The sequence below is a fragment of the Oncorhynchus tshawytscha genome, linkage group LG02, assembly GCF_018296145.1.
Source record: "Oncorhynchus tshawytscha isolate Ot180627B linkage group LG02, Otsh_v2.0, whole genome shotgun sequence".
Classification (NCBI taxonomy): domain Eukaryota; kingdom Metazoa; phylum Chordata; class Actinopteri; order Salmoniformes; family Salmonidae; genus Oncorhynchus; species Oncorhynchus tshawytscha.
This window is the reverse complement of record NC_056430.1, coordinates 63,408,328-63,469,275: the sequence shown is the minus strand read 5'-3', so window position 1 is coordinate 63,469,275 and position 60,948 is coordinate 63,408,328. Positions and strand designations below refer to the sequence as shown.

Sequence of the window (60,948 nt, the reverse complement as noted above, 5' to 3'; positions counted from 1 at the left end):
TAGCTATTCTTGTGAACCCACCATGCCTCCTCCCCACCTCTTGCAGTTGATCTAGAAGTGATGGAGAGACTACAGAAAGATGAGGACAGTGTTGATCCATCTGATTTGTTTAAGAGACATCTGGATACTGTGTATCAGCATTGTGGCCATTTACAGATGGTTCAAAAGATCTACGGACAGGACGTACTGGGCCAGCATTTGTAGTACAGGAATGTGGGGTGGCAGTCAGGAAACGTATTACAGATCATCTGGCGATATATACATTAGAGCTGATGGCCATACTGGAAGTCAAGCCAGACAGTAGTTATGTACTCTGATTCACGTGCAGTGTTGGAGTCTGCAGTACTTTAGTACACGTAGCAGACAATACCGGCTTTGTGCCGTACTACAAACCCATGGTAGGGTTAGACAGATGGGTATACAGACAAGATTGACTTGGGTCCTAGCCCAAGTGTGTGTGTGTGAAGGGGAACAAGGCAGTTGATGTACTGGCTAAACAAGAACTTAGTCCCCTTGGGATGTTGATGTTTAGGTTTCAAATGAGCAAGGCAGAGGCAAAAAGCCTGATATGGACAGTGGTGGTGCAGAGATGGCAGGAGCAGTGGAATAGAGATACTAAGGGTAGACATGTATTCTAAGTACAGAGGAATGTCGGGAAGGGGAGGACAGCAGGAAGAGACAGAAGAGAGGGGGCTATTTTTTACACGATTAGGGGTGGGACACAGCCGGTTAAATAAGACTTTATGGGAAAGCATCCAACAGGAAAGTATGATTATTGCCAGGAAACAGAGACAGTGGAGCTTGTATTGACATAGTGTAGGCAGTATGAGTGGGGAAGAGGCTGAGATCCCATATGAGGGAGAAGTGGATACAGGAAATTAGTTTAAAGCGTATACTAAGTAGAACGTCATTATATACAGTCTACATTTGTAGTCTTTTTTAAGAGAAACAGGCTGACAGGTAGAATTGTGTTTCTCCCAGTCTCTGGCCCACACTCCAGTACAGTAGGCGGCGGTAATGCACCATAACGTTGGATGCCAACTGCCGATAAACCCCACCGAAGAAGATGCCATAGGAACCGGCCGCAGAACTCAGACATGTCAGGGGACATACCTAGACAAGTACGGTTATCAGCACACTTTACAGCCTGGTAAGTTTGATTCCGTTGGCTACTTTACTTAAAATATAATGGTTCAGGTACATTTTATTTTAGAAACACTAAAATCATGAAGGCCTAATTGTTCACTCAAGCAAATAATGTAATAACGTCTCTTCAAAAGGGGAAACGGTAAGGTTAGATTGAAAATAAAGTAGATAATGACTATGCGCAAAGATAGTATCCTCAAAACCCAAATATTCCGTAGCTGCACCACGGAAGCAAAGATTATCAATACGTTTTGTTTTGCTAATGCATTTTGTTTCGCCAGAATGACTGGCGACATACTGCTATGTTAATACAGTGTTGCTGGCCTTTTACTCCACCCATTCCATTGGCCACAATGCAATTTAAAAAAATGTTATTTAAAAAAAAGTGAACCTTTATTTAACTAGGCAAGTCAGTTAAGAACAAATTCTTATTTACAGTGACGGCCTACACTATATGAATTACATACTGGTTTATAGAGAACTTTGTGCCGATGTTCCCCAATTTCCCCTTTGTGCCCGATGTTCACAATCATTGTAAAGCCCTAGTTGTGTTGTTTTTGTAACCTGTGTGAAATGGCTAGGTAGCTAGTTGTGCTCTCTAGTAGTGTTTCAAATCAGTGACTTCACTCCCTCAGACCTTGAAGTAGTTATTTCCCTTGCTCTGCAAGGACTGCAGCTTTTATGGAGCGATTGAAGAGGGGCGGAAGCAATACTGTTTCACTGACAGTCATTTCTGAAGATTAAATAATGTGATTAGAGACTAATTTAAGGAATTAAACATCTGTCCAAGATTTTAAGGTCACACTATTACGTTAACTAAACTCTCATTTTAATATGGTGAAGCTATTCCTGCAAAAGTTTTAATTGGACATTAATAGTCAAATCAGTGCAAAAGCAGGTGAGCTGGTTCTACTCTTTTTGGCGCTTTGTGGCGGGAAACTGAGCTAGTCAAGAACAACATGTCAACCCTGCTACTCCTATGTACGGTCAACCCTGCTACTCTTATGTACGGTCAACCCTGCTACTCTTATGTACGGTCAACCCTGCTACTCTTTGTACGGTCAACCCTGCTACTTATTTGTCACCCCTAAAAATATTTAAGGGATTGGGAAAACTCTTTAAATTAGGTTGAACATGTGTGTTTTGACATGTTGAAATTCAGCATGTAAACTTTTTCCCACAAAGTTGCACTACTCCCAAGGCACCTAATTGGTGGAGCTACCCCAGTATTGTGAGCATAGCAATAGCTATACCAAGTGGTCTTAGGTCTTAATTTTTGTACACTTTTTTTTGCAAAACAAAAAAGACCTTGCATATAAGCACCATGTAAATAGCAATTGATTACAATTTAATATCTTTAGAATGAGTTATCAACATTGCAATGTTTTGAATTGTGTGCTTTTATTTTTAAGGTTTCCATACAAAGGTGATGTCATAATTTCTGCTTTTGTCAGATTAGTAGTTTAAACAGAATACTTACAGACAACACAGCAGCAGACAGTTGTAGTTCCATCATGGCCGACGAAATGTTTTCCCTCATGAGTCTCGAAGACGAACTGAGCTGTAGCATCTGCCTATGTGCTTTCGACTGTCCGGTGACAATTCCATGTGGACACAACTTTTGCCAAGCGTGTCTCCTAGAAACATGGAAAGACAACTACAGCTGTCCACAATGCCGGACCCACTTCACCACCAAACCAGTGCTGAAGAAGAACACCGTCCTCAGCGCTGTTGTGGAAACGTTCAAAATGAAGTCGAATAAAAGCGACCTCCCCAATGAGATGGGCAACTTAATCAAGTGGGATGCGGTCAAGATGGAGCCCAAAGAGGTGGTTATCTTGTGCGACACCTGTATGGAAGCCAAAGCATTCAAGACCTGCCTCACCTGTATGGCGTCATTCTGCCTTGAGCACGTGAGGCCTCATCATGAGAACCCAGTGTTTGGCGCGCATCAGCTGAACGAGCCTCTGGGCGACCTGTGCGACCGTATCTGCCCCGACCACCACAAGCTAATGGAGTTCTACTGTGTCCAACATGGCCGCTGTATCTGTGGTGTCTGTCTGCAGCAGGTGCATAAAGGCTGTACCTTCTCCAACCCTGATGAACAACGGGCACTGCAAGAGGTAAGTTTACAATACATTTTAATACACCCCATCCACGGTCAGGCACAGTGTTGTGCCAGCCCATTGCACCCATGTAATGCATTACAATCTCTGTCTAGAGGTCTGAACCTTTTTATGAGGGAAGGGGAATAGACCAGAGCGTGTCGGTTCAATGGGAGCAAATTATTAATAGTGGGCAGACCAAGCAAGGAGGTGGGCAGAGCCAAGCACGAGCTAGTGAGATCCTATTGGCTCATTCTAATATTTATTTGCATATTTCCGTTATGGAACGCCTACTCTGGTGTGTGTGTACACAATAACTCAATTCGCCCTTGTACTCCTTAACAACGCAGTTATGAAACTGTGGCAAAAGTTAGTCTACAAAACCCAGTCCATTCTTACAGATTCTAGTTTTGTAAATGGATAAGTGAATGTTGGCCAAAATCTACCCCTGGGCTTCCTCTAATCACCATATTTGGTAGTGAGTGGAAACTAACCAGATGCTTCACATTTATACATCTGGTAAAATACCTAGCATACTGTTCTGTGGGGATACCTAGTAAGTTGCTTGCACAACTGAATGCGTTCAACCAAAATGTATCTTCCACATTTAACCCAACCCATCTGAATCGGAGAGGTGAGGGTGGCTGCCTTAATCGATGTCCATGTCATCAGCACCCGGGGAGCAGTTGTTAAGGGTTAACTGCCTTGCTCAAGGGCAGATTTTTCCACCTTTCCGGCTCGGGATTTAAACCACCTTTCGGGTTACTGGCCCAATGCTCTTAACCGCTAGGCTACAGGTGTAAGGTCACAGGTTCAAGCTTCACTACTGACTATTTACCCTATTTTGCTACAAAAGTAATGTGATTGATCACTAATCCTAAAATAACTAATTATCCCATCTTAAGAGTTAGAAATGTTTTGATTTATTTGGTTGGAGATAATATTCATTCATGTCTCATTCAGTCTGATTTGAGGGGCAAGTTGAGTCTGCTGGATGGAAAGATTGACAAGAACCAGACGGTCATCTCTCAGATGAGTGACCAGCAGAGCAAGTTGAAGGTGAGCGATCACTTTTTAAACAAAGGACTCAAGAAATTGTCTTAACTACCGTATTCAGTATATAAAGCAGTTTGAAACCTTGGAGCACCTGGAAAAACTAAATATCGAATACCTACAGGAAGAGCGGTGTGAGATGCTATGAGAGAGATCGATTTGAGAACTCCTTGTACTTTGTGTCCACCTCCTCCAGGACTCTGCAGCCAGCAGGAAGAGAGCGCTAGAGGATGACTACCGCCAAATCCGGGAGCTGCTGGACCGTGACGAGCGTGAGGCTCTGAACACTGTGGACCGCGAGCAGGAGAGCGGTCAGACCAAACTCCAGAACCTCATAAAGAAGTTCAACCAGAACATTGTGAAGCTTAGCGCAGCAAAAGATGGCGTCAACAGCCTGCTCAGTCGGACTCAGACTGTGGCTTTCCTACAGGTGAGTCCAGTGTAGCGAAGGTGGCGTCGGTGAACTGCCCTCACTCAGGTGATGAGCAACCTTACCTGAAATCAGAAGACTTGCGTCAGCTCCCGGCCGTAGCTCAGTGGGCTAACAGTCTTGAAATTCCGATAATGACTATAATGCATCTTATTGTTGTTTTTTTACCTTTCCTTTGGGACAGGCCTCAGTTGACATGCCGGCAGTGGTGGCCTTTGACCCCTATACCCCGAAGGTGAACCTGGACTCTAAGGCCGTGGCAGCCTGGCATGCCTACTCTGCAGTCCTGAGGGAGCATCTCACACATGTACTGAAACAGCCTGTAGAGGCCAGACTGCAGATACTCAAACCAGGTGTGTGTGTATACAAGTGTATAAAACATGCTTATGGGCGGCATTTGTATGATGCCTTGTGATATTTAATTCCAAAACCTTTGCATGGACATGTTCGACAATGGTGATTTTTATATTGGAGAGCAATAAGGGATCAAACAATGAGTCCAATCAATCAATAATTCACAATCCAACATCTTATCCCTCAAATTGGTTACCAATCTGGTGGTTTGAGGTGTTAGTTTTCCAGATTCCAAGCATTATACTTAGGTCATCTAAGTGAAATAGTCACCATTTGCCGGCCTCCACCCAGTACCCTGCCCTGAACTGGGCACTCACCCATTTTCCCATGTGTATCAAGAATGGTCCACCACCCAAAGGACATCCAGCCAACTTGAAACAACAACTGTGGGAAGCATCAGCGTCAACATGGGCCAGCATCCCTGTGGAACGCTTGACACCTTGTAGAGTGGGGATGGGCATGACATCAAATCTAACCATAGATTATTTTTTTTAAATACTGTGCTACAAAGTTCCAGGCACATCTTTCTCCATGCCGGCAGGTAGCCTAGTGGTTAGAGCTTTGGACTTGTAACCTAAAGGTTGCAAGATCGAATCCCAGAGCTGACAAGGTACAAATATGTGGTTCTGCCTCTGAACAAGGCAGTTAACACACTGTTCCTAATAATTTGTTCTGAACTGACTTGCCTACTTAAATAAAATGCTCACTCTCCCACCAATTCATACATATTCATAGATTTCATGTTGTGAATTGTTTGTCAATCTTTATGAAATCCCTGCTATATATCAATAGTAAATGTAGGCTAGTGTTAATCATTTGCCATTTCCCGATTAATCCAGACTGTTTGGTTATGGTAATTTCCGTTTATTCAATGTATTAATATGGCATAGCGTTCTCTTTCTCGTAGTGTGCAGGTTGTTTGGAGAACTCAAACTGTCTGTTTATCATACAATGTAACCAGCTACATTTCCTAATCTAATGTTTTGCTTCTAGTTAATCTAGCATTTTACCAGAGAGAGAGAAAAAAAAAGAGGCTACACATCAGAGCGCTGTCTGTTGATAGAATTTCAGTTCGTGAATTCTCATCCGAGTGGAGAAGTGCAACTGAAGCACAAAACTTGTCTGATGCAGAGCAGAAGCCACAACTAGCTCCTTGACAAATCATATGCTAATCAAGCACAACGAAACTGAGTTGGACAAGCAGCAGCAGAAATCTCGCATTATATATTTTGCCACTGCAAAGCGCAGCTGTGACTTCACCAGAGCCGAGCAGGTAAAAGCGTCTGCATGCTTCCCAACCGAAACACTTCCGTAGAGTTCGTGCATATTGACGTTTTGGTGAGGGTTTTTTCGGCTGTTCGGAGGCAAGCCGAAATTCGGAGCGAAGTCACGACCTTTCGTCTGTGATTGGTCAGCAATATTGATTCTAAAATAAAGTCTTTGTTATTCAACTCGTTCATGCACATTAGTTTGATGTAAAATTGCACAACTAAAATCGTCGGCAAAAACGTCTTGAGTTATCGTCGATTTAATTCTGACTATTTTGAGGAAGTGTATACAGGCTGAGGCGTCTCAATGGGCAAACCGTACTATTGACGCATTTTTCTCGTTTTTAAAGCAAGGTATGCGGGAGTATGCGAGCACACTCGCTTGGTTAGGGTAGCCAAGTTTGGCTAGGCGCCAGCCGAACTGGAGCATGCTGACGCCTTAACAGAGCCCATAGTTTCAGTTAATGATTCTCAAATAGCAATCTAGAAATTAGAATGTGTCTAATGGTTATGATAAATTATTCATAGATAAATGCACACATTGTCCAGTGTGTTTTAATAATTATATTTTTTTCATTAGAGCCCTGAAATTATGCGAGTACTCTTAAAACAGTCAAACTGTCAAATGCCCATCCCTATTGTAGAGGCCATGCCCCGACGAATTGAGGCTGTTCTGAGGGCGAGTGCAACTCAATATTAGGAAAGTGTTCATGTTTTGTACACAGTGTATTCAGTTATATTCCGGACTCTGACATCGCTTGTTTCTTAATTCATTTTTATTGTGTTGTTATAACTGCACTGCTGGAGCTAAGAAAACAAGCCTTTCCCTACACCCGCAATAACATATGCTAAATATGTGTAAATTACCAATAAATTGTGATTTCTTCCCAACAGCTGAGAGGTTTGCTCCTCTGCTGCCAAACTTCTATGAAATGGGTGAGTGCCATTATGCCCTCCTCTTTATAACTACTCCTGCTGGCATACAGTAACAGTTGTAACTTTTCAGAAACATATGGCTTTTGTATGGCTAAATTGTACAGCCATAATAATTAGTGAAATCAGTAGTAGACTTGTTGTGGTTGTCACTCATAGCATAATCACAACCGAGGGCACTGTATTTACTTTGATACAGCGTGACACTAAGTTTCATCTGGTCTTTGTTTCAGGAGGCATGCCACCACAAGGTCATCCGAGAATGCCTCGATCCCACAGCCCAGGAGCCCCCCTCAGGGCAAACCAGAAGAAGCCTCCACAAGATTCAAACCGAGAGAGAAGTAGGCTATTACAAGATGGGTCGTTGTGGCCTTGTAGCCTGATAAAGATTCCCTTTTTAGTGTGTCTAGGTACATTTTTACCAAGACACTACATTGAACCATTCAACAAACATAGAATACGATACACCGACTGGGTTTTTCCCGTTTCCTTATCAGACCAGACAAAAACAGGACAAATACAGCTCGTTCTTGTCAGTCAGAAACACCTGTGACATGAATGGTTCAAAGACAAGATAGCAGATTGTTTTACTGTCAGTAAAGACTTACTGCCAATTCTACCACTATTTACACCTCTAAAGGGTCAACTATGACCCTCAGTTACTTTTTTGATCCTACACGTCTCAACCATTTCTCCCTTTCAGAGTCGGACAAGAAACGAGATCACAAGGAATGGAAAGACCATAAGGCTGACAGTGAGAACTGATTTTTCAGTGTTTTTCTGTGTGTTTACTTCAATAACTGCCAAGCTCAGATAACAGGTATGCAATGCACAGCACGTTTCAAGTAACATCACAAGTTAAAATGTTAATAGTTTATTATCTAGTTTAACAGGCTTATGGCTATTCAGTCTGTTCTGCAAACCTTAGTTGGAGAGAGTGCTTAAAAGGATATTTCGACATTGTCAAATAAGCCAATTTTGGCTAGATGCTCCCATAGACTTCCAGTCATTGCACTACTACTAGTTAGCAATCGCATCAGAAACTAACTTTAACTTCCTTCAAACTGCACACAGAGACACAAATGGTTTCAATGAGTTCATCGGACTCTGGGTAAGAAAAAATATTTTTAAAAAGGGGCTTAATTGTCAAAAAGTCTATCCCTTTAACCTACAGTGCAACAAACCTGGGTTTATAAGCGCAGATAGACTGCCGCTCGAGCATGCTTTTGGGGCACAGTCGACAGCGCGCTGGACTTTGGAATAGAAGGTTGAGGGTTCAAGACCTGCTCTGTGCCTGTTTCATTACATTGATGTCAGAAGTGGTCGGACCTTGCATCCTCGACAATGCATGTGCTTGGCCAGTGAGCGCGTTCCTACAAGACGTAGAGTCGGAAGCTAGCACGAGGGCGCGTTCTTTGAAAGGAGGAAGTAGTGCAACGACCCTGGGTTTATATGCGCGGATAACGACTCTGCCGCTCGAGCATGCTTTTGTGGCACAGTCGATAGGGTGCTGGACTTCGGGCTAGAAGGTTGAGGGTTCATTACATTTAGGCAGCAGCTGACTCATACAATATTGTGTAAAATAACTGCCTGCCATCATTGGATATGAAAATATATTGTAAATTAATTGTTTGTCTTCTATCAGAAAATTCCCAAAAGCCACCTAATGCTCCCAGAGAGTCCGCCACTCCTGTTCCACACACACCAGGGGACCACCCCAGAGGACAATCAGCAGAACCCAGACCCAGGAACAGGGAGGACCCAGGTAAATGTTGCTTAAAATTATATTCTCTGCTCATGCAGCCGAATACCATAAATGAACCTCCAATGACAAATTTGAATGCAATTCTGGATACTTGTCACAACTGGGGGGTAATTCTAGCAAGATGGTTTAACATTTAGGATTCCCTGAACATATCCAGTTTCTCTTAACCAGATGAGGGAGTCTGATTTCTTGGTTCCAGAACGTTTGGTTGATCCGACAACTGTCGCGTGCACGCAACATTCAAAAAGGGCCTCATGTCGATGACCGAAATAAACTACAGCTATGGAGTCAAGACAGCCCAATATGTCACAAGTCCAGAACAAGAAACTATTGTAACATACAATGAATATGTTCATATATTTACCAAAATTGTAATAGAGGCGCGGGTGCAAATGCCAGAGAGGGTGCCGGGCAGATAATTGCGGACCGAGTAAATGCTTAAGTGAAGTGGCACAATTCCAATATCTTAATAGGCCTAGCTTACACACATGGGTGATTAGTAATGATGCTTTCACTTCAGAGAGCACTGTCATTGCAACACTGGTGATATTCATGTCAAGGCTATGGCCTATGTCACAATTGCAATGGTAGGCCCATTCCATAGCCTATGTAGGATGAATAATAATTTGAGTGCCAAATCGTTTGTACAGGAAACTTCCAGTGGCCAAAATATTGCTAAGAGTTTGTAGGCCTATAGCAGTAAAGGCGAAACCACGTTGGATTACATTGGCTATGTACAGGTTGAGTAAGTTTTATTTATCCATTATTTTACCAGGTAAGTTGACTGAGAACACGTTCTCATTTGCAGCAACAACCTGGAGAATAGTTACAGGGGAGAGGGGGATGAATGAGCCAATTGTAAACTGGGGATTATTAGGTGACCGTGAATTTAGCCAGGACACCGGGGTTAACACCCCTACTCTTACGATAAGTGCCATGGGATCTTTAATGACCTCAGAGAGCCAGGACACCCGTTTAACGTCCCATCCGAAAGACAGCACCCTACACAGGGCAGTGTACCTAATCACTAACCTGGGGCATTGGGATATTTTTTTTAGACCAGAGGAAAGAGTGCCTCCTACTGGCCCTCCAACACCACTTCCAGCAGCATCTGGTCTCCCATCCAGGGACTGACCAGGACCAACCCTGCTTAGCTTCAGAAGCAAGCCAGCAGTGGTATGCTGCTGGCAAAAGTTGGCCAGATATGAATGATTGTGCAGAAAAACGATAACGTTCCAAAAGAGAATCTTCTGAATGATTTAAAGGATAGTTGAGGTCCAATCATTTGTTCCCTTTGTAATGCACAGCAAACAATGAAGGCTCTGATGTCAATTGGATTTTCCCGCAAAGGGACCAGCCATAGCCGACGAACAACAATCTTATTGGCTGAGAAACCCAGTCTTTATTCACCAGGACAGGCTAAAATCAAGTTAACCTCTTAGGTAGGAGGTTTGCTTCCGAGCATTCGTTGCTATGGTTGATCAGGCTATAGGTCGAGCGCTCTTTCTGGAACTGGAAATGTGCTCAAATTCTAGTTTGACAGATCTCGCCAACTCACTAATCTGGCTTTCTGGAATACCCCTCTGGTAAGTCACCTATACGCTATACTAAACTAATGGTGTGGTATTTTTCTTACAGGACAAGCAAGTGTTCCCCCAAGTATCACGTCTGCAGCGAAACGAAATGACCTTCTACGATGTAAGTTCACAAGTGTTACGAAACCACGTAGCAAACCGACTCCGGCTCGATCTAGGGAAGTTAGGAGGTTTGCCAGAAGATACTGACCCTACCGTTACACTTGTTAGCACTGGGGGTCAGAACTCAATCAGGGTTACGTTAAGACACCGTGGAGCCGGCGTGAGATATGGGACGGAAAACATACCTCGATGCAGGAATGGGATATGCCACTGTGCTCCAAATTGTACTTTTCATCCACACTGCTCCATCGGAATCTTCTGGCAAGTTGCAAGTCTGTAACCTCTGAGTGTGCGTTCAACATAAGTCAACAGGGTGTTGTAAGTGTCTCTAGGGGAGACGGCTCATGTTGGTTATTGATGTTCATATGATGACAAGTATAACAATATACAAAAAGGCATGCCAAACAAAAGAGATTCAAACACTCAGCAGGAAATCCCCATTGGCTTGGGATGCTGCTCTTGATCAGCTTCTAAGATTGTTACAGTAATTGCCACTCAATCACTCACACCTGTGAGCAATTACTCAACCCTTAACCCTGCTGGTAGTCCTAGCACCTGGCCTGGCAGCTGCTGCCAGCAGTGGAGAGATGTCTGTAGTGGAAATAGACTGTCTGTGGTCTAACCACTTATCTCCCTGTATTCCTAACACTAGCTTGAAAACAAGTACAGCATTCTGAAGGAACTTTTAGAAAAATGTGAATTGGTGTGTTTGTGAGAGAGAATCTTACCTCCTGTCTCTCCCTCACCAGATGGCACCGTTCTCACCCTTGACCCCAAAACGGCCCACAAGCGCATCTCCCTGACAGAGAACATGACCATGGCCTCTGTGTCAGACGAGCCCACCCATTACCCCGATGGCCCCGCCCGCTTCTCCGTCTGCAGCCAGGTGCTCACTTCCAAGGGCTTCTCCCGCGGCCGTCATTACTGGGAGGTCAAGATGAGGAGCAACAACTTCACCGGCATTGGCCTGGCCTACAACAGCATCGACCGGAAGGGTCCGGCTAGCCGGCTGGGGCGTAACGCCCAGTCCTGGTGCGTGGAGTGGTTCAACGTCAAGCTGTCGGCCTGGCATGCCAGCAGTGAGACTGTACTGCAGAACCCGAATCCGATCTGCGTCGGCGTGCTTTTGGATTGTGAGGAGGGAACGGCCACTTTCTATAACGTTCAGGACCGGGCATACCCTTTCCATACGTTTGTGTTCCAGTTTGCCGAGGCAGTGTACCCGGCATTCTGGCTCTTCTCCAGCGGCTCGTCTGTTAGCCTGTGCAAGCTGCAGTCTTAAGAAGTTAACACAACACACACACACGCACACACACATTGTTCTCCCTCACAAATAATTATAATGTACAGCATCTGGGTCAATAAATGACTTAATCATACTGATATTGGGAACTTATATTGGAAATGTACCTTAAAGGTTATTATTTGGTTGTAGTCACTGGCTTTAGTAATAATGCAGTGTAGGTAATCCTTTTGGACTTTGGTCTCTTGTAACTACAGCAACCTCTTAAACAGGCAGCATTTGTTAATCAGTATCTAATGAAAACTAAGCACTTCCATACAGGTAAAGAAACAATTACAAATGATTATACATGTCTTGATCAGCCAGTTTTATTTACAGATACATTTAAGTGGTCTGTGGGTAGCTGTTTACAGCCTGTTTTATCAGAGCTTATGATCTCTTGGTGTGGGTCTTGGTAGTACACAGTAATCACATGTAAAATACACAAAAGAACATGAATAAACATGTCTAACATGTATGTTATCTACTGTATATGAACAGTACCACACTGTTCAGAAGGCCATGTACTGGCACACATGCAATACTTTTGCTGGTGTCAGGCATTCTGCATTAGGGAATGTCGTGTCCAATAACACCACTGGATATAGAAGCAATGAATAGAGCAGAAAAGCATCCGCAATATGCTTGATACCCCCAAAGGAAAAGTGGGTATCGTTCACTGTTTTCTTGATCTAATACATTTTCGCTAGTGTTTCACACAGCCGGTAAGTGAAGGGGGTTTCCGCATGGTGCAGTGTGCTGAAAGCACTTCCTGACACTGCTACTACAGGCTTGATAGAACCTAGCCTGGTTGCCAGATCTGCATTTGGTTGAGAATTACAGTGAACAAGGCAGAGGATTTGGTTGATCTGGCAACCAGGCTAGATAGTCCCAGCCTGGCCCATAAGAACAAGCAGAGGTCATTTAGACCCTGTGAACAGAAGTATTTCCAAATCTGGGTTTTGTAAATAGTGATGATTTAAGGGCTGGTGTTTTGCCTGTCCATGTGACCAGACAAAGGAAAAACTCTGGGTCCAAGTTATAGCTAATGTAGCTATAGCCCATACCTAGGGCATTCTCATGTAGAAGGGTACATATGTCTGTTGGTGTTAGTTTGGACATCGGTGTATGTGGGTGTCACATTGTCTGTGATGTGACTGCATGCTTCTCATAATGTCTGTATTGTTGATTGGATCTTTTCCATTTATGGATATATAGCCATCGCTATGATCGGAGAGCAAGTTGAGAAGAGCACGTGATAGATTCATTTTACTTTGCAAAGCCCAATGCCAAATGAACAGTTGGTGTAATTGCCTTCTCCCTCTATAGAATTGATTCTGTTTGTGTATAAGGGGTTTAATCTTGTTAAAGACAACTTGATAATGTCCCCTCATGATGTACTATTATAAGCAATCTGTGCTAATATATTCCTGTTTGTGGCTTATTTGTTCCTCATATCTACACACACATAGCTATATATATATACACACACACATATATACATACTGCATTTAGTAATCATATTACTTCAAACTGCTCAAAAGTAGACTTATTGCAAGTGCATGGGAAGGAAAAGTACTGATATTGCTTTCATATTATATACTTGCAAAACTAACAATGAAATTCAAAATTCATAATACATATGAAAATATTTATTATGGGTGTTTTCAAATTCTAATTTACATTGCTTATTACATTCAGTGAAATTTTCCATTTCAACATCTTCAGTAGCAAATTCAGTAAAGCCAATTATTTTCATATGTCTCTTTCATGTTTGTCTCAGGTTTTTAATTGCTATTAAGTGATTGTTTGCTTACAATAGTCTTATTTTATCCATCTTTTCTTTTTAAATGGCCGGGAAGAAGATGGTACACTTCGTACCATTAGATGGAGACAAAATGGAGTCGTATGTGTTCCATTCCATCAATAAAGTGCTGTTATGACCAACTGGTTTCTTTGACACTTTCCACAGCAATCTTGTGCATTTTATGTACAGTGGTTTGACTGAAAAAACTAAATGTGTAGCTAAATATATTTCCAAATATACTGTTCCTCATGGTACACTGTAAATTTCACTCAAAACATTACAGGAAAATGTATCAGCAATAGACTATCACACTGTCTCCTTCCATCGTGAAGTGTAGCCATAATGACGTGTACATAAACTACCAAGACTAAGATGATACATTACCATTCAATATCTGAAGACAATCGAGTTGAGAAAACAATCGGTGGCAAACAGTACATGCTCTCCTCCAGCAATGCAGTTACATTTCTATAAAACCTTACAGCCAATAGAGTACCACAGTATGAGTCATAATACCCATAAAACCTAGCTGTCAAATCCCATGGGGGATTTTTAGAAACACTTAAAATAAGGGTTGTGTTTTGTGTAGGCTTACCCTGGCGTGATGTTTTGATAACCATGTAAATCTCTAGGAAAAAGTGACCTTTATAAACATATTTGCCTGTATTTACCCCCCCAAAATGAAATGTTAATTAGCTGTTAATGTGGCTATCATAAAGAACTACAAATGCCATGATCTGGAAGAGACTGTCGAATTGAAGGAAAGGTAAGAATCTCTGGATTTATTTATCTAATGTTAAATGTAGTAATGAGTAAATTGGCAGAGTATATTTAAAGGGACAGTTCTGTGAACGGTCTTGTGCAAGTTTTAAATTGACACAATACCTGTTCGCAAAGGTGTCAGCTAGAGATGACGTGCAGGAGCTTGCAGGGATTTGTAGTTTTGCATGTCTACTTTGACGCTGATTAGAATTTTCGAATCTGAGAGTAAATGGAGCCGAATATATTGATAAGTCACCTTGTCCGAGAGAGATTTACATGATATATTAAAACGTCACGCCAGGGTAAGCCTACAGGAAACACAGCCCTTAAGTGTTTTTAAAATAGGAAAAATGAATGGTGGAAAAACAATTGGAACCATTTCCCTGTTTGACCACTAGGTTTTATGAGTATTATGACACCTCCAGTGTGGGGCTCTATACCCCTTCAACTCAACTCTGGACTTAAGCCAGTTCAACTGCATTTCTTCATTGTTTCCCTCTAATCAGGGACTGATTTAGACCTGGAACACCAGGTGTGTGCAATTCATTATCAGGTAGAACAGAAAACCAGCAGGCTCTGGACCTCGTAGGGTAAGAGTTGAATACCCCTGCTCTATACTGTTTGAAATAACATTTCTGTCCACAGTTAAGATGCTCAGACTTGGTTCTAGAACATTCAGGTTTGTTGTAAACACAGTAGAAGCGCAGATACACATAAAATGGGTGTCAAGCAACGAGACGATTACCCAACGGCTTAACACACACAAAGGGAATGTATATCACAAGCATTGGCATTATATTAATAACTATGGCCCTCCGAAGCTTTAGATGAACATTGACAATCCTCTCGTTATACAGTTGATGCCAATAGTTGGCTTAAGGACCAAGACTTTTAGGAGACGTTCCAGGTCATATTGCTTGCAGTCACGCTGCACAGATGATTAGGAGTGCTGATCTAGGATCACTTTTCCCTTATAGATCACAATGAATAAGATTATGTGGACAGGGTAACCTGGTGGAACCAATCTGATTGCTGTGTCAACCATTCTGTTCTACTGCAAGTGATTTGAAATAGAATGGCGAACGCAGTGATTAGACTGGTTCCACAAACCGAGGGACCTGCAGAAGTGCTTAGGGGCAGGTGCGCAGTGTGATTGCATAACAGACAACCTGGAACGCCACGTATAACTTTATATTATGGCTGTAACAAACCTTCTGATATCTCAACTTTGACCTCACTAAAATGACAAAACAGCATTATTCCTGAATGACATTCCTGAAAGGTGACGGAGATTCAGAAGAAAAAATAATCATTAAAACATTGTGGTAACAAACATTATGACAGTCGACACACCATAGAAATAGAATGGCTAGATGCTAATCTATTTCTATGTGACAGACATAGGGTGTCACCTAGCAGTTTGTCTAGTGATACGCAGCATGAAGACAAAGTGTTTAAAATAAACAATCTTTCCATAGTAGACAACAAACAAAATAGATACAGACAGAGTAATATCATAACTATACTTCTGAACACTTTGAGCAGTCGGTTTTGAGGGACGGTACAATTCTAACTACGTCCTACGGAGTAATTCCTACAGTGCAACAACGAAGTGCCCACACAAAGAGAGGTCTAATCAACAAAAGGACAAAATATTGCACAAAAAAAAAAGTAGAAGTGCATTTAACAGACAGTGGATTATTGTGGTAGATATTTTGTCTCCAAATATTACAAGGTCGAAATTATAAAACCTGTGAATAAATCCTTTAGAAGCATCGGATATTTCACTAGGAATGGTTAACTAAGAGTCCTAAAAAAACTAATTTTAAGAAATATAGTCAAGTAACGTTTTCTTAAGACTTAGTAACCACTAACTAGTGTCTGTCCAATACAGCACATTGGGGATTTGGCCAACATGGCAATAACAGTGCATCATCATGAAATAAGAGTAAACAAAACAAACGTCCAGTGATTGACTTACTAATATAAATATATATTCTATCATAGGAGTCGGAGTGTCGAGGTCAATGCTTCCTCTTGAGTCAGGGACACACGGGGTCCATGTTGGGAAACACTGCCAAACTATTCAAACTATAGAACTGTTATAACTATAAAACAAAGGATCAGTGCAAATATACAGCCCATCATCCACTGCAACATCTCCTTCCTTCCTTTACCCCGAGGCGGGAATATGCCTGAGCTCTGGCTTATATCATCATCTGGGGAGTGCAATCGTGGCATTATGTCATCAACATTTACTACAACGAACAAAGGAGGGGTATGGATGAAACATTGAAGAGGTGGAACTTGGGGGCTCAGGCACGAGCAGAGGAGGGACCTGCTGGCTTGGGAGAGTCATGGGTGGCGGAGCTCTCAGCCTCGGACGTGCTGGATTCGTCGTCGTCGTCCGTCTGCTCGGCGCTGTGGTAGAGCATGAAGGCCTGGGTCTTGTGGGTGATGGTGATGGTGCACGGGCCCTGGGCCCACGGCTCCCCGTCCACCTGCATGGGCATCCGGGACGTCTTCAGCACCAGCTACAGAGAGATAGGAAGGGAGAGGTGGTAAGAGAGATGGGCGGAGAAAAGCAAAGGAGGAAAGAGAAGAAGGTTATTTATTTATTTTTTAACTGGAAGAGCTGAACAGCGATGAGCACAGTAAAAACATTAAGTACATTGACATTTACTGAACATGAACTAACCTAACTTTTAAAAGACAAAACTAGCACATGACCCAGTTTCTTATAAAAGATAGCCATTCAAAATGGTACTGCATCTATTCAGCTACGGTCAAAATGACAGAACCAGGAAGGAAACACAGAATACACAAATGTGTCAGGTACACCACTGCTGTCCTCTCACACTGTGGAGATAAACAGCAAGTGGTGGTGATGGTGCTGTAACCTCACCCGGACTGTGTGGGCCTGGCCCAGCCGCACCGGGTTGGCCATCTTGACTTGGATCTGAGCACAGTGGAAGGAGCCAAACACACCCACCACCTCGAGCAACCCGTCATCCAGCCTGGGGTAGAGGACAGGAGGGGGAAAAAAATCACTTAGAAAACGACACCGTCGAAAAGCGTTATAGAGCATTCATAAAGGCTTCATAAGGCCTAGATATATGCTTCACAAATCACGACATTAGCTTATGAATGATTTCTGAAGCATCTCTAAAAGGTCTTAATATAGAGTATATGAAGGCTTCACAAAAAAGGACAATGTGATCTTGAGTTATGCTTTCAGTGATAATACACAAACAACTTTTCAATGGACAGCGTCCGTCTGATGGTAAGGGCTTTCGAAGCCTTGATTGTCTCCATTTCTGTATTGTCTAAAGTCCTGTGTGAGCCACTGGTGCTCACCGCGTAGGGGGGTAGGGCTCGTCCCCCATGCCCTCCCACAGACGACAGCCTCCGCCCCAGTAGCCGATGTTACACACGATGATGCCCTCCAGACTGGGCAGGGCCACTCTCTCTCCATCCAACTCCAACTGTGGGAGCGCACACACAATATTACTAAATGATATGAGTATCCGCTAGTTCAAGGAGGCATCCAAAGATTATACAACGCACAAAGAATGCTCAAGTTCATTTGAAGTTTGTGACATTTGCCAAGGCAACGGAACATTCTATTAAATTCTTCGAGGCATAGAGGTGAAAGACTGCACAATAGACATGAGAGTCGTTCCATGAGGCCACCGTGTGTGTCTGCCTGTGTGTTGTTCGTGTGTGTCTGCCTGTGTGTTGTTTGTGTGTGTCTTTGTGCACACCTTACCTCAATCCTCTTATCCAGGTCTTTGCATTCTTGAACTAAGCAATCTTTGGTGCCATACATGAAATATACAGCCTATAAGGAAAGGCAACAGTTTGACTGTTAAAAAGGGGAAAGTAATATGGACAAAGGACACGCGTTATCAAAAGCAGGTCATGTTTGAACAAATTCAAATATTTATTACATTTTCACCCAAATAACCACTCCTAGACTATTCTGAATCAGCCATTTATAGAACAACTAACCACAATTGATATTCAGTAAGTAAAAGCATTTCCAAATGCATTTGACTAAGAGAGAAAAGTAGCATTAAAGAATTCTTTCCAAATTGATGTGTCGACCATTACACTCAAGCGACCACCCTGGAAATTTCCTCTCACACTGTATGTAAATTCAACCACGTGAAGACATTTGCATACGTTTGTGAATATTTTCAGATGCATCTTTGGCCCACTGACCTTGTTGATGATGCGGCTGGAGAAGAAGGAGGGGGTCTTCTCACGGTGGGTGTGGAAGTTGAGCGCCATCAGGGCATCCGGGCCCACTGAGAAATAGTTATTCATGGACAGGACCTGATGAGAATAGCACACATGAGTTAGGAGGTCCTTTAGTGTATAAACAGTGAATAAATCAATCACATAGGCTATTCCAGTAAGCAGGATCATTAAGTTAACCAGCTAACGTTGATAAACAACCATATAACTTGTTTTTCTGGTTCATTAAAAACACTGAATATGTATATTGGTTGTTGTTTGTCAAGTCAATTATACCTCATCAATTTTAAGTCCTTCATAAAAATAAGTTATTTCAAGCCATTTTGGACAGTTAGCTGGCTTACTCATTGATACAGCATTCTGGAACAGCCCCATGATTGCAATGGATCACTTGGTTGCAGCATGGTTTTGGCAGTGGCAACACCAGAGTTACAGGTGTGACTCCTGTATGGGCCACACACTGAATACAGTACGTGTTGCTGAATTATATCAAAATGCAGGGCAAATGGACAAGATCAAAAGAGGCTAGCTAGAGGAGGGTGAAATGCAACTCACCTTTGGCTTACGAAAGTAGAGCCCCTTTGAGGCTACCTGAACTTTCCACCTGTCAGGACATGTGGAGATAGAAATGTCATACTGGATCATTTACAACCATGCTACAACACAAATGGAACTAGGGATATTGAGCTTTGCAGCATAAGCACAGAAGGCTACATTACATGAGCTTTGTAGCATTGGCACAGGAGGCTATATGACTTGAGCTTCGTAGCATTAGTACAGCAGGCTATATGACTTGAGCTTCGTAGCATTAGTACAGCAGGCTACATGACTTGAGCTTCATAGCATTAGCACAGCAGGCTACATGACTTGAGCTTCATAGCATTAGCACAGCAGGCTACATGACTTGAGCTTCGTAGCATTAGCACAGCAGGCTACATTGCTTCCTCTGGCTCTCCACTGACCTGTCCATCTTGACCACCTCTGCTTCGAGGACATTCCGGAGCACCTGCTCCACAGGGATCTCCCCGGCGTAGCCCGACCCCCAGCCCAGGGAGTTGGACAGATCGTTCCCTGTACCCAGGGGCAGGATCATCACCCTGGGGATGAACTGATCTTGGCCCTGGAGACCAATACACACATGTGAAACAGACATCATGGTGCTGCTAACATATCTTCCTCCGCTGTCCCTGTTCCCATACCGGGATCAAACCAGTGATCCTATTTCGCCTCTATGGCCTATTTATTGCCTTACCTCCCTACATTTGCACACGCTGTACATAGATGTTTCTATTGTGTTATTGACTATAGGTTTGTTTATGTGTAACTCTGTTGTTTTTGTCACACTTCTTGGCTTTATCTTGGCCAGGCTTCAGTTGTAAATGAAAACTTGTTCTCAACTGGCCTACCAGGTTAAATAAAGGTATATAAAAATGTTCATAAACACACGTGACCGCACTCCTTCACAACGTACCAACCGTTTGAGCTATCAAAAAAATATCTAATGTGATAGCTCCATCGGAAACATCTCAAGCTAGCTGAAAATGTTAAAACAGGCACGCCATCTACAGACGTCTTATTCAATAATAACCAACAACAACAGTAGGTACAGCAGCGTTAGTTGCAACAGCAGTTTGGACAGTCTGGCATAGACCTGCACGACTCTCATCTGCTCCTGCCACTGTCATGTTACACAAACACAGCTTTACCTTGAGCTTCATGGTGTCGATGGCATCCAGCACCCAACCCACGGTTCCGTCCCCCCCACACACCAGCACCCTAACACTGCCTGGAGGCAGCAGGGTGCACAGCTGCAGAGCCTTGGAGGGAGGCAGCTCCGACAGGTCAAACACCTGAGAGAGGAGGGGAGGAGAAAGGAGAGGAAAGGAGAGAGGAAAGGAGAGGAGGAGAGAGGAAAGTAGACGAGAGAGGAAAGGAGAGGAGGAGAGGATAGCAGACAGAAAATGTATGATATGGGAGGAAACAAAGTGGACGGGAGGGGAGGGAGATGTTTATGTATCCCACCATCACCGAGCCACCTCCACAATCACTTTAACTCGAAAGATTGCCTACTGTGCACCAGTTCAATTTGACCTAGACATCTTAATAATTCCATAATATGCTCCTACAGGATGCTACACAGAGGACTGACTGACCTGGACAGGGTTGAGGATGGTGCGGAACTCTCCAAGCAGAGCCTCCCCCATGTTGTTCCCACTGCGAGTGTTGGCCAGGACCAGCACTGGAGTCCAGCTGCTCCCACAGGCAGACGCCAGCTAGACACACAGTTAAATTTGTTTAATTTCACCTTTATTTAACTAGGCAAGTCAGTTAAGAACAAATTCTGACTGACTCAAGAGGGACTGGTAGTCGCTAGTAATGCAACCACACAATCGGTCCCGATCCACCATTTGGGCCACCATAACCCCAGACACCGACCCCTCCCTGGGTGTGACCTCTGACCTTGCTGTACTCATCGGGATGCCTGCGGCGGAGCTTGTTGACGTGGTGGAGGTAGTGAGGGGGGATGATGAGGCTGCGGAACTCGCCCAGCTCACAGCGCTCCCCGTCCGACAGGCTGGCCTTGCAGTCATCGTGCACCATTGTCTGACACCACACACACCTGCCAAGGGACAAACACACACCCATCAGTGGATCAAGCACAATTTGTGGCGCTCACTGTAATGTCAAGGCAAAAGGTGGACAGAGAGCTAGTTAAGAATTGTATATATGAAAGGAAAAGGACATGATATTAATTCCTGTCAATTTGTAAATAAAGCAATTTCAGCTTCCCCATGATTGAAACATTACAAATAACACCCTCCGTCTTTCGTGCCAAAACCAGACAAATGTTAACGCCTTCGCATCCTGCTGGGCTTCACTTTGATTAATGTGGCAGACATTAATTCACACACAAACGACAGCCTAGAAGCAAAATAATATTACCTGAAGTCACACAGCTTCGGTTGGTTCCCACATTGCTCCTTGCAGACCACACAGACACTGCAGAGAGGGACGTTTCCCCGGACCCAGCGGTGCTCTAGTGTCCCATCGGCTTGGGACGGAGCCATAATCTCTTTGCAAACAAGGCTCCGGTCGGCCCGACGCAGGCATGTCTCGTCGGCGCACACTCCGCAGCAGTCGCAGAATGCCCCTTGTAGAATGTGTTGTTGGCATACACAGCAGTAGGTGGGCTTGTTGAACAGGTCGGTGCAGTGCCAGCCGTGCTTGCTCTTGCGGAAGAAGTCTTTCATGTGTATTTTCCGTTTGGAGCGTTGGACACTGCACCACAATGTAATGATCACGGGCACTACGACAGCGAGAGAGGTCCAAAACAGGAGTGTCCACTCTTCCCGTGACGATTGGTCACGGTTTCCCTCGTCCCCCTCCATTGACATCCGAGGAAGAGTGGTTGGTATTAACGGGAATAAACTAATCAAATCATAGAATATCACGAGAATTCATATAAACATTGTGCGCAAGGCGCGCGCATCATGGTGTCCATGCAATAGCTACGAGAAAATGACAACCTTCTCGTGTAGCGAAATAACGCACAAAACAAGGCTCGAGCGAGATTGTAAACAATGACTGTCGTGATTTTTTTGTGTGCAAAAGACGTAGCTAGACGACGACCACCAACATTTGAATCATTAGCTTACTGTTGTTGTTATCAGAAGCTATGCTAGATATAGTTACTGGGCACCTGATGTGCTCCTCACCTCTCCAGCAATGACTACATTAAAAGCTAGTAATCAATCGTCTGTAAAAAAAAATAAAGTTTTTAAAAACATCGAAACGCATGCACAAGCATTTATAATATTAAAGGTTGCATTGAAGTGACAGCTTCATTACTATATCAATAACACGACTTAACAATAGATTCGTCGATAAAACATATGTCCAATCGCAAACAGTTGCCTTCCCACTTAATGGCAGTGTTCAAGCGCGTCAAAACCGTGTTGTATCATGGGTACATTTTGACTGACTGATCTGCAAATAATATTGAGCAGTGATTTACATAGAGATAGATATAGGACTCATCTTTGTATCTGTGGAATTATTAGCGTCTGTAACAACATGGGTAGCGCCATTGAGGCTATCTCCATTTTGAAGTAATCCATTTTCTTCTTCCCGATTGGCTGATCCCTCCTGATGACCCGGTTGGACAAAACTCCAAAAGGGTCACTAGGAGGGATAAACTAATTAAGTCCCACCCACTTGACCACATTAAAATGGTGGAAGCCCTCAATGGCGCTGCCCATGCTAATAGCTCTTTGGCCACTAGAGGCCTCTATCATTCTCTATGGTTATTTATGATGCAATGTGATTTGTAAATCAGTTAGTTTCGAGTCGTCTTTAAAGCGGGCTGCAATGTCGAACGCGCCGATTATTAATAGTGTCGTCGGTTTTAATGGGCCAATATGCTAACGTAAACCATGACGTAAGTTTTTACGTACTGCTCAGCTGACTCCGGCAACTGAATAACATATCATATATTGTTGAGGGGAAAGATTTAGAGCTGTTTTTTTTATTTTACTTTATTTTGAGCTTTTCGTTCAGTATATTAAAATAGTATTACTAACATTTGCCTTAAAGGCATCAAGACACATCTACATAACATATTTATGTTATAAACGCAGACAGAGCTTCACATTCACTGATAGGCCTATTAGCATGTAATTTCTTAAATCTTATATTTAGGAAAAGCAGACACGTTATTTGTGCATTTATACATGATGATAGAAAGAAGTTTAACAATAACTTTATTACATTACATTTGGCTGGAATGAATGTTAAAAACTAGGTAAACTGTCAAAAAATCTTGCAATCCAAACAGCGATAAGGCCAAAACACTATTTTCACGGCACTTCGATACTGATGCAGGTTTGCAGGTTAATTTACGAAGGAAGTTATGATACTGAGGTTAAGGTTTGGATAGGGTTATGGTTAGCGAAAATGCTATCCTAACCTGCTACGGAAATCACTTTGTATTGAAGTTCCGTAAAAAAAAAGTGTGGCCCAAGGCCGATAAGGCACATGGCCTAGTTTCCGGGAAACCAAGGACAAAACAGAAAACAGCCTTTAAAAATCCCTGCCTTGCGAAAAACACATCCATTAAATCCTTGACAAATTATCTCTGTATAAAATTAGTTTTGCGCGCCATCTAGTGGATAGAATCAGCTTTGCAAATTTGAAATCTTCACGCTAAAACTGCAACTGGATACAGATGTAATTCATGCTAGAAGAATAATCTATTTGAGTACGGTATCAAAGTTCAAACTGATGAAAAACAAGTACATTGCATGCTATAATCAACACCAAATAAATATACAAATAAATAAATGTCTCATGCCAGAACAGCAGGCACAGTGACACCCAACAGATGTTTTCACAGTTATGAGACCCAGTTTTGTAATATTTGGATTGGGGAGGTGATCGGTGACGTAGAGGAGAATTTACCCCCTCATCTCCTACGGACTCGGGTCTCAGTGCAGAAGTAGCCGGGCAGGTGAGCTGAGACCAAGATGAAGACGTTTGTGGCATTTTCCCTCTGTCTGGTCCTCTTGACCATCTACACAGCAGGTAGGCTCATTTTGAAGAGGTCAATTGCCTTTAGAAAAATGTATTAATTAACCCTTTGGTGGCTTGTGAGTCTTTTAGATGTCTCTAATAAAAGTTTATTTTTGCATTTTTTTCTCAATTTTAATGCAATAGAAATGTTGTTTTAAGAAAATATGAATATGCAGTTGTTATGTAGTAATTAATGCTGTAATTTATATGCTCAAATAATTACATGCATAAGAAAAGTCATTACTGCATATTAAACTTACAAAATAAGTTTTTGTGCAATTCAATCATGCACAGAAAAGCAAATATTGTGTTGTGTCATTGTAACTAGTAAATATTAAACTAAATACATTTCTGTTGTATGAAGATATTGCATGAAAATATGAAAATAAGCTAAACACATAATTGCTCATGTAAAACCAAACAAATATGACATCATTGTTTTAACTGCAGGCACATAGCTCATTTAAATACTGCATTGTATTACAATATCATGTACTTCCATTTTGAAGCTCTTATCAATGCAGTTTCAAAATCATTGCAAAAAGCCTACATGAGCCCTGGGTGGTGCTTTGCCACGTCGCTGTGTGTGCCTGGCGCTGTTGACAGAGCCAGCCAGGTTCATTTTAATACCCCCTCGCAGGTTGGCCTTTGGGGGTCACGTGCTCCATGGGCTGGCCTGGCTCTCTGGAGAGTGGGGGAAATGAATGGGTACTTTGTTGCTCCACCAAAAAACAGCCTCCTAATGATATTCTGCTGCTGCTGGGGGACAGACAGAGACAGACTTCTATGAGACTAGGGCCTGCATCTCAAATGGCACCCTATTCTCTATATAGTGCACTACTTTTGACCAGGGCCCAGTGCACTATATAGGGAATAGGGTGCCATTTGGGATGTAGAACAGGGGCTGTTGATCTGCATCCTCAGCCTGGTACATTAGAGAGTACACGGCTCGACATGTACTATCCAAACAAACAGCAGCTTCTCCCCTATATCCTGCACACGCTGGGTGTGTGACGAGGGGGTTGTTGTTGACTGTGTCGAAATCTAATGCAAGTTTTTCTTCCCGTTTAATGGCTGCAACTGAAATGGCAATTCTGGAAATGTAGGTTCATGTTGTGTTTTGAGTTATAAAAGTCAAGAGCAACCAGATAGATACAGCAGGAAAGAGTGGGTGACAAATAATGACTGATTTCAGGAAAATGACAAGAATATTGTTTTTGGTATATTGTGCACAAAGTACCCTATGTCACTGATGGTTGCAATATTTTCGTTTGAGATAGATGGAGCCAAATGAAGGTTGACATTCATTGTCATGAATCTTGCCCTGGAGGCAGAACTGAGCAATTTTCTGCTAGATGGGCCAGCTGCTAAGTCAAAATTGGCTTTAAAGTTAGGGTTAGCGGTGTGGTTAAGGTTATGGTTAAGGTTATGCCTACATACAGTGCCATTGGAAAGTATTCAGACCCCTTGACGTTTTCCACATCCAGAGATGTTTGATTGGGATCAAGTCTGGGCTCTGGCTGGGCCACTCAAGGACATTCAGAGACTTGTCCCGAAGCCACTCATGCATTGTCTTGGCTGTGTGCTTATGGTTGTTGTCCTGTTGGAAGGTGAAGCTTCGCCCCAGTCTGAGGAACTGAGCACTCTGGAGCAAGTTTTCATCAAGGATCTCTCTGTACTTTTCTCTGTTCATCTATGCCTCGTTCCTGACTATTCTCCCAGTCCCTGCCGCTGAAAAACATCTCCACAGCATGATGCTGCCACCACCATGCTTCACCGTAGGGATCGTGCCAGGTTTCCTCCAGAGGTGACGCTTGGCATTCAGGCAAAAGAGTTCAATCTTGGTTTCATCAGACCAGAGAATCTTGTTTCTCATGGTCTGAGAATCTTTAGGTGCCTTTTGGCAAACTCCAAGCGGGCTGTCTTGTGCCTTTTACTAAGGAGTACATTTTTTGGTACCCTTCCCCAAATCTGTGCCTCGACACAATCCTGTCTCGGAGCTCTAGGGACAATTCCTTCGACGTCATGGCTTGGTTTTTGCTCTGACAACTGTGAGACTAGGGACAATTCCTTCGACGTCATGGCTTGGTTTTTGCTCTGACAACTGTGAGACAGACATTATATAGATAAACATTTCTAAAAACGTGTTTTTGCTTTGTCATTATGTGGTATGGTGTGTAGATTGCTGTGGACATAAACATTTGATCAGCTTTAGAAGAAGGCTGTAACGTAACAGAATGTGGAAAAGGTCAAGGGGTCTGAAAACTTTCTGAATGCACTGCATCAGTACATACACACAATATCTAGGTCTAATAAATAGTACAGTGCAAAATACAATACAATATATATAAAATGACTGTGTCGATTCACAGTTCCCTTTGTGTCCTTTTATCTGTTTTTTGAAACTAGTTTATTGCTAGCTTGAGTTGCCTGGGGTGGCAGAGAGTTCCACGTAGCCATGGCTCTCTTTAATAATGTGTGTTTCCCAGCCTCTGTTCTAGACCTGGGGACTGTGAAGAGACCTCTGGTTGCATGACTTGTGTTGTACCAATGGGTGTTCGAACTGTGTGCCAACTGCTTGAACAGACAGCTCAGTACCTTCAACACATCAATATCTCGCACAAAGACCAATAATGATGCAGTCAATCTCTCCTCAACTATGACCCAGGAGAGACTGACATGCATGATACTGACACATTCCCTCCGTGTACATCGAAGTGCGATACGTGCTGCTTTGTACTGGACCAACTGCAATTTACCTTTGTCCTTCTTTGCCGCACATGACCACACAGGTGGGCAGTAGTCCAGGTGAAACTACACATGACCACACAGCTGGGCAGTAGTCCAGGTGAAACTACACATGACCACACAGCTGGGCAGTAGTCCAGGTGAAACTACACATGACCACACAGCTGGGCAGTAGTCCAGGTGAAACTACACATGACCACACAGCTGGGCAGTAGTCCAGGTGTGACAAAACTACGACTTTGTAAGACTTTGTGGCTCTGCCGGCTAGTGACCCCTTTGCAGAGCTGCCTCCAGGGCAAAACGTATGACAATAAATGCCAACCTGCGTAGGCAAACAGTGATGTTGCACAGTCAGCTCTTTGAAAACGAAGGGATATGGATGTCTTGAAATGCTTTCTCTCTCTATCGCCAGATGCAAACCCAATCATCAAGGAGAGCTATGCTAAGCAACTCCTGCGGACGAAGAGGCAGAAGCCTGGCCACCCCGATGAGCCAATGAGGGTAAAGTTCAAAGTGGAAAGGGCACAATTAGAAACCTGCAGCGGTGTGCTCATCCTTCTAAGAATCCATAAAAAAATGTTCACTTAACGGTTACCCTGTAATTTCTTCTGTTTTGATATGATAATGAGAGCTGCTTATGGCTTGATAAATGAATGGCATTCTCTCTCTCTCTCTCTCTCTCTCTCTCTCTCTCTGTCTGTCTGTCTGTCTGTCTGTCTGTCTGTCTGTCTGTCTGTCTGTCTGTCTGTCTGTCTGTCTGTCTGTCTGTCTGTCTGTCTGTCTGTCTGTCTGTCTGTCTGTCTGTCTGTCTGTCTGTCTGTCACCCTGTCTCTGTATCACCCTGTACAGGAGCACTTGCTCCACATGCAGGTTCTGGATCAGAGGGCCCAGGAGACCAACCTGGAACACTGGCTGAACCCCCACTGCTACCCCCGCTGTGACAGGAACTACGGACACCCTGTCTAACCCCCAGTGACCTCGCCTTGACTCCTCACAGCCCAGGTCCCTGTCTGTCCGACAGAACCATAAAACATGCCTGCTTGGGTCCCCTGAGTCATGTTCAGTAGGGAACAGAGTAGCAAAATGCTGTGTAACAAAAAAAGTACTAGAAAGTACATAATATCACTACGTTTCGGACAATATTCTGTTTCCTGCCTATTGAACACAATGTACAGTGCCCATAATTAGCCTATAGGATGAAGTTGGCTTCTGACGCTGATCAGTTTTGTATTTCCCTCCTGATTGGTTATAGTTAGAATTGGGGTAGGGTAAACTGATTCCAGATACATTTTTTTTTGTCTACAGGAGAACAACTTTTTTTCTGTGTGGCGGAGGGCGCTGACGGCAAGAATGATGTCGACAACTGTGATGACGACAATGATGATGATGACTATGATAATGATATGAGGGTGAAGCTCGGAGTGTAACACATGCATTTCATGATGAAGCCTCAGCAGGGAACATTAGTGGCCATCAATAGAGATGTCCACAGCCTATTCCAGAAACATTAGTGTATAGGAAACGTATTAAATGATGTTAACATCATAGAGGATACATGATCAGTTTATATGTTGATACAGTTATGAGAAATTATACATTGTATTAAGTAAAACAATGTTTAAAAAATAATAATTGAATAAATCATCTAATCAAATTGTTTAAAATGCTGGAATCTTGGTGTGTTCTTCTTCGGGTTTTGAAGTAGGACTTCAGTTGGACTTTAGAGAAAATAAAAACTAAGAAAGAGGAACTGTGAACTGGTCATGTGGGTTGACCCCGCTGCTGATCTGGGGTTACTATCGTAGTTTACTGATGTTTGGTCAATTTTAGACAGTGCCCTTCTCTCGAGTTCACTGTGTGACTCTGCACTGTGCTGTTACTTTCTCGTGCAGGAGGCTCTACAGAAGAGCGGCATGCTATTGACAACAATGAATAACAACTTGTGAAAGTAAAGAGGGGAATTATTTGACACAAAGTATTCAACGCTTTATCGCAGCTAAACTGAATGGCCGGGAGCACTAGGCTAAATTCTACGCAGTTCTGGACGTGTGAAGGGAGTAAATATATCCAGACAATAACAAATCCAGTTATTCTCCGAAGTGAATGTCGTACAAATAATTTTTAACATTGCGTAATATATCAATAAGCTGATAATATATAAGGCCGTATACGACTGAACCGGCACACATTTTACACGCAATTTAAGAAATGTGCTATTGATGTTTGTGCTGATTGATTGCCAAAAATATCGAACAATTATTAATGCATTTGGTCAAATTTGTTGGGAACTTTTATTTTATTGTATTATATCCCCATGATTCAATGACAACATTTAACCCCCGACGTGTGTTTCACCTGGAGAAATTGCACTGTAGCCTATCAGTAGTCAGATTGTTCAATTATTATCTGCTTGTGGCATGCGAGCATCATCGAATGATTCTGCAAAACGAATGCACCCATAGGCGTACAAATAGGCCACTAGAACCAACCAAGTTTTTTTAAAAATAACAAGAGTAAGCACGCAACAATCATGCAAATTGATCATAACATTTAAGCCATCGCCTATACTGAAATGACCAGTCTTTTGTCAGGCAGATGCATTCCTGTCAGACATAAGTGTAATAGCAGGTTATAACACATATATTTCGTAGGCAATCTATTATAGTTCTGATGACATGTTTGGTAACACAGGCCTACCTACCTTGTGACCCCGCATAACCAGCGTGTCCATTCCGCAGATACCGATGGGCGCTGGATTGCATTGGTTTATGATTTGAGAAAATTTGAAGGCCAATATCATTTTGCAAAAGTACAATTAAATTCTTCCTGTAGGCCCAATGTCAACCACTTCAAATAATTGTAGGCTGCGATTTTTTCTGTGAAGAGCTTTCAGGACCTCTGAGGACAGCACAATTACATTTAAATAGAATTCAATAAAACAACTCTTATTAAAATGCTTTGTCAGCTGTCTCTGAGTCCCAACTACCCTATTCTTTTAGAAATCTTTGTCATTTTAATAGATATAAGACAGTGAAGTTAGTATAGTATTTTTAATGAAGGCAGATAGGGCTATAGATTTGAGTTGCGTCCTGATTTGTTTTGAAACTATCTGAATCATTACAAAATATATAAACCAAGGTCTAGGCCTTTTAATATATAAACCAAGGTCTAGGCCTTTTAATATATAAACCAAGGTCTAGGCCTTTTAATATATAAACCAAGGTCTAGGCCTTTTAATATATAAACCAAGGTCTAGGCCTTTTAATATATAAACCAAGGTCTAGGCCTTTTAATATATAAACCAAGGTCTAGGCCTTTTAATATATAAACCAAGGTCTAGGCCTTTTAATATATAAACCAAGGTCTAGGCCTTTTAATATATAAACCAAGGTCTAGGCCTTTTAATATATAAACCAAGGTCTAGGCCTTTTAATATATAAACCAAGGTCTAGGCCTTTTAATATATAAACCAAGGTCTAGGCCTTTTAATATATAAACCAAGGTCTAGGCCTTTTAATATATAAACCAAGGTCTAGGCCTTTTAATATATAAACCAAGGTCTAGGCCTTTTAATATATAAACCAAGGTCTAGGCCTTTTAATATATAAACCAAGGTCTAGGCCTTTTAATATATAAACCAAGGTCTAGGCCTTTTAATATATAAACCAAGGTCTAGGCCTTTTAATATATAAACCAAGGTCTAGGCCTTTTAATATATAAACCAAGGTCTAGGCCTTTTAATATATAAACCAAGGTCTAGGCCTTTTAATATATAAACCAAGGTCTAGGCCTTTTAATATATAAACCAAGGTCTAGGCCTTTTAATATATAAACCAAGGTCTAGGCCTTTTAATATATAAACCAAGGTCTAGGCCTTTTAATATATAAACCAAGGTCTAGGCCTTTTAATATATAAACCAAGGTCTAGGCCTTTTAATATATAAACCAAGGTCTAGGCCTTTTAATATATAAACCAAGGTCTAGGCCTTTTAATATATAAACCAAGGTCTAGGCCTTTTAATATATAAACCAAGGTCTAGGCCTTTTAATATATAAACCAAGGTCTAGGCCTTTTAATATATAAACCAAGGTCTAGGCCTTTTAATATATAAACCAAGGTCTAGGCCTTTTAATATATAAACCAAGGTCTAGGCCTTTTAATATATAAACCAAGGTCTAGGCCTTTTAATATATAAACCAAGGTCTAGGCCTTTTAATATATAAACCAAGGTCTAGGCCTTTTAATATATAAACCAAGGTCTAGGCCTTTTAATATATAAACCAAGGTCTAGGCCTTTTAATATATAAACCAAGGTCTAGGCCTTTTAATATATAAACCAAGGTCTAGGCCTTTTAATATATAAACCAAGGTCTAGGCCTTTTAATATATAAACCAAGGTCTAGGCCTTTGTGGACCTTTGCCAAAACACACTAATAATCTCAATGAAAAATAGGACCAATTTCTCTGCTATAATTGACACTACCATATTGCTAAGAAAATGTCATTACGCACCACGGCAAAGAATAGGTAAGCCTATTCCTTCAGTTGGCTTAGAAATCAGAAATATGGTCAACGTTATTCTTTACACTATTTGAAACTAAAGCAACTTCTTAAATAAAAAAATCCCATGTCACCAAAAGATTTCTGAAACCTGTAATTCCATAAAGCACATTTGCAATTATCATCAGTCCTTTTCACAGCCAAGGCAAACCATGAATCTGAAAATCAGAAAGAAGAAATCATGACAACCAGAAACAGACACAATTTCAACAAGTTTACTGGAAAGCATCTCAAAAGCAAACTGTGACATCAGGTTGTGATCATCCTGTTACATTGAAAGCATTTCATTTATGTCCAACACAGATGTCAACAGAAAGCCCTTGTGTATAATATGTCAATATAAGTTCTTCGACAAAGACAGCGTCATAAACACCAAGCAGCCTTCCCATTTTTATTAACAGCTTATAAAAAATCTGGAAACAAGATCGACATCTGCTCAACTACTGACCTATAGCATTGTAAAGGCTATATAAACTCTTATAGAGGACATGTAGGTCAACAAGACATAGATTTGATACACTTTTTTATTAAACCTTCCAAAAAGTGCTTGATAAATGTTTGAAATGAATAGGGTAAGCTACACCTCAAACTGAAATGGCATGACCTGGAACAAATAGTTCACACTATAATTGGCCTAGGATTTCTCCATATACATTTTTCTCATTGGACATGTGAAATCAAATGACAAATGTGCCCACATTATACCTCTAACATTTAAAAGGTACTAGCTTGACATAAATATAGCCTGTCTGACAACGTATACTGTTAGTTCAAAAGTGGATCGTTGAAAACTACAAGCTGTTTGTAAACAAGTAAATGCTGTACACAAGGCATGCAACTCTTTCAAATAGCCTATGGGTGGTGTTTAGCTTCAATGGACTTCCTTTAATTTTGGTCGTTACATTTAATAGACTTCTAACTATATTATATTTATACACATATGCACATACAATCCTGCAATTTGCTTTTATACATTACATAAAAAATCTGACTGATAAATGACACTATAAAGTCTGGACTTTTCCAAATAATTTGATAGAAGATTGACAGAGAGACAGCTGAAGACAATTAAAATCAGAGCCAATCATCTTTTATCTTTGAAGAATCCTTGATCTGTGCTACTCTCCCGGATAGTCACTGTCAAAAAGTTTGTGGTCACATCAGTCACCAGAACCTTCTCCACGTTGTTCATGCAAGGCTTCCAAGTCACTTCGTCTGTTTGGCCCAGGATCCGTGACACAGGGATTTTGGCGATGAGTGAAGGCTTCCCCCTCTGTGGAAGCTCTTCGCTGGGTTGATGCACATTCTTTTTGGATAGGTGCTTTAGGTGTGGAGGGGATAAGTAATTTGAGGGGCATTCTTTAGTCCTGCAGGCCTGGGAGTCAGAGCCTATTCTGTGTGAGTGCAACAAGCCCCTGTCTGGGCCGTAGTGCTGCTGTGTGCTCCCACTAGCCACGGGCCTCATCTGCTTGTGAGGATAACCACCCAGCTCCACCTGGTGCCTGTGGGCTAGTTTAATCCCCCTCATCTCAGACCCCCTCTCTTCACCACCAGACAGGCCCAGCTTGGCCAGTTTGAGTGGGCCGTATGTCGCCTGCTCCTCTGCCCTCCTCTTGTGGGGCTCTGTGGCGGCAGAAGTAACATTGAAGGGATTGTCCTTAAATCGCAGCTTGGGTTTGGGCCCTCTCTTCTTGGGGACAATCACAAAGCCATCGGGGCCTGGGGGCCTCTGGAGGACTGGTTGACGGTGCTCTCGGACTGGTTCTGGGGGCCTGACCCGCACACTCTCGCCCCTGTTGACGGTGCTGGGTGGAAAGATGGTGGGGACCACGGCCCTCAGCCCCTCTCGGGCTCTGGGGGTGATGACAGGCTCTGGGGTCGGGTAGGTGACGCGTATTCCCCGGACCGCATCGCTCCTGAACTCGTATGATTTGGCTTTAGCTTTAGCTTGAGCCTAAATGGGGAAGGAAACCAGAGAATAACCACTTTTGAATTGGGGAAAATCTTATCAACAACAAAGATGGAAAATTGAAAGTAGGCTACTGCCGATGGCAATATGGGCAATGTTTTTCCACTGCTCCAATTTCAGTGGGTATAATGTTCTCTTTCATAAGGACAGATTTAAAAAGGTCAGTTGAGGATACTCTTTATTTGTCATTATAGATATATAATACGAGTATGCCAGCAGCTTTATAATGGATTAATAAATAATGTGCACTTGCAATTAGCAAAACAATGTTATAACAAAGAGTATAATTGTAACAATACATGTATACAATTATAAATGAAGACCGTAGACAAAATCTTCACTTGGCATAATATCCCCTGAAGAATTTACAGGCTACACCAGTTTGTTAGCATTTTTACATTTTTACAATAGTTACTTGTTATATATGTCTTTTCAGCTCAGTTTGAAAACATCTATTTACAGGCCTCGGAGAGAACCTGCACTCTAAATAAGATGCTGGTATTAAGCAATTTTCATAGTTGGCTCTCGGTAAAGCCTGGTGCATTCGTTTGATGACGTCTTCAGAGTTTAAGATTTCATTCAAAACCAATCTCATGCAAACGTTTGGTATTAGCTATAACGATTGCTTTACTCATTATTACATGTCAAAACGTAATAACTTTCAACCGTGCCGAATAATCGATGCATGCCTGAATAGATGAACCCTCGCTTTTATAAGCACATTTTATGTGCCACACCTGTAGGCCTACATTGAGTTCATTTCGAAATATAAACAATTAACCTGGCATGTTTATTGATCAATTTGGCTACCTGTCAATCCAAAACAATTTACCATGATTCGGTTCAATTGGGGTAAAACAAATTGAGGTCTATTAGCACCAGCTTAACTAATTTCCCTAAATACACATTCACACCTCCACAAATACACATCCAGCACTAAATATGATTTTGCCTTAATACCAGTACACAAAAGGTGATTCTCATGGGAAAACGTGACATCCTTCGGGATCCTTCAAACTCGCACATTCACGTGTTAGTGCAACAACAGCTATTTATTAATTAACCAGATGAAGACCCTGTAGATACATAGTGGGTGGAGACTGGTATGTTTACATGCCACATGCTAGAAATCGTGTCCAACCATGCAGCCATAAATTCAGTAGATTTCATTGCGTGTTGGATGGATTATTTTCAACAATGCATGCATATCAACATAGCTACCTTTAGCAGGAATGTCTTCGGTTTCGGGCCTCTCTTTTTGGGCCCAAAGAGTTCCCTTTCGCGCTCCCTGAAACAGCAAGACACCCATTTTGAGTATCAAGAGAGCGAAGTGCAATAGGCGACTTGCGAGACGGATGCATTTTATTTGGCTGTGCTGCTAACATTGCATGCAATGAATGTACAACATGAACAGGCCCATATCCATTCAATTTACCTCTCTTCGAAAGCGACGAAGAGACGGGAGTCCAATATATTTTCCTCCGGTTCCCAAGTGCTAAATCTATGGAGAAAATACAATTGACAGGGGTTAGTTTTCCACCACATTGGGAAAGCAAGCATAGATACGGGCTAACGTTAGCTAGCTTGCTAACACTGCAAACGTGCTGCGCTGACTTTGTCACTAGCATATGCCACCTAGCTAGCAAGCGAACGCTACAGCTAGCAGTCAGCAACATCCATGTAGAAGCAAGGTTCTCTTGCATTAAATTCAACGCAACTTACTTCGGTGACCAGCCCTTCCATTTCACAAGGTATTCCATTCGACCCTGCGTGTCATCAGAAATATAAAAAAGAACGCTTCGTTAGGGAACAGCAGTGGCGCGTCAAAATAGATTATGCAAGTTAGGAAAATGTGTTTCACATACTCTCCTTATTCGGCGTTTGATGATAGATTCGGCTGCGAAAACCCGTTCCCCAACTGCAGACAGCTCCATGTTTACTTCAATCCAGCTACCGTTAACTAAAGCTTGGTGGTGAACGCTAGATATTTTTCTCCGCTGTCTCGCAGAGTGAATTCCAGACAGCCCATAATACTCCTGCACAGAAAAGACGTCATCAAAGAAATCATGCGTTGCCTAGGAACCGCAGTCGGTGGAACCATTTAGAGAAAGCCCATTGGGTTAGCCGTTGCTACGTGCCCGCGGTTGCTAGGTGAGTAGGAGGAGCGTCCACTTCTGAAAATTCTTGAGGGGAAAATGGTGGCTTTAGCGCGGTGGATCAATTACTCGGATTATTCGGTCTTTAAAAACATATGTCGCCAGATATTAAACGCAGAACATGTGCAGAATGAAAAGAAATGAACAATGGGAGCAACGTTCCTCATATGTAATACGCCAAAGAGGTGAAGGAAAGCAGATTGGATGTGTGCACATTTCAGTTATCAGCTGATCTGTCATACAATATTTCAGTATTAAAGTGCTCTTAATCAATAGCCTACAGTCATGTAGGCTAATTGTATGAGGAGACTAGGAGACAATATAGGCCTAAAGGAAATGTCCTATGTCTAAATAGAACATAGGCTATAGATCACATTCATGTGCAATAGTTTATCCTAGTTCTCTTGATCCCTACAGCGTCATGTACGCTCGTTTATTCCATGTGTAACTCTGTGTTGTTGTTTGTGTCGCACTGCTTTGCTTTCTCTTGGCCAGGTCGCAGTTGTAAATGAGAACTTGTTCTCAACTAGCTGACCTGGTTAAATAAAGGTGAAATAAATAAAAAATTGCGTTTTAGTTTTGTATTTATTTCTCTTTAAATAAATGGTGTCAATTATAGTCTCCATTCAGTAGGCTATTCGTTTAAACCTAAGCTACAGTGTCCATACAGTTTTGACTTCATTCAACGAACACAGTCGAAGATGTCTAAATGTGGGGATCAGAGAACACATTGCACAGTTAGCCTAGTCATAAGTATTTACCTAATTTATAGCCTTTAAAGTGTTTGACTAGGCGATTGCCATCAAATTATTAGGTAGGATCTCAAATCAAATGAATTAACCTGAACATAAACTTTAGACTAATCGGAAAATAATGTGTATAGCCTACCAAAAAGTTGAGCAAAACAGAAATTGGCCTATTGTTTAAGTTAGTGTAGTAGCCTAATTAATTGAGTAGGGCTAGGCTTCATATAGAAAAATAAAAGTTTAGAATAGAGCTTGTAGGCCTATTCATGGGCCTGAATTAATCAACATATTTTCATATTTTCAACACTCAACAAGATATATATTTAGGTCTATAATTTCCACGAATCTGTCACTTAAAACTAACCATAAAATATTGTAATTTGTGGTCTCTAATCATTCAGTCTCGGAAAATGTGGTCGCTGACTTGAAATAGGTTCTTTAAATAATTAGCTTACTTTCATTACGATCTGCTCAAATAATTAGACACGTGTAATAAATCACGCCATCCTGTTGTTTACACATGCAGCATAAATCAGTCAGCTAGGCCTAATGCGTGTATCCACGTTACAGCAACAACTGAAGGGGTATGTGGAAAATATAGGCCATTTGTAAAAGAAAGAGGCTTGTCCGACCAAAATAGATCAAATAATAATAATAATACTAATATCCTTGTATTTATCATTATTGTTAATTGGATAGGCCTACATATTTATTGTAATTGTTTATTTATTTAATTATTAATACTACTAATAATTATCATATCATAATTATTGTTATTATCTGTATTATCATTACTATGTCAATATTGTTTCTCTAAAATAAAATGTATATGGCATTATAGCACAGATTCAAATGAACAGCATACCTGTCGGATCAGAAAAGGTCAATTTCAATCATGTCCCGCGTGTTGAACTATTGTCAAACTTTCCATTCGATTTTTTTTTTTTTGTCAGAGCATTAATTTGTCTATACATGAATTTGCAATGCATTCAACTAATGGTTAAACTCACAACACCAATTGATTGGCGGCAGGTAGCCTAGCGGTTAGAAGCGAGCAAGCAACCGAAGGGTTGCCAGTTAGAATCCCGGGTCTGGCGGGAAGTGAGCTAGCAACCGGAGGGTTGCTGGTAGGCCTATCAAATCCTAGATTCCATTACCTGCTGTTGTGTCCTTGAGCAAGGTACTTAACCCCCCACAACAACAGCTCCCCGGGCGCCCAGTGTGGCAAGTGTGGCAGTCCCCTGCACCTCTCCACAAAACCTGAAGGCCTATATGAAGGGTTTGGGTTAAAAGCAGAAGTCACATATCGGTTGAACCTGGTTTGCAATTGACCGATAAACTGATAACCTGTCAGCTATTTGGCTGATCACACATCTACAAATCATTCGCAAATATATTTAATTGAGGACTAACAATAAGATAACCATATCCTCTTGAAACTTCATATTAATTCAGACCTCATCGCCAAGTTCCCTTAAAACAAACTCCAAAAGTGCAGATTGATTTCCCAAAACGTTTATACATTATGCCTACATTATGAACTAAATTACACGAACAAAAAGGCATTAATTTAACACAAACATCCTTCCATTTAAGAATATAGGCTTAAATGAATGATAATGTCCTAATTAGGTTGATCTATGCCTATTCATATAAATTAAGCTATATCAGATAGGCTAATCAATCCGATAATATTGCTGTTAAGGTCAACACATGAGTTGAGATGGACGCGCAACTATTTGGCAAAAAGTATAATGATTAAAATCTATCTCAGCTGTCGGCCTTTATTAGGGTCAAAGTTTATTTGCACGTGTGAGGAGCGACAACGTTTTCTACAACTTTGGTATTGGCATTGTCTCATTGCAATACGTTTACATTGTCAAAGCTTGCAAAGATCACGAAAGCCTTCATCTTATACTTCTAGTCTATAGGCTTTTACTCTCTGGGACCATTTGGCCGTCGCGAGCAACTAGTTTAGGAGAAAATTCATATAGGCCTATTATAACATTGTTTCCCTGATAGACCCAGCCATAATCTATTTCAAATCACAGATCTTGACTAATAAACAATACTTAAATACCCTTTTCCGATTGCTCGACAGGAAGGTAGAGAATAAGTAGGCCTAACGTATAATTGAACAACCTAACTGAGATAGCCTAATGGTTGTTTCAGTGTAGCATGCATGTCAATTTTAATTCATAGCGGATCACCCTAAAGCTTAGAGACATGCAGGTCCATGCAGCCTGTAACACAAAGCAAATCTCAAACGCTGACTGCATGCCTAAACCACGAAACATCTTAATTAGACGCCTATAGGTCAATCTTGATCCATTGGAAATGACAATAGGCTAATGGCAATATTGGGCTGACAGGCTGCAATGGATAAGCTGCAATGGATATGGTTGAAACAAAGGACCCCCTCTTTGCCAATCAATGCATATTACTGCATTGTTTGTTATGATATCAATTAGGCCCATGACGGCTCCATGCAAACACATCAACATCTAGTCAATTACAAGCCATTTCCTAATGTAAATGCTCTCAAAATCCCTGTTGAGATAGAAGCAGTACAGGACAAAGACATGCAGAAAATAGGCTAGACGGGCTATTGAACCGTCCCTCATGTTATTATTCGTCATATGCATTAACATTAGGTTTTCATTTTGTCTCTTTTATTTTCCCACAGGAAAACATGATGCCAGTAATGAATTGTGTGCATCGCTTTACGGGATGAAAACGGGCTGCTGGACTCCTTTTATGGGGTAAGCATTGGTCTCCGCGCGACTGCAGTGCAGCAGTGGTTGCAGCCATATATGGGTGCATGGTCGACCTGTTAGAAGATTATTGGTTCGCTCGTATCTGGGCAACCGCCATTACCCAGCGCTGAGCAAAGCTTAAAAAAAAACGAACATCACGCACAAGGGGAAGAACGAATCTTAATGTATCGTCTCCTATGCAGACACGCGAACACATACTTGCCACAAGCGCGCACGCACGCACACACGTATTCTCTCTCTCTCTCACTCTCTCTGTCTCTCTCTCTCACACACACGCACACCATCGCACACAGGTATCATGTATTTCAAGTCCTCTGCGCTTATCAACTATTTTTGTGAGATTTGCATAACAACACAACTTCTTAGCGCGAGTTGTCTAAAAGCTTGGCCAACCGCTTCTCACATTTTGCATCGGACATAATTAAAATGTCACCTTTATTTTCGTCCAGTTGGTCATTAAAGGACGTCACATCTATAACCAAGACCTTCAAGCTATTTTCATTAGGCCTCTAACCGAGATCACATTGCCTTCCACACAATTGTGCCAACACAAAAGTTCAAGGTTACACTTTTTGTTGATAAAGAGGAGGGATGTGGAATGTGTGCGCAGAGGGAGGGAAAGAGGCATAGGCAACTTCTGTTTGTTTCGATAGAGCTTAATTGTATAAAATAAACAATGGTACAAAATGTCACTGAGTTTCATTTGATTTACAAACAAATGAAATCCACAAGACCCAGCACGTTACCATGACCAGCATATTCATAATGTCAATCCTTTCCAAACATCATTTAGAACAATATAATTCCCATAGGAACAATTGACAGAGAATGGAATGTATAGGCCTAAATGAAGTAACATTGGTTGCAAAAGAAACAACAACATGTGTGAACATTTTGAGATGACTGAAATAGACTGCCAAAAGTGATCAACGCTCTCGCGGATAGGGGTGTTAGAAAATATATCTATATCTCTATGGTTGGAGGCAACAAGAACGTCATTTATCTAATAATGTAGTATGATAAAGCAAACGTTCATAGTTTTGTTATATTGCCACATATACAACACTTGACAAAATGGGTTGGGTTTGTTCCGTTGACAGGCTGGTAACATTTTTTACTTTATAGTCTCCAGACAGTTAGGCTACAGATATTAACCTCGTAACATTAAGCTATCTCGTTTATTTAATTGACATCCGTTTCGGTGTTGTCACATGCGCCCATTTTAAAACCTCGATAAAAAAATAAGATGGATAGACTAAAAGAGACAGCCATTTTCTCTCTCGTTCTCCGCGCGTTAAGGTGCCGAAAGCAGTTTTTTTTTTATTCGGGGGCTCCGCGGCAATGGAATGAAATAAAATGGTCGAGAATAAAGGCTTCTGCACTGCGATTGTGGTTTATCAAGCCGATGGGTTTTTGCGACGCATCATCCCTGAAGTTTCGCAATGAGGCGTAGGGGCTAAGGGCAACTTTTGCTCTCTCGACTGTGCATCTGCGACGACTCTATTTACAGTCAGTCCGCCATGTTGATGATCATTTAACTTGAATTATTCACACTCTTTACACTGTCCCTAGTTGCGTTTGTAAATCTACTATATAAAAAAACTGAATGACAAATAGGGACAGACAGATGATAAATCGGCCAAAGGATGAGCTCATTTGTCATATTTTCTCACATTATTTAGCTTAGCATTGTGGCAAATGCAGGGCATAGCCTATATAGGCTACCATATAAACCAGAATGTCAACATTTGTTTGTCAACACTGGCAAATAAGTAGGGTACACAGAAACATTGGCTTTATAGACAAAACAATTACATCTGAATCATGCATGAACAAACAACCAGGAAATACACAGCAACAGCTGATGGATTTAGAATGAGAAAACTTTCAGTGCCATTGTAAAATAACAAACAAATATCATCGCTCCAATCCAGTATGGAAAATGCTTCTATAATAAATAGATTTCCTGTCAATCTGCAATTTATAAAATGTGTGTGTGTGTGTGTGTGTGTATGCGCGCAGGTTAGAGAGAGGACATGCTGTACTTCAAACAAATTGGACCAAAAAGTATTCCGGACATTAATCAAACATTTTTTTTAAATAGACCTAAGGGCAGGGACCCACGTTTTCCTTTTCGGGAGAAATTAATGTCAAAGGTGCATGCGAAGTAATTGCAGCAATCTCTGCAATTCGGAAAAATTATTAGACTTACAAAACATGCCATAAAACCCGGTTTTGCAGGTCACTTTGTAACTAGATACCCTGTTTTTTACAATTTGTTACCACATTGTCCATGTAACATCAAAAGGTTTCAAATTCATTTATGAGAATGGATTGGCAGGGGAGAAGAGTTGGCTTGATGAGGCAGATCAAGTTGGTTAGTTGAAGACCGAGATATTTGCAACTGTATTATTGTTTCGCCCTATTAATTCCCATTATTGTGGGCAATGACTGATTTACGAAAATCGGGATTTTTTTTCAGGGTCATATAGCCTTCTTAGGCCTACATCTGATCAGCTAAACATTGCGTCACTCCACATACAAGGTATAAACTATTTGAGCGTAGCCTATAGATTTAATTGTATCGGTGTAGTTTCCAAGGTTAAATTAATTTATGAGGAATTATAGGCGGAGTATAAATGTCTTCCTTCAATAGAAATGGTTCAATGACGCACCATGGTAAATCATCTCGATGGAAATAGGCCTGCAGCCTATAATTATATAGCAATTTTAATACATCAATTATGCCATCCATTGAATGTTGTTTTTGGGATTATTGTGCCAACTTCTGCAAGTAGGCTACAAGCCCGTGGAGCCACCTGATTGCAACAAAACAAATGACTATGCTTGCAAATTAGCCTACATAAGCGACAAAGGCCTCATTGGCTTTAGGGGTGTTGATAAATAGGCTTTCTTTCTTCAGTTGCATATAGACAAACCGTTTTGTTGGACAGCTTCATACACGTTGTGAATGAAACTATATGCATCCAAGGTGGATTTCATAGGCCTAGGCTAGAAACTCAGTCATTTACTCACATGTGAACAACAATCATGGATTATGGGGTTGTACCCTGGAAGAAGGTAGCTGACTAAACTCAACTCCATGGTGAAGGAAGTCTCTGAATAACTCCAGCAACAGAGTTGAGTAGAGACCAGGCTTTGTGGAATTCAGCTATGACTACTTCGGTTTGCCCAAGGTCAATAGAACACTTTTGCACATTTATAAGATGCTTCCCTTGTACCTATGTTTGTCATCTGTAGTTGCATGCCTTTTTTTGTTTGCTGAAATCCATACTTTTTCAATAAACATTAATCACATACAACCACAGACTTTTTGCTCATTGCTGTTGCTCTAAGATGGGAACTCAGCACAAATGAGCATGTGCCAATTGAATCCCAACAAGGAAACAGTCAGTAGTTGTATTTGATTAATGTTTTAGTAAAAAGTATTGATTTCAGCGTACAAAGAAAGGCATGCAACTACAGATGACAAACATAGGTACAAGGTAAGTGTTTCATAATTAAAGCATGTTAAAGTATTGACCTTGGGTGAATAGGTGGAGTTGGTGGATTTGATCAGAGACAACCTTCACCGTAGAGTTGAGTTTAGTCAGCTTGGAATAACGAATTAGATAAGATACTGTCCTTCAACATTTACTGTATATACACTACTGTTCAAAAGTTTGAGGTCACTTAGAAACGTCCTTGTTTTTGAAAGAAAGAAGCACATTTTTTTGTCCATTAATATAACATCAAATTGATCAGAAATACAGTGTAGACATTGTTAATGTTGTAAATGACTATTGTATCTGGAAACGGCAATTTTTTAATGGAATATCTACATTAGGCCTACAGAAGCCCATTATCAGCAACCATCACTTACAGCAATTATGTTAGCACAGCTGAAAACGGTTATGCTGATTAAAGAAACAAAACTGGCCTTCTTTAGACTAGTTGAGTATCAGCATTTGTGGGTTCGATTACAGGCTCAAAATGGCTAGAAACAAAGACTTTCTTGTGAAACTCGTCAGTCTATTCTTGTTCTGAGAAATTAAGGCTATTCTATGTGAAAATTTGCCAAGAAACTGAAGATCTCGTACAACGCCATGTACTACTTCCTTCACAGAACAGCGCAAACTGCCTCTAACCGGAATAGAAAGATGGGTGGGAGGCCCCGGTGCACAACTGAGCAAGAGTACAAGTACTAGTTTGAGAAACAGACACCTCACAAGTCCTCAACTGGCAGCTTCATTAAATAGTACCCGCAAAACATCAGTCTCAACATCAACAGTGAAGAGGCGACTCGAGGATGCTGGTCTTCTAGGCAGATTTGCAAAGAAAAAGCCATATCTCAGACTGGCAAATAAAAACACATTTAGCACATTTGGGCAGTCTTGATACAAAATTGAACAGAAATACAATGGTTCATTGGATCAGTCTAAAACTTTGCACATACACTGGTGCCATCTAGTGGCCAAAATCTAAATTGCAGCTGGGCTGGAATAATACATTATGGCCTTTCTCTTGCATTTCAAAGATGATGGTACAAAAAATACAAACAGTTGTTTTTTTCTTTTATTTTCTTTAACCAGATCTAATGTGTTATATTCGCCTACATTTCTTTCACATTTCCATAAACCTCAAAGTGTTTCCTTTCAAATGGTACCAAGAATATGCATATCCTTGCTTTTCAGGGCCTGAGCTACAGGCAGTTAGATTTGGGTATGTCATTTTAGGTGAAAATGGAAAAAAGGGACCAATCCTTAAGTGTCTACACTGTATTTCTGATCAATTTGATGTCATTTTAATGGACCAAAAACGTGTTTTTCTTTCAAAGACAAGGACATTTCTAATTGACCCCAAACTTTTGAGTGGCAGTGTATATATTTTAAACTGACCATGGAGGAGATGTCATCTGAAACTAGGAGAGCTTATTGTAAAAGAGAATGAAGTTAGTTTACTGTGATTGTCCTTAGGCCTATATGCATTTGCCCCAACACCTTTGACACAACTTAAAGCACTATTGTATAATGAGTGTGACCAACACATATGTCTACAGAGTTCTCTAGCCTGCTGCTAACCTTTGTGCATCAAGAAAGAATCTCAATTCAGCAGGCAGGGCCGGCCCTAGGTATAAGTAACACCCCCCATACCTCCCCAATGTTTTGTTTGTTTGGTGAATTAGTCTAGCCATATCTAAACTTGTAGTAACCATGGTTGAATTACTGACCAGGCACGCAGGGCATGTGCCCAAGGGATCTGACCTCCAGGAGGCCCCATTAATATAGTTATTGACAGTGGTGGAAAAAGTACCCAATTGTCATACTTGAGTAAAAGTAAAGATACCTTAATAAAAAATGATTGAAGTAAAAGCAAAAGTCACTCAGTAAAATATTACTTGAGTAAAAGTTTAAAAGTATTTAGTTTGAAACATACTTAAGTATCAAAAGTACATGTAATTGCTAAAATATACTTAAGTGTCAAAAGTAAAGGTATGAATCATTTCATATTAATTATATTAAGCAAATCAGACGGCATCATTTTCTTGATTATTTTAATTTACGGATAGCCAGGGCCACGCTCCAAACAAAGCATGTGTTTAGTGAGTCCGTCAGATCAGAGGCAGTAGCAGGGATGTTCCCTTGATAAGTGTATGAATTTGACGATTTTCCTGTCCTGCTATGCATTCAAAATGTAACAAGTACTTTTGGGTGTCCTGGAAAATGTATGAAGTAAAAAGTATCATTTTCTATATGAATGTATGAAGTAAAAGTACAAGTTGTCAAAAATAGAAATAGTCAAGTAAAGTACAGATACCCCAAAAAACTACTAAAGTAGTACTTTCAAGTATTTTTATTTAAGTACTTTAAACCACTGGTTAGTCACTCTCACTCATCATATTACATTGGAATAAGACATGGCAATAGGCCACTGAAATGTTTTGCCCGCAAGGTGGGGGGGGGCCCAACAAAATTTTGCTTAGGGTTACCAAAAGGCTAGGGCCAGCCCTGCAGCAGGCCAGGAAGCGAGGTTAGTACGGCATCTATTTTAACCTCCAGTGCAAGAATCAAGTCATGCGGTTTCTACAAGATTGTGTTGCAAGACCGCAGTTCATCGTCTTTTGCTCACCCGAAAACACCCTCGAAACAATGTGGATCTGTATCACCCTAACATCTGATCATGCATAGTCACGTAGCCCAAAAAGAAGAGATTCGGCCCATAACTTTCTTACAATTTTATTCTTGCAAAACACATCAGAAGAAGCCTTTTCAGTGTAGTCTGCTCACATAAACAACAAAGTCCCTCTTAAAGCAGTTACAATGGATATTTGAAGAACCATGTGCTCAAAGGGATTTCAAACAGAACATTGAGAAAGTCCCATTAATCAATGTTTTTTGATGATACCAGAATAGGCTACAGACAAGCCTAGGGTACCATATACCATGCCCTTGAAATGAAAACACTGAATGCAATTGAAACATTAACAGTGTTATAAGCCCACAAAAGGCCATAGGCCTATCAAACTCATGAGCGTTAAGAGTGTAGGCTATGAGAACATCGTTCATAATTACTTCTGTAGGTCTAGTCATACCGGAGAGTGAAGAAAACGGCGTGAATAAAAGAATAGCCGGTCATTTCCTTAAACGCATTGAACATTAAAGACCACCTGGGTTAACTGTAATGTTGATTTAATCACCCATAGTTTACATTCTGAATATGACATGTAGGTGAATTCATCAATACAACAAAATTTCAATGTGATTGTTAGTTGATGTGCAAGACCTTTTAAAGTGATTGTTAGTTGGCCTACAAGGCCTTCTAAAGTTAATACTATATAGATCATTTCCAACTTCCCTTCATGTTTCTCATTAATGTTGGATAGCTACAATAAATAGGATCAATTATAAACATAGCATTATTTTTTAAATTAATCATATCCATGTTATGGATCTTGAAGAAAGAACTAGGCCAATGGGACTTGAATTGATATCTAAAATCCCACATTGTTACAGCACTACAGGGAATGAATGATATTAGTGGGTATTTCACATATTTACAATAATTGAAACCAGTAATATCTATCTTCCTAAACGTTAACCTCAGATAAGAGGCTAAGGCCATCCCCTTCGCAGCAGCCATTCACCCCCCTCAGCCAGCCTACAACAGTGCAAAGTACATGTTAACTCTAAGGTCCTTCATTGACTTGTGCAGTTTGACCCGGGAGGCCCTGTTTGTTTGGCTCTCCCTGTCGTCTCACATGGCACGATCTGTCCAAGCAATGGACTTCTATCTTCCTTGTTTGAATATGTCCATCTTGCAAACACACACACACATACAGTACCAGTCAAAAGCTTGGACACACCTACTTATTCAAGGGTTTTTCTTTATTTGAGCTATTTTCGACATTGTAGAATAATAGTGAAGTCATCAAAACGATGAAATAACACACATGGAATCATGTAGTAATCAAAAAAGTGTTAAACAAATATATATTTTATATTTGAGATTCTTCAGAGTAGCCACCATTTGCCTTGATGACAGCTTTGCACACTCTTGGCAGTCTCTCAACAAGCTTCATGAGGTAGCCACCTGGAATGCATTTCAATTAACAGGTGTGCCTTGTTAAAAGTTAATTTGTGGAACTTCTTTCCTCATTAATGCGTTTGAGACAATCAATTGTGTTGTGACAAGGTAGGGTTGGTTAACAGAAGATAGCCCTATTTGGTAAAAGACCAAGTACATATTATGGCAAGAATAGCTCAAATAAGCAAAGCGAAATGACAGTCCATCGTTACTTTAAGACAAGGAGCTCAGTCAATGCAGAAACTTTGAAAGTTTCTTCAAGTGCAGTCGCAAAAACCATCAAGCACTATGATGAAACTAGCTCTCATGAGACGCAGAGTAGGTGAACGGATGATCTCCGCATGTGTGGTTCCCACTGTGACGCATGGAGGAGGAGGTGTGATGGTGCTTTGCCGGTGACACTGTCAGAGAATTATTTAGAATTCAAGGCACACTTAACCAGTATGGCTACCACAGCATTTTGCAGCGATATGCCATCCCATCTGGTTTGCGCTTAGTGGAACTATCATTTGCTTTTGAACAGGACAATGACCCAAAAACACCTCCAGGCTGCATCAGATGATCTGGCCTCCACAATCACCAGACCTCAACCCAATTGAGATGGGTTGGGATGAGTTGAACCCCAGAGTCAAAGAAAAGCTCAGCATATGTGGGAACTCCTTCAAGAATGTTGGAAAATCATTCCTCATGAAGCTGGTTGAGAGAATGCCATGAGTGTGCAAAGCTGTCATCAAGGCAAAGGGTGGCTACTTTGAATAATCTAAAATCTAAAACACTTTTTGGTTACTACATGATTCCATATGTGATATTTAATAGTTTTGATATCTTCACTATTACTCTACAATGTAGAAAATAGTTCAAATAAAGAAAAACCCTTGAATGAGTAGTTGTGTCCAAATTTTGAATGGTACTGCACATGGCGCACACACGGCCCATCATTTTGCAACCTCACTACACATGTACTCACAGACACACAAACGTATTCACTTGCGTGCACAAACACCACACACAGGCAAATAAACTGAAAGAGAGTGTCATTTACCGATAATCAGTATATAGACTTTTTCTTTCTCAATATATAGACCTTAAACAAAGACTGTAAAGCAAAACGGATATAAAGCCTTTATAAAAAGTAAATAATTATTTACAAGAGTAAGTGCTTTTTCACTGAGCCCTGATACCATGTGTCAAATAGCATATACTAAAGTAGTTTGTAACTCAATTAGAAGCTTACATCATCAAGTATGACAACAACTCTGGGGCTCATTTAGAGAATGATAGCCAAAGCTACGTACATACAAATTATAGAAGGGTTAGGAACCCGAAACAAAATGAATCTCAACCCCACTAAATGCAAACTGTAAGGGCTCTTATTTACATTCAAACATCTGAAAATACCAATATGTTCCAACACACATTTGTACATATTCACACATTTGCTATTAATCCCTCGTCCTCAGATCGTCTTTTTCAGCTTCGTTACACTGTAACGTATTCCTTAAATGTCACTGTGAGACAGTTTGTTGTAATATCCGTGATGACTATATTCCCAAGGAAAGGCTTGAATGAAGGAAAAGGCTCCTCCTCCACAGTATGTTCTGTTGTGATAGCCAATGGCGGTATTGTCTGTTCTGTTGTGATAGCCAATGGCGGTTTTGTCTGTTCTGTTGTGATAGCCAATGGCGGTTTTGTCTGTTCTGTTGTGATAGCCAATGGCGGTATTGTCTGTTCTGTTGTGATAGCCAATGGCGGTTTTGTCTGTTCGGCAGTCTTCTCCTCCTCGGCAGAAGGAGCCACCTGTGTCTCTGTGGGAACTGGAGCCTCCCGTTTGGACCTCACACAGCTGAGGTCCATGGGCTCGTCCTGGTTAGACTCCAGGAAGTCATAGTCCTGGTGGCCATTGTGGCTATGGTGGCCATTTTGGTCCATGGAGTTGCTCTGAGGTGGTGAGGACACAGTGCAGGGTGCACTGATACTCCGGGAGTTTAGAAACCGTTTACAGCCACCCCGGTCCTCGCTCTTGTCTGCCTCTGAAAGGTGACGTTTGAAGGCTGGAGAAGAGCCGTTTACTGGCTGAGTCCTTCTATGAACCCCCATCTCAAAGGGCCAAGGGGCAAGGTTAGGTTTGGTGGTCAGCCTCAGGGGCTGCTCTGTCGCACTAAGCTCCATTTTGGGCGAGTCAACCTTCTCAGCAGGACACTTAAATACGTTAGATCCGTTAGATCCTGAGTTGAGGGCGTGTAACTTAACGTCTTTGTTGCAGTCTTTCGCGAATCCGTTGGTGAGACCCAGTTTCTGGACGAGCCTCATCTTTTCAAGTTGATTTTCTGCAGCAGCATCATCATCATTGTCCGGCTGCGGCTCGTCAAGGGTTTCCACATCTCCGTTTTTAATCCTCGCCGCCTGCATGCCGTTCTCCATGTACTTGCTCATGACAATGACGATGCGTCCATTCTTGTTTTTGTTCTTGACAATCTTCAGCTTGCTGTCGCTGACATCGTTGGCCTTCAACAGCGGTGCGTCCTCTTTGGCCGTGGCCTTGCTCTGCTCCGATTCCCCACTGTGGTCGTTGAGGTGAGCCGGAAGCTTCTTTAGCTCCATGGTGATATCCTTGACTTTGCTCAGGCAGCCAGAGTCCTTGTCCCGGACCCACTTCTGCTGTAGCGCGGGAGGCAGGTTCCAGCTGTGGTTGGTGGGCAGTTCTGGAGCTTTGGTGGCCTCCCTGGGCTTCATGCACTGGGTGCTGTCATACATCTTGGGGTCAGGCTGGTAGTGGTGATGTTTCTTGCTGTTGAGCTGGTAGTAGAGCTTCTTCTTTCCGTTGGCCTGCTGCTCGGCCTCCCTCTCCTTGGCCAGCAGGGGCTGGTACTGGTGGTGCTTCTTGCTGTTCAGCTGGTACTGCTGGGTCTGGATGGGGTCCACTTTCTGCCGGTTTTCCTCGTCCAGGGTGGTCTCCTGAAGGCCTGAGAGGACGCTGGATCTCCGGGCAAAGGACGGGACCTGAGAAAAACACAGCTGTTAGTTAACTGATAGATCAACTTGTTGACATGATTATCTGACTGACTTTCTCTCTGTAATGAAGGTTAGAAAAATGCCATCATCAAATGGTGCCCTCTAGATGACCTTTGAGTGAGTCCTGAGCCCTAAACTTGTGTTTAGTTCTAAACTTGTGTTTAGTTCTGTGAGGGCCTTTCATACATATTTTGTCAGCCCTCCCACCCTCCTGGCCATCAGAGTTACATTTCAGAGTGGCTCCTCTAGCCGCTCTGACCTCAGCTCTGAGGAATGCCATAGACTGCTTTGTGCCCCATCACTGACTTCCTCCTATGTGTTACCACCAACACCGCCCTGAGAGGAACAAACACTACCTAGAGGGGGTTCCTTTTGCTCTTTCGATTTGTGATTGATGTCTAGATGTACTTTTCAGTCACTGCTTTAAGATTGAAGACATTTTGGAGACCTAATCTACCCAGTCTATCCCTAACCTATCAACAGCATGTGCCCCTAATCTATATGACAGTCATTCAGATTTTAACACCTATTCTGTAGTCTTATAAAGGACTTCTTAGAAAGCCCGTCTCAATTAAAGAATGTGTTGGTCTTAGTGTTGGATGGCAAAAATGTACTCAATCTCTTATAGTAACATTAATAGTAACATTTATTTGATCAAATGTATAGTAATCAAGGAGTTAATTGTCAACTCTCCAAAATATGTGAAGACTCACCTGGCCGATCAGGTGCTTTGGCTTTGGCCCTCTTTTGCGATATCCCATAAGCTGCTCGTATCTCTCCCTGTGTAAGACAGAAAACATCACCATGTCACTCAAACCATCCACAATAATACATTATTTAGTAGTTAACAACATAATGTAACGGAGTTAGGTAGCTGGGGGGGGGGGGGTATTTCAAATCTTATTGGAAGGGGCCTGATTTGTGGGATTTGCCCCCCTGTCATTTAAAACTGTATTTAGGTCAGAATACAGTACTTTAACTACAAAAGGGGACTACACACAATAAAGTACTTTCATTGCTTATGCAAGGATGATGTACTAACAATAATGAAATACAGTAAGGCAATGCAGTAATTTATGGGAAAATCCCATGCACCATTGAATCCTAATTGGTGACATGAAACATTAGTGGAATACCCCTGTCATATCCCCATGTTTACCACTAGATCCTCTAACTGAACCCATTAGACATGAATTACAAATATCATACTTAATGTAGTGTAGAGTCTACAGCCATATATCCTTATTACTTGTATACCAAGCGTTGCTGCATATCAAAGTCCTTCTCATGTCAAATAATGTATGGTTTAGGCCTGACTAAATCGGCATTACTCCAAAGATAATGTATGGCTTAGGCCTGACTAAATCGGCATTACTCCAAAAATAATGTATGGTTTAGGCCTGACTAAATCGGCATTACTCCAAAAATAATGTATGGCTTAGGCCTGACTAAATCGGCATTACTCCAAAAATAATGTATGGTTTAGGCCTGACTAAATCGGCATTACTCCAAAAATAATGTATGGTTTTGGCCTGACTAAATCGGCATTACTCCAAAAATGATTTCCACATGGAATTAATAGTTTTCCAGTTCATTAATTCAATCCATATAAGGATGGAATAGATTCAGGGCCTGAATGAACTACACATCTATAGACCATGTAACTGGTGGGTAGGATACTTTCCCTATAGCCCACTGTTTTCCATGCTTTCTCAATAGCAGTAATTCAATACCCAATGAGTACTGATGTCAACCCCCCTTCCTCCTTGAGCACATCTAATTACTGTGGCGACTCAGTATATTTTCATAGCCTGGTACTCTGCCCGGTGAGGCCCCCTGGAGAGTCACGTAATTAGCTACAATAAAAACTCCCCCCGTTCAGAGACAGAGATAATGGCGAAAACAGACACCGCCCTCTGTCGACATTTTCCCTACTGAGTGACCCATCTCTTTTAAAAGCTGGTGTGCGCACACGGCGGGAGAGATTGACAGCAAACCCCGACGACAGGCCGAGTCACTGCATGGTTTTTGCGCCATAGTGCAGTTGTAGTTGTGTGTTCACGTCCAGGAAACCCCCACGGGAGGTTTAGCAATTACCGGTTAACAGTAATGCCTGTCCAGCAAACAAGTCATCTTGAAAAGGCACAACGGCGTTTTCAAGCGGATGCTTCTACGGTTGTTTCAGGAATATCGCCTATTATTAGAAGCCTAGGGCGCCTTTTGTCTAATGTTGTTCCCAGTGCCTTCCTCATTCAATACATGGTGAGATGAAGCAGGGATGGGGGACAAGACAAAGCATGCAGTCAAGGAATATTTGGCCCTGGTGTCCGCATAAGCATGTAGCCTGTGAAAGATGATAGCCTATTGTGGTATGGGCAAACTAAAATCAATCAATCTATTATTACAGGCCTAAGAATATCACATAGGGACAATTCATTGTCCAATATGGTCGACCACGAAATTGTAAGTCATACGCAATCTTTCCAAAATGTTTTCAATCCGATTTGTGTGGTCACTGTGTAGGCCTACTGCTATTCTAGGCCTACTGAGATTTATTTAAAAATAAAAAAAAAATAAAAAAAAAAATAAAAAAACTTGTGATTGCATCATGTCTTTTTAGGGGTTTGAAAAGTTGACATTGCCATAGGAAAATGTAATTCAATTAGGGCACATTTTACGCACACCACGGGATAGAAGTGGTGCGCTATGCGCGCACACGCACAGACACACGCACAGACACACGCACAGAGCAGCACCCCCCACCCCCATTGACTACACAAGGTCGGCTCGTCAAATCGAGTCTGTCAAACTCACCTGTTCTGGAAAGCGTCAAGCAGTCGCGGGTCGAGAATGTTTTCTTCTGGTTCCCACGTGTTATATCTATTAAGACAAAAAGTAGGACAGAGAGAGGGCGAGAGACAGAGAGAGCGAGAGAGAGAGACATTAATATCAACAGAGGTCGCCTTCTATCAACCAAACTACAACCATATATCAAATTTTGCCGTCATCTGCTTGGTTGCTGACAGAATCCCTTGTAAAGTAGCTAGGCAACTTCTGTAATCAGGTTAGCTGTTAACAGTTAGCAGTCAGTCTTGACCAAATAGGCCTATATCAAAACATAAACATTATGCATATTATTGATAAATGTGTAATAAAGTAAGAGCAAAGTATAGCCTATACTCTGGAAATAGGTCATTATAAAGTGTTAATAATTGCTAGGAAGTATACTTCACAAAGTCAACACAAGCAAAACGGTTACTCTATGGGAATCATGAGGGTGATTAGGGTAATGTGGGGTAACAAGCCCCCAGGGTAACTGCCCCCCCCATATATATATATTCAAATTACGTTAGATCTATAAGCTTTTTATAGATATACAATTATACAATCATATTGCAAGTCCAAATCATCTACAAATAACTTCATTGAGTTACAGTCATTTTCTTTATATTGTAGGATGGTTTGGGCATGATTTGGTGTGCAAATAAAAAGAGGCACCTTACATCAAAACCTCATCATAGTGAGGATATTAATAGTGAGATGTGCAATGTCATTTTGCTTCATTATTAGATGTATTTAATTTAAATAAGATACCTAGATTTGAGCTTATAAGAGTTAATTACTAGAAAATGTTCTTGAGGGTGGGGGATAGTTACCCCACGTTGCCTTAATTTTCGCTCAACACATAAATTAGTGATGGCATCCTAAGCGCCATCGATCGAATCAAACGTTCACTTCAACGCGCGCAAAGACGCACGCGCCACACACACACTTGAAAACTTGAAATATTAATTTGCATTACTAGGCAGTACTAAAGTAGGCTATAGTATTTTCAAAGCTAACTTACTTTGGAGACCATCCTCGCCACTTGACTAGGTATTCCATCCTCCCCTATACGGAGATGAGAGAACATATTGGTTAATTTGATTATAAGCGGGTCTTTGACATTGTCTATCTGCAAAAACACAACAACAACATAATTTACTTCCATCAATTACGAAATATATTGCATAGCGATACCAAATAACCCTGTTTTTGGACATTGAGCAATCATATATTTGAAGTGATTTCAAACCTTTCGATTCCGCTTCTTCTCGATGCTCTCCACCGCAAAGACGTGCTCTCCCGCGGCGGGTAGCTCCATGTTCGACGCAAGGGGAAGGTTTCTCTTCCAATGGCTGTAGAAAATGTCACCCCTGCCCGCTTTTGTGCTGTTTTTCCGTCGTTCAAATTGATACGAGAGATTTCCCTTCGCTCCGATCTTCCCTCTCTTTCCCTCTCAGTCTAGTCGGAATTCGTTGGCAGCGGCAGTGCGATACGTTTTGCTTTGCTTTGCACACGAGAAGGGGTTGCAGAAAACAGTTCATGCAAAGAGCCATTGATGTGACGTCAGGAGGAGGAGGCGCTTTTGGGGGCTGGGGCAGTTTCATGCTTTTAGCCCATGGATGTGTAGGGTGAAATGGAACTGCAAGAGGGTGCTATGAAAAGTATAATAATGTGTTATGATATGTCAAATTGGGAATTGGGACTGAACATTAGCCTTTTACGCAATTATTGCCTTTTACGCATGTCATGCAAATCATGAAAAAAGGAATCAAGGCTACCATTGCCTATGCTCCATGCCCATTTCCTTGATCGATTTTAATTAATGTAGCCTATTTGTTAATGTATTCATTAACGTTTTCACAATTGTTACAAGTGTATGCCAGATATTTCTAAAGGACACAGCCCTGGTTTCCTTAATTAAAGGCTGAGACCGATTGGATAAATTAAGTGAATGTCATTGTGTGAGTGACTCATCATCAATAGGCCTACTGAAATGCAACTTTGGTGTCCCACTCCAAAAATAAATATATGTAACAGTTCATTATGGATCTGGTAGGCCCTATGTAGCCCACAACTGAATGATACCGATCAATAAATGGTACCTTGAGCATTTAACCCCGGTAGAAAACAAACATTATGCACACTGAAACAGTATGTACCAGCTAAATCAGGTATAGAAGATCGTATTAATCACTCCCCAATCTAATTGATACATTCTAATAATAATAACCATCATCACCCTCATATGATTCTGATAACTGTAATATGGGTTTCCCATATTATTTATGATTGTTTTCCAAAGACTTCACACTGGGATCTTTGAAAGAAAATCCATAAACGTGAGCTTTCCTATTCGCCTTGGTGACTTGGCTAACATACCAAATGGATGAGCAAGGATGCGTCGTGCTGGTAGGCATTTTCCATAAATATCTACCCTTTCCATTAATACAAGGTCATATGTAAAACCATTACCGAGCGCCAGTGTCGCGGTACGGGGCATCGAGTGAATTTTCTCTGCACATCAAAGGCCCGTGGTTGTGTCAGAGATATGTAGGTCACATCAGTTGGTCTTAAACCCCGTTGGCATTTCTTCCACCGCGTTTATTTCTGCCATCCGACTCTGACGGGCACCGGCCGCTGCGTTATCACTTGGGCGAGAGACGCATGGGCCTACCTCTGGCACATAGAAAAGCCAATGTGCGTTTTTTTTTTGCACCTTACAACAGCACAGTTATTGCCGCTGGTGGTGGTTCGTGTGTCTCTTATGCCCGCTGTCTCTTTGAAACACGAAAACAGGTTGGACATGTTGACAAGTGCGCTATAGTCGTCGCACACGCACGGTTGTACACACACACGCGCGCACACACACACACGACCGTATATTTGGCTTATCAAACGATCTGTTATATTGTATAAGCCTACACATTGTAAAATTATTGGTATTTGTCTATATTGTTATTTATTTCGTTATATGTTTTCGGTATAAAGGCGCAAGCGTCGAGTATCATTTTAAACGTAAATAAAATTCAGCAGCGCAAGGGTTAAAGGAGAACAGTTCATGCAGGCGGCAATGTTCAGCCTATTGCAGACAGGCACGACTTCCTTTCCTTATAAGGCAATGAGCTCAAAACGCCAGAGAAATATCAAATGAACGATTTGAACGACCAGATTCACCGGAGTATTTGCACACAAAATCACTCCCATACTCACGCTGGCTATCAAAACATTCATTCTTTTTCAGTAGGTTCAAAGGAAAGACCACAAAGCATTCTCATTGTGGCTCGAGGAGCAAGCTTTGAGCGGTCACAATAAAACAGCAATTCTATAACATTCGCAATCTTCTTCGAAATAATGAGCCATACCGTTGACTGCAAGGGCCACAATACTCAAATACACTTATTTTGATGAAAACCATTTGCGTGGTTGAAACGAAGTTTTGCCTTCTATTTTAGTAGATACGGTATTCTCCAATAACACCTGACCCTTGATATGCGCATGGAATTAATTATATTTGTATGTCACCAAAAGGCTGTGACTGTCGTATCACCTATCTTGTTTAGGCTTTGCATAATATTACAATTTATGAGCCATATCAGTTAAAGATTTAACAATGGATGTGGTTGGAATTATAAAAATGGACACCACCACACAATTTCCACTTCACTGTCTTTCAAATTGCGCATGGCACATGTTTCAAAGGTTCAAGGGAACGTGATGCACGTGCAGTCCTATTAATATGCTATCATGTCCATGCGAACTCCATACGATGCTCATTCAGTTCGGAGAATAACCCCGACATATAAACTGACCCTTTCAGTAACTAAAAGCTCAATGTCACTTGTAAAAAATTCCAGCAAAGGGAACTAAATGACAAATCTGAGGAAGAATTATATCATAGACTAATCCCGCAGAATGTCATAAATGCAACCAGTCAATCCAAAACTACAGTAATTCGATGTTTATTAGGGACATTATGAATTCATCACATGATGAACCTCTAACCCACAGAGATAACGCATGATTCATCTTACTATAATAACCCTATGTGAAACTCAGGTTCAATGTTTTAGTGGAGATTTGCATTCTTACATAGATTGATGACCACACATGAGACTGCAAAAAGCCTACACAATTTTTGCTTAACTTTAAATGACAGTTTGCATAAAAGGCTTTCAAAGTCATTCATTTGTCTTGACAGAGAATTATGTTCCTGACAGCACAAGGTATACCAAATAGGTTACAATGGACTGAGGGATCTATTTCATTTAGGCTATAGTTGCCATGGTTGTTGGGATGAACAGCCAGATTGTATAAAGAATTTGAGAAGACTTGTAGTGTGATATGCCCTCCTTTCAAGCAAATCCTCTATTATATACGTCAAGCTTTTATAAAACAACTAATTGAACCCCTGACATGTACATCATAGCCTACATATGTCAAATGGGATTTCAACTAAATGTATTGAGCAAAATGAATGAACAAAAGTAAAGATACCCACTAAAAACAAATGGTTCTATATAGTGCCAAATAAGGGTTCGTTGGCTTGTAACCAACCTTTTTTTGATGGTTCTATAAAGAACAATGCTCATAAGGTTCTAATTGGGACCTGTATGGTGCTATAAAGAACCATTTCCTAAGGTTCTAGAAAGAACCATTCAAAAAAGGTTCAATATAGCACAGAAAAAAGATTTCGCTATGGTTAGAACCCTTTTTGGGGCTATGTAAAACTCTATTTTTATGGTTCTTTATAGAACCTTTATGGAAAATGGTTTTATAAAGAACCTTTCTCAATCATCTCAAAGGCTCCTTGTAGAACCGTACAGGTTTTCTATTCTGGTTTAATAGCCATATTATCTTGTTATATTGGATATATATTGTTAAAGAGGTTTTATTATTGTGTTTATTAACAAGTTGAATCAGGTGTGATAGCTCTGGAACGGCTGGGGCTCTGGAACGGCTTTTGTGAAACAGACAGACATTACATTTACATTAGGTCTACATTAACGGATCCAATGACATACATTAGGTATGGGAGAGAGAGAAAGATGATTTATGCTAAGCAATGGGAAGGATAGGGGACATGGTTGGTCAGAAATTAAAATGATGGCCCTCAGAACAGGGTTAGGGGAGGGTGCAGGGTAGGTACAAAGAAGAGGAGGGCATTTGGGTCAGGGGTTTTGAAGGGAATCGTTGCTGCATGTATGAATCTGTTTGAAGGGATGTGGGCAAGAGAGCAGGGAGAGCTAGGCAGTGTACAAAAGGGGCAGTATGTAGTGACAGGATGGTTTATACAACAAGGGCGACATCTGAGTAAGATGACATTTAGCCTACACGTAGGAAATAAACTGACTTTATGTGTGTCAGAGAGAAGAAACCTGACAAAGATCAAATGACGAAGAGCTTAAATTACGACCAAGAAACTCTCAGGAAGTGTATGGAGAGAAGACATGAGGGTTTACACAAGAGGAAGGGACCAGGAATGAGGAATTTATTGTCCAAATATGTAATGGTGGAAAATGATAAGAATAATAAAAAAGGATTTAGAACTGAAAGGGACTGTACAGAAAGGTAAACCAGGAGGAGTCTCAGGTGGATGCGACCTATGGAGGAAAGGGATGAAGAAATGTTTGAGAGTTGAAGCAGGAGAACAAAGTCTTGGCTTCGGCGTTGACTAACTGAACTGGATAATATAGCATGGTGTTTATATGCTAATTTAGGTGGAATTAATGACACCTGTTAAACTATTATAAACTATCACGATTTGGAAGATCAAACAAGTAGCTGTGGAGTTCTTTGTCATTCAGATCAATGACTTTTATTCAAATCTATAATTTTAGTCCTTCACCCACAGAGTAATCCTTACTTTCAATTGTGAAATTAATAATTTCCAGGTTGGGGAACATTCTTATGGGAATAAAGAATCAAATGTGTCACTGTGAGTGACGAATATCTCCATTGACCTTTCAATATTCCGGTTATTCAAGAAACATCGGCTCTGATATTCAGTCATTCATAATAGGGACCATCACAAAGCTCTCAAATGAATAAACACACATATGACTCATTCATAATGGCTTTTATGCCAGACGGCAACAGCAGCCTTCCCAGCAGCCTTCACCAGTCACGATGCAAGTCGTTTACGTCTCTCCACACATCAGGGGAGAGAGAGCCACGATGACTCAACACTCTCCTTAGAACAGGCAGTGTAATTGGTTGGGAGTCGACGGAGCAGCTCAGGACGTCAGAGACCGGTAACAGTTATGACTTTTGAACAATCAGCTGACTCACAGTTGACAATGTTCTATTCGTGTTTTTCTCCTTTTTTCCCCTCCCACTCTCTCCTCTCTCTGCACCCGTCTCTGTCTCTGCATCTGTCTCCGTCTCTCTCTCTCTCTCTCTCTCTGCATCTGTCTCCGTCTCTCTCTCTCTCTCTCTCTCTCCGCACCCGTCTCTGTCTCTGCATCTGTCTCTGTCTCCGTCTCTCTCTCTCTCTCTCTCTCTCTCTCTCTGCATCTGTCTCCGTCTCTCTCTCTCTCTCTCTCTGCATCTGTCTCTCTCTCTCTCTCTCTCTCTCTCTCTCTCTCTCTCTCTCTCTCTCTCTCTCTCTCTCTCTCTCTTCTGTCTCTGTCTCTGTCTCTCTCATCTCCCTCTACTCTCTCTCCCTCTCTGACTACACGGCAACACCAGATTAGACCAGTTCATCAATCTGAATATTGACCGCGCCTTTTGCGAGTTTTACGACCCCCCCGCTCTTCGTGGCGTTCAAACGGCTTCTTCTGCTTCCATGGTAGTTCGGATCCTTTAAGCACCAGAACAATACAAGCAGGAAATATTGTGAACCGTCAACAATCAGAGCAAAAAGACAACTATAAAAAAGCTCCCGTTGGTCTATTGTGTGGACGTATGTGATCGTTGGTGTGATGTATTGGTTCACTGGCAGCCAGGTGGGGTTAGTTGGCAGAAAGGGAGCGTCTCCCTGGTCTTGGTACGCTATAATATCGCACCTCTGATGGCGAATGTTAACCGCCCCTAATCATGTGTCTGGCAGGGAGCACCACAGACGCCATTTGTGTTGCCTGTCGGGGTCTGGAAGAGGCCCAGTGAGAGAGTGGTGCTGGTGATATAGGGCCAGACGGGGTGAGAAGAACAGACTGGCCATGACTGGGAGGGCAGACAGGCTGGGAAGGCAGATAGACAGGTTGAGTGAGCAGACAAACGGACGGACCGGGAAGGCGGCACACTCTTAGAAAAGAAAGGGTTATTCGGCAGACCTTGTATGATAAACCCTTTTTTGGTTCGAGGTAGATGCCCTTTGGTTGCAAGAAAAAACATTTCACCTAGCGAAGAAATCCCAAACCTCTTTAAGAAACTTTTTCTAAAAAAGGTTCTACCTGGGCCAAGATTACCTTCTGCCATGTAGATCATGCAGAACTTTAATAACTGTAGATCATTTTAGAAACCTCCACAGAGCTCAATAATCCTCATTCTCCTGTCGATACTGTATGGTTTGTCACCCTGTCCGGAATAGGAGAATGAACAACTGGAAGTGAGTATTACATTAGTACACCAGTGATACTCTAGCCTGGACATATATACAGTTGAAGTCGGAAGTTTACATACACTTAGTTTGGAGTCATTAAAACTCGTTTTTCAACCACTCCACAAATTTCTTGTTAACAAACTATAGTTTTTGCAAGGCGGGTAGGACATCTACTTTGTGCATGACACAAGTCATTTTTCCAACAATTGTTTACAGACAGATTATTTCACTTATGATTCACTGTATGGCAATTCCAGTGGTTCAGAAGTTTACATACACTAAGTTGACTGTGCCTTTAAATAGCTTGGAAAATTCCAGAAAATGATGTCATAGCTTTAGAAGCTTCTGATAGGCTAAATGACATCATTTGAGTCAATTAAAGGTGTACCTGTGGATGTATTTCAAGGCCTACCTTCAAACTCAGTGCCTCTTTGCTTGACATCATGGGAAAATCAAAAGAAATCAGCCAAGACCCCAGAAAAACAAGTGTAGACCCCCACACGTCTGGTTCATCCTTGGGAGCAATTTCCAAACGCCTGAAGGTACCACGTTCATCTGTACAAACCATAGTACGCAAGTATAAACACCATGGGACCACG

The 60,948-nt window shown here is 41.5% G+C and overlaps 5 protein-coding genes across 6 annotated transcripts; 2 read left to right on the top strand and 3 right to left on the bottom strand.

Moving 5' to 3' along the window:
• The first annotated feature begins 1,035 nt into the window (after positions 1 to 1,035).
• On the top strand, positions 1,036 to 13,980 carry LOC112245830 (E3 ubiquitin/ISG15 ligase TRIM25-like). 2 transcript variants are annotated; one of them, XM_024413996.2, is made up of 11 exons: positions 1,036 to 1,150; positions 2,559 to 3,269; positions 4,215 to 4,310; positions 4,501 to 4,734; positions 4,919 to 5,087; positions 7,251 to 7,292; positions 7,526 to 7,630; positions 7,993 to 8,043; positions 8,935 to 9,054; positions 10,693 to 10,752; positions 11,501 to 13,980. In XM_024413996.2, the coding sequence occupies exons 2-11, from the start codon at positions 2,661 to 2,663 to the stop codon at positions 12,031 to 12,033; spliced, it is 2,019 nt and encodes a 672-aa protein (XP_024269764.1). In that variant the 5' UTR covers positions 1,036 to 1,150; positions 2,559 to 2,660; the 3' UTR covers positions 12,034 to 13,980. The 2 variants fall into 2 exon arrangements, with proteins under 2 accessions (XP_024269764.1, XP_024269763.1); XM_024413995.2 differs by having other exon boundaries at positions 7,523 to 7,630.
• LOC112245509 (diacylglycerol kinase epsilon-like) lies at positions 13,671 to 22,945 on the bottom strand. Its single transcript, XM_024413628.2, has 11 exons — positions 21,806 to 22,945; positions 21,323 to 21,482; positions 21,016 to 21,135; positions 20,569 to 20,712; positions 19,825 to 19,982; positions 19,418 to 19,466; positions 18,827 to 18,940; positions 18,372 to 18,443; positions 17,960 to 18,087; positions 17,508 to 17,619; positions 13,671 to 17,136 (listed from the first exon to the last, which is right to left on the bottom strand). The coding sequence occupies exons 1-11, from the start codon at positions 22,255 to 22,257 to the stop codon at positions 16,918 to 16,920; spliced, it is 1,728 nt and encodes a 575-aa protein (XP_024269396.1). The 5' UTR covers positions 22,258 to 22,945; the 3' UTR covers positions 13,671 to 16,917.
• Positions 22,946 to 24,277: 1,332 nt separating this feature from the next.
• Positions 24,278 to 28,842, top strand: LOC112245510 (uncharacterized protein C17orf67-like). Its single transcript, XM_024413629.2, has 4 exons — positions 24,278 to 24,442; positions 27,591 to 27,679; positions 28,028 to 28,180; positions 28,484 to 28,842. Exons 1-3 carry the CDS (start codon positions 24,385 to 24,387, stop codon positions 28,142 to 28,144), a joined length of 264 nt encoding a protein of 87 aa, XP_024269397.1. The 5' UTR covers positions 24,278 to 24,384; the 3' UTR covers positions 28,145 to 28,180; positions 28,484 to 28,842.
• A 3,098-nt stretch (positions 28,843 to 31,940) lies between these two features.
• On the bottom strand, positions 31,941 to 35,754 carry LOC112245715 (chromobox protein homolog 8-like). The gene is made up of 5 exons (XM_024413854.2): positions 35,574 to 35,754; positions 35,431 to 35,474; positions 35,144 to 35,209; positions 34,930 to 34,996; positions 31,941 to 33,693 (listed from the first exon to the last, which is right to left on the bottom strand). Exons 1-5 carry the CDS (start codon positions 35,640 to 35,642, stop codon positions 32,824 to 32,826), a joined length of 1,116 nt encoding a protein of 371 aa, XP_024269622.1. The 5' UTR covers positions 35,643 to 35,754; the 3' UTR covers positions 31,941 to 32,823.
• Positions 35,755 to 48,070: 12,316 nt separating this feature from the next.
• Positions 48,071 to 54,382, bottom strand: LOC112245716 (E3 SUMO-protein ligase CBX4-like). The gene is made up of 5 exons (XM_024441896.2): positions 54,059 to 54,382; positions 53,831 to 53,874; positions 52,798 to 52,863; positions 50,697 to 50,763; positions 48,071 to 49,971 (listed from the first exon to the last, which is right to left on the bottom strand). The coding sequence occupies exons 1-5, from the start codon at positions 54,125 to 54,127 to the stop codon at positions 48,451 to 48,453; spliced, it is 1,767 nt and encodes a 588-aa protein (XP_024297664.1). The 5' UTR covers positions 54,128 to 54,382; the 3' UTR covers positions 48,071 to 48,450.
• Positions 54,383 to 60,948: the final 6,566 nt, after the last annotated feature.

Bases quoted from the DNA above. Each gene is read 5' to 3' on its own strand.
- LOC112245716 (XM_024441896.2), bottom strand. From the start codon at position 54,127: ATGGAGCTACCCGCCGCGGGAGAGCACGTCTTTGCGGTGGAGAGCATC. The intron at 52,864-53,830 runs GTAAGTTAGCTT...TTGTCTTAATAG, and splicing joins TGGCGAGGATGGTCTCCAAA to ATATAACACGTGGGAACCAG. The intron at 50,764-52,797 runs GTGAGTTTGACA...TGTCTTACACAG, and splicing joins CTTGACGCTTTCCAGAACAG to GGAGAGATACGAGCAGCTTA.
- LOC112245715 (XM_024413854.2), bottom strand. From the start codon at position 35,642: ATGGAGCTGTCTGCAGTTGGGGAACGGGTTTTCGCAGCCGAATCTATC. The intron at 35,475-35,573 runs GTATGTGAAACA...GATGACACGCAG, and splicing joins TCAAACGCCGAATAAGGAGA to GGTCGAATGGAATACCTTGT. The intron at 33,694-34,929 runs GTAGCTATGTTG...TTCCCCATTTAG, and splicing joins CGAAGACATTCCTGCTAAAG to GCTCAAGCTAAAGCTAAAGC.
- LOC112245830 (XM_024413995.2), top strand. From the start codon at position 2,661: ATGGCCGACGAAATGTTTTCCCTCATGAGTCTCGAAGACGAACTGAGC. The intron at 4,311-4,500 runs GTGAGCGATCAC...CACCTCCTCCAG, and splicing joins ACCAGCAGAGCAAGTTGAAG to GACTCTGCAGCCAGCAGGAA. The intron at 4,735-4,918 runs GTGAGTCCAGTG...CCTTTGGGACAG, and splicing joins AGACTGTGGCTTTCCTACAG to GCCTCAGTTGACATGCCGGC.
- LOC112245509 (XM_024413628.2), bottom strand. From the start codon at position 22,257: ATGTCAATGGAGGGGGACGAGGGAAACCGTGACCAATCGTCACGGGAA. The intron at 20,713-21,015 runs GTCAGTCAGTCC...CTCCTCTCTCAG, and splicing joins CCATCCTCAACCCTGTCCAG to GTGTTTGACCTGTCGGAGCT. The intron at 18,088-18,371 runs GTAAGGTGTGCA...GCGCTCCCACAG, and splicing joins ACCTGGATAAGAGGATTGAG to TTGGAGTTGGATGGAGAGAG.
- LOC112245510 (XM_024413629.2), top strand. From the start codon at position 24,385: ATGAAGACGTTTGTGGCATTTTCCCTCTGTCTGGTCCTCTTGACCATC. The intron at 24,443-27,590 runs GTAGGCTCATTT...CTCTATCGCCAG, and splicing joins CTTGACCATCTACACAGCAG to ATGCAAACCCAATCATCAAG. The intron at 27,680-28,027 runs GTAAAGTTCAAA...CACCCTGTACAG, and splicing joins ACCCCGATGAGCCAATGAGG to GAGCACTTGCTCCACATGCA.